The following is a 72,089-nucleotide window of genomic DNA, read 5'->3' on the forward strand; positions in this document are numbered from 1 at the left end:
TATATGATGCCATTGCACAAAAGGTAACATATGCAATTATACATTCATAAGTCCTAATCATGAATCTATATCATGTGCCACAAGTTAAAGATATGAAATAAAAGTTAAACATATATATAAATGCCCTAATGGCTACAACTTTTCAAGGCAATACTTGGTTATAACAAAAGTGAGTTTTAACTCAATACAATTTAAGTCCTAGGCTTATACAACAATAACACAAAAATGAAGCTCTTGGCTCCAAGTCCTCCCAAGTTACAGTCTTGGCGGAGGCATATCATCAGTTTTTGAATATGGTTTTCTGAATATGGTTTTCTACATAAGGTGAGCCAAAACCCAACAGAGATACTCTGACACAGTGTATGAATTTTAACAAGGTTTTAAGGTGAATGCATATGCAAATGTTCGTGCCAAAGCATTTTATATTCCTTTCCAAAACCATGCAATGCTAGCTTTATATTGTAATTCATGAAATCATTTCCTTTACAATAGAAAACAGGGCAGTCGATACAACATTGTGAATCTCTAGGTACGTGTCTGCAAATAGGCTATACAAGCACTACCAATCGTCATTTTTACTGGTACTAACCGAAAGGCTCAACACATGACTGTGCGGGTTTTTGGACTTTCACCAAGGACATACATTCCAACATAATATACCCATTTTTTCTCAAAACAATATACATTTTCAATGTGTTAAGTATGCAACAATGCTCAATTCAAATGGATGAGAAATTAGTTTCAATTCTCATAATTCTCATGCAATTTCTACAACAATCATAGATATCCTCCGCCGATAGCCCAAAATAAATATCCCTAAATAGATAGATAATTTTCAATAAAGATAAACTTTCTAAAATTTCAAGATGTGAGTGATAATGCATATGCAACTCCTCTATCATCATTCAAATTTTACAAAACCCAACATCATTTCCATTTCCTCTTTACAAAATAAAATAGTCACATTTTATGGCAAAACCTCATTTTCTTTATAAATCAATACCAAGGATAAGAATCCACAATTTTATCATAATCCAACCACATTTTCAATTCCACAACCATTTTCAAGAATCCATTTGAAAACCTCTCTTTTGATTTCAAAGCCAAAACCCTAGATTTTTATCTAAAAATCCCCAAATCACAATATCGTTTAGAAAAGCAAATAACCAAGTTAAAAATCATACAATAGTGTAGAGAAATTCCTACCTCAAAGCTAGAAGGCAAAAGAGAGAGTGAAGAAACCCTGACGAAGTCGAAAATCAACTTTGCTTCGATTAAAGCAAAGCTCTACGTGAGCTTTACCTTTTTTTATCAAAGGGACTAGAATGTAGAGATCAATAGATGATTGTGTATTTGAAGGTTTAAAGATGTGTTTTAGAGAGAGAGAGAGAGAGAGAGAGAGTAGATTTAGGTTTTGTAATGTTTAGAGACAGAGAGGTGAGAAAATGACTCAAAAAGTGACTTTCTGTAACGCTAAAAAAAAATACAATAATTCAACAGTAAGACCAATACAAAATGACATAAACAGAGTGTTAGACTTTCATTAATTAGAGTCACAAAAGGGCACATACATTACACATTCATAAGCTCTGCCCTGAATTTATAGCATGTGGCACCAAAACTAAATGATCAACGAAATAAATTCCCTACGGGCTTACAACTTTCCAAGACGATGCTTGGTTACAACAAAACAAACCAGAAGCTCAATACAAATAACGTCCTAGGCTTATACAAAAATAAAAACAAAATAAACAAAAGTGAGCTCTCAGCTCTGTAATCCTCCCAAGCTAGGTTTTTGGCAGAGGCATGTCACCAGCATCTGAAAATGGTTTCCCAAGTAGGGTGAGCCAAATCCCAGTAGAGACAATCTATCACAATATATGAATCTTAACAAGGATATAAGTAATATGCATGTGTTCAATGTCCAATGACAAAATCCTTTATAGCTCTTTTTCAAAACCATATTGTACCAAACTTACATCTCAATTCAATTTATCCCGGTTCATTAGGTATACCAACTTTATTTAATCGATCAAACAGAGGATACACCTCATAGGTCTCCAACCAACATAATTATCATACAAGTACATTTACTTGCCATTTTACGAAAATTTCATCTGCGGGAATCGGCACCCATGTATACGCGCGGTTTTTGGAACTTTCACCCTGGACACATAGGCCAACTTAATTTAATGGAGTTCATCTCTTTTCTCCTCCAAAACATGGAGTACATCTCCTTTCTCCTCCCAAATATCATACATATGCAATGATTACACATCATAATCATATTCAATGATAACAATCAAGAGATTAGTTTCAATTCACCTAATCCTCATGCAATTGCTACAAGAATCATGGCTATCTTTCACCGATAGCCCAAAACAGATATTTCTAAACAAATATACAATCTTTACAACTGATAAATTATCCACATTTCCATAGGTGTGAGATAATACATATCTAATTCCATCATTTACATAAACATCCATCAAATTTTATATTTCCAATACCAATTTCATTATTTATACAAAATAATTATTCAAGACATTTTAGGAAAAAATTCTCTTTTTTCCAATCTCATCCCAAACACCAAAATCAATCATTTTTAACACAACACAAGCTCATATCTACTCCCATAACCATTTCCAATACGTAGATTCAAAAACCCTCTTTTGATTTTAACCCAAACCCTAAGTTTGTTCAAAATCACCTCAAATTCCAATGTGTCTTACATATTAACAAATATTCAAGTTAAAACTCATAGAAGAGTGTAGAAAATCCCTACCTCAAAGTGAGAAGACGAGCAAAGCAAAGGGGAGACTTCAAAGACACTGAAACCTACTTTTGTTTGGATGAAAATAGAGCCCATGACGTGCTCTACCTTTTTAACAAAGGCACAAGGGTGGAGAGATCACTAGATCTAGGTAAAAAAGTAAAGAGAAGGTAAGTTTTAAAGACAGAGGGTCTCAACTTTAGGGTTTTGAGAGAAATAGATCTGAAAAAAGTGTGTAAAAAGTCATTTTCGTGAACTGATATATGCATAGTCCGCTCGAGTGCAAGAAGTGACGCTCGAGCGTAAGACACAATAAGTTGTTCCACTTGAGCACAAGAAACGACGCTCAATCGCAGAATGCAAATTCCCAATAGTTTTACAAATAACATACCAACGTTTGAGCGCAACAAAGGTCGCTCGAGCGCTTACCCACTCGAGTGTAGGACTCGCCGCTCGAGCGTAGAAAACACTCTCCCAGTAGTTTTGTAGACCTGCAAAAGTACTGGGAGTTCGCAAAGCCCACTCGAGCACAAGAAGTGTCGCTCGAGCGGAGGACTAAAAATCTGGGCAACAAGAGTTTGGAAAGTAAGTAACCAACCTATCCCAAATGTAACCACAACAATCCAAAAGCCAAACTTAAAGAGATGCAAGGAAAATAAGATGTAAACAACAATATGAAACTATCAAATCTGAGTCCGGGATATAACAAGGGTCGGGTCAAAACCGAAATCTCTATAATCTCCCCCCCTTAAAGAATTTTGTCCCCAAAATTTCAAATAAGGTTTTATAGTTATGTTTAAATTGAACACAATAACGATGGATAGTCAAGTCCAATACCATGACCCATTCTCTGGTCATCCGTTTTCATCAATCTTGATACACAAGTCCCAATATTGAAAGTAAAATCCACATTTCCCAAAACATTTACAATGTTTACATTAAATTCGTGTTTCCAAAACATACACAACATATACAATGTTCTCATATAAATCCAAAACATATACAATATTTTTATATTTTATTAACATAACAAAATTCCATTACATGTTCAAACATCAACAAATAGGTCCAAATATTTTTCACGGACTTCTAACTTACGTTCCCAAGTTGCTTCCTCAACCCCGTGATGCTTCCATAATATTTTAATCAAGGAAATTGTTTTCCCTTGCAAGACTTGGTCCCGGGTATCCAAGACCCTCACCGGTTTCTCCTCATATAAGGCATCCTCATCTATCTCTAAGTTGGTCCAATCCAACATGTGTGATGGATCCGGCTCATACTTCCAAAGCATGCTAATATGAAACACATCATGAACCTCAAAAAGCTGTGGCGGCAAGTCTAAACGATAAGCTACTTTCCCGATCCGCTCTAGGATCTCAAAAGGCCCAATGAATCGTAGGGACAACTTCCCACTATTTCCAAACCTCATCAAACCCCTCCTAGGTGATATCTTTAAAAAGACATAATCTCCTACCTCAAAAGACAAGGTCTCCTCTTACGATCAACATAACTCTTCTAGCGACTCTGGGTTGCAGCCAACTTTTACGGATAAGTATGACTTTCTCCGTCGTTTCTGGGACCAACTCTAAACCCAACATAGGTGCATTACCCACTTCGGCCCAATACATAGTGGATCTACATAGTCGGCCATACAAGGCCTCAAACGGTGCCATACCAATACTCGACTGGAAGCTATTGTTATAGGTAAACTCCACTAAGGGCAAGTGTCTCTCCCACGAACCCTTAAAGTCAAGGACACAACCTCGAAGTATATCCTCAGGGATCTGAATAGTACGATCGAACTGCCCATCAGTCTGAGGATGATATGCAGTGCTAAAAGTCAATTTAGTGCCCAGGACACTCTGTAGGCTCTGCCATAATCGAGCCCTCAAACGCAAATCTCTATCTGATACAATCATCATTAGGACCCCGTGCAACCTCACTATGTCCCTAATGTAAACTCACTGGGACCCCTTGCAACCTCACTAAGGGCAAGTGTCTCTCCCACGAACCTTTAAAGTCAAGGACACAACCCCGAAGCATATCTTCAAGGATCTGAATAATAAGCTCGAGCTGCCCATTAGTCTGATGATGATACGCGATGCTAAAAGTCAATTTAATGCCCAAGGCACTCTGTAAGCTCTGTCACAACCGAGCCATAAAATGTGGATCTCTATCCGATACAATCGTCACTGGGACCCCGTGCAATCTCATTATGTCCCTAATGTACAGGTCAGCAAGAAAATCTATTGAGTCATTTACGCGTATAGGTAAAAAGTGCGCCGACTTAGTCAACCGGTCAACTACCACCCATATGGCATCACTACCCCATTGAGTCCTCGGAAAGCCCACAACAAAATCCATTGTGACATGCTCCCATTTCCACTTGGCTATAGGCAAGGGTTGCAATAAACCCACTGGCCTCTGATGTTCAGTCTTCACTTGTTGACAAGTAAGGCATTTTGACACAAACATGGCCACATCTTTCTTCATACCTCTCTACCAAAACTAGCGACTAAGATTGTGATGCATCTTTGTGCCTCCAGGATGCACCACAACGTGTGAATGATAAAACTCTCAGAGTACTTCCTCTCAACAAGACTCTGGTACGAACAAACAATCATGGTATCTCACACTTAGGTCGGGATACACATTCAAGCCTCTTTCTACCTTCCTACTGAAGATCTTCTCTCGAAGGGATTCTGCTTCAAGGTCACCCTTCTGTGCTTCTAACACTCGGTTCACAAGTGTAGATTGTCCAACTATCGAAAAAAAAGCAGCAGACTCAACAGACTCGCCCAGATGCAAGTCAAACTCCCCAATAACACCCAACATCTCTTATTTCCGGATGGCAATACAAGCTACACTGCTAATAGATTTCCTAGTCAAGGCATCGGCCACAACATTTGCCTTTCCCAAGTGATAATGTAACTTAAAGTCATAATCTTCTGTAAACTCTATCCACCTTCTCTGCTTCAGATTCAAGTCTTTCTGTGTAAACAGATATTTCAGACTCTTGTGATCAGAAAATACCTCAAACTTCTCACCATACAGGTAATGTCTCCAAATCTTTAAGGCAAAGACCACCACCGCTAACTTTAGGTCATGAATAGGGTAGTTCTTCTCATGTGTTTTTAACTGCTGTAAGCCATAGGCTACTACCTTTCCCTCTAGCATCAAAACACAACCCAAACCTTCTCGTGAGACATTACAGTACACCGAATAGCCCAGACCCCTCTCTGGAATAATCAAAACTGGAGCAGTGGTAAGTCTAATCTTAAGTTCTTGGAAAGACTTCTCACAAGTCTTATTCCACACCAACTTAACTCCTTTCCTTATTAGTCTAGTTAACGGTGAGGCTAATCTAGAGAAATCCTTCATGAACCAACGGTAATACCCGGCCAACCCCAAGAAACTACGGATCTCAAAAGTATTCTTAGGTTGTTCCAAATCCTACAGTGCCTTTATCTTGGATGAATCTATCGTCACCCCTTCCCTGGATATCACATGGCCTAAGAACTTAACTTTTCTCAGGCAGAATTCACACTTCCCAAACTTAGCATACAGTTTGTGGGCTTTAAGTAACTAATGTGCTACCCGCAAGTGTTCCTTGTGCTCCTCCTCAGAGAGTGAGTAAATCAAAATGCCGTTCACAAAAACGACCACAAAACTATCTAGGAACTCATGAAAGATTCGGTTCATAAAGTCTATAAACACAACTGGTGCATTGGTGAGCCCAAAGGGCATCACTAGAAACTCGTAATGGCCATACCGCGTACGGAATGCCGTCTTCGGGATATCCTCCTCCCTTACCCTCAACTGGTGATAACTCGATCTCAGGTCTATCTTAGAAAAGCAACAAGACCCCTTCAACTGATCAAACTAATCATCTATACGAGGTAGTGGGTACTTGTTCTTGGCAGTTACCAAGTTCAACTTTCGAATCTATATAAAGTCGCAAAGCACCATATTTCTTCTTGGCAAAAAGAGCCAGTGATCTCCACGATGAAGTACTAGGGCGGATGAAACCCTTATCTAACAATTCCTTGGAGTTGAATATTCAACTTACTCAACTCAACATGTGCAAATCTATACGGTGCCATAGAAATTGGTGCCGTACCATGCACTAAATCAATGGAGAACTCGATCTCTCGATGAGGCAGTAAACCAGTAAGATCATCCAAAAAAACATCCAGATATTCACAAATTATCCTTGGCAACTCAACTCGGACTTCATCATATTCAACACTTAAGAAGTTGGCAAGAAGGCAACTAAGCTCACTCTGCCCACGCAGATCATACACCGGTGATAAGACTCTATCCACCCAGTCTTCCAAGAAATAAAAGCAATTACCGCTCAAAGTACATACAGTAACCCTCTAACGGTAGCAATCTATAACAACCCAATAGGATGACAACCAGTCCATTCCCAATATTACATCAAAGCTAGACATATCAATCAACACAAATGTAAAAGGAAGTTGACGACTGGCAACCTTTATGTCACAACTTCAACACCCCTGCTTCAAAACAACCTCACCCAATAGGTGACTCTACACAGATAGGAGATGCTAACTGAGCCAACTCTAACCCTAAAATCGATGGAAATATAGACAAAATAAATGAATAGGATGCACTTGTATCAATCAACACATTAGCAACTGAATTGCAAACACAGATAGGTACCTCTCACTATCGAAGGCGCTGGTACTAGATCCAGCGTTGTAACAGTATACACACGCCCTGTAGGCCTGCTCACCCCTTGGAGCATAAGCCTGATGCATTGACTGAGCCGAAGAGGCTCCCTAATTGGCCCTCAAGGCCTATGTTGATTGTGTCGGCTGGTGGCTCTGTGTCTGCTTCGAACCAGACGCACTGGGTGTGCTACCCAACTAAGGGCAAAATCTCTTCATATGCCCTGCCTTCCCACACTGATAACAAGTGAGCGACTGCCCTCTCCCCTGACTTTGGCTCTAAGAATGAACCGAAGACGATGCAGACTGTGGCCGTCCTCCTCTCTGAGGGCATGCTGGAGACTTGTGGCCCAGTTGGCTACACTTGTAACAAGTGAAATTTCCTTGACCACCTCTTCCAGAATCTGAACTCGGCACTAAAAAAGTGGATCTCGACTAAGCTCTCTGGGACTGCTATGGGTTAGAACCTCTCAGCCTCTTATTGTCCCCCTACACATCCTGACTCCTCTTGGAACCCCTCATCCTCTCCTCCTCCATCTGCATCACGGTCTCAAGATGAACTGCCTCCTCCACAAGGCGTCCATAATCTCTAATCATCGACTCGGCCACCTTGAACATTATCCCAGTACTCAATCTCTTTTCAAACTCTAAACAACGGCGCTCTTCACTCACCACAAGTTTGGGTGCAAACCTCGATAAGCTCGTAAATGTAGCCTCAAACTCCGCTACTGGAGTGTTCAACTGTATCAGCTTGGAAAACTGGTCTCTCAACTCCTCTTTAACCGTGGGAGGTAGAAACTTGTCCTGGAAGGTGTTGACAAAAGCCTCCCAAGTTACCCTAATATGCCCACGCGTATACTTCCATCATTGACATGTATCTTCCTTCAGCTGGAAGGATGCTAAGATCACTCGCAACAAGTTGTCCTTGATGCCAAGCATCTCAAACGTTTTCACTATCTGTTCTAGCCACTCATCTGCCTTCAGTGGTTCCTTGGAATCACCGACAAACTCATCCGGATTTGATCGGAAAAACTCCTGCTTCAAGATGGCCCAAACTCAAGACGGCCCTGTCTCAGCTCCTCTTGATGATTACTTGTTGATAACTACTGAACTTACTTGTTTGAGATAGGGTCATGATGATTTATTGTAAATCAAGGCCCCAATCTTGAAAAGTGTAAACCCTTAGGACACTTTTATTGTATTTCACCATCTTTTGATATGTACTCTTATACAAATTCAATGATGCAATTACAAGGGGATTTACAAGGAAGAAATATATTTTGTCTTATAAGATTGTTGTATTTTATTTTTTTATCCACATTTATGAAATTGAATAATAATAATAGGTTGGTAAATATAAAATGAGTTATAAATATTAGGGCGTTACAAGATGCAAACATTAATAATTTTACATTTAGACGTTTAGATGGATTGATAATTGAGGGGGTGTTTTGATGAAAGAGGAAAATTGTTTAACAGTTTTTTAAGCAGTTTGATGGATAAAAAAGTTGTTCAACAGTTATTGGATAATGTAGTTACTGAAGGGCATCATCAGAAAAATGTGATAATGTGCACCAAATGAAATACACTTTATATAATAGAATAGATTAAGTACTATATATAATAAAAAAAATATAATTTTTTAATTATTCAATTAAGCTCAATTCCATTATTTTGAGCCCTAATTCCAGATCTAAACTGCAATAAATAACTTTAGTTATTTAGAATTGAAACCATACAATTTATATCGTGCATTATATCTATACAAAGGTAGAAATAAAAATGAAAAATTGTACTTAGTATCACTCTATTGGTTTCAATTTTCAGAATTCAGTTTTCAAAAAATTTTATTTTTTCGTTTTCTGTATTTTTTTGTTTTCATTGAATTTTTTAATATTTGAAGTAATTTTTTTTTTTAATTTTTAGATACACCTAACATAAATATACTTAAAAAAATATTTAAAAAATTCACTAAATACCAAAAATACAAAAAAAGCCAAAAATTTAGTACATTTTTTGTATTTTTGTGTATTTATTAATTTTTTTAAATAATTTTTCACAAATATTTTACTATTTAGATACATCTAAATAAGGTATATCTAAAAATTTTTAAAAAATTGCTTAAAATTTAAAAAATATTCACTAAAAACAAAAAATACGAAAAACAAAGCACTCAATTTAAAAAAAAATAAATTCAGAAAACTGAAACCAAACACATATGAGTTTAGCTTGGTTGTGTTTTTTCAAAAACACTTTTTAGAAAATTCTACATTCTTATTTTCCGTATTTTTTTGTTTTTATTGAATTTTTTAAATATTTTAAGCAATTTTTTTTACTTTTTAGACATACCTAACATAAATATCCCTAAAAAGTAAAAAATTTATGAAAAAAACCTTTTAAAAATTCACTAAATATAAAAAATACAAAAAAAAATGAGAATTCAGTACATTTTTTATATTTTTATGTATTTATTAAATTTTTAAGATATTTTTTCACAAAATTTTTACTTTTTAGATACATCTAAGTAAGGTGCATCTAAAAAAAGTTAAAAAAATGTTTAAAATTTTAAAAATATTCACTAAAAACAAAAGAAAACGAAAACCAAAAAACTGAGTTTTCAAAAAACTCAATTCAAAAAACTCAAACCAAACTTAATTCAGAACACTCATTTTTGAATTAATTTCGATGATCCTTTTATTTTATAGGACTCGTTGAGTAAAATATTCATATAAAAAATCAAGATGATTGGATATTGATAGTAACATATTTGAATCAAATTTGTATTATAAAAAATGAATTGCAATTCTTAAAATTATATTTGTCGTTCATTTTTTTTTTACATAAATATGATTCAAATATATAGTTACCAATATCCAATAATTTTAATTTTGTGTATTAATATTCTATTTGACGAGTCTTAAAAAGTGAACAGTTCGAATCATCGAAATCGGTCAGAAAATTGATTTATTAAGCTCAAATGTTCTCTTAAATATGACAATTTCAGAGAAGCTATACCCTATTTTTATTGAAATTTTACCTTGACCCCTCAACTTTCAATTGTGACAATTAATTTTTACATTCTAAGGTCTTGTTTGGCATACGAGTGCTTTAGTCAAAAAATTAAAAAGTTACTAAAAAAATTAAAAAGCCTATAACTTATACTAAAAGGTCAAAAGATTTCATTTTTTCTCTATTTTTTACACATCTTTTCTTAAAAATATCAAAAAGTAATTCTAAACATACTAATTTTTTTACCTCATATTTTAATTAAAAAGTTAAAAAATTACTAAAATAATTTATTCCCAAACGAGGCCTAAGTTAAATTGCAATATTATCTTTTTATCTATTTAATATTAATTAGGTCAACGAAGATTCCCATGTAAGCAATATGCAACATTTTTTTTGTTTCATAAAAATCTTAGGGGTTGTTTAGGGTGTCCTAAATAAGTGCACTTTTTATCTTTTTGGACTAAAAAATTGAGGTTGAAAATATAGATGCTTGGATTAACTTTTTGACTTTTTATGGAAAAATGTGTAATAAAAAATTATAAAAATTGATTTGTAGGGAAAAATTTGAATTTGAAGTTGTGCAGCCGTAATTGTTGACTTTTGATGAATAGTGTTAACTTTTTAATTTTTTAAGTAACTTTTTGTCTTTTTATCTTTTTTGAAAGATCCCAAACTTGCCCTTAGTTTGGTCCATCAACTTCAAAATTTTGTCAAGCTCATTAAGGCTATGTTTGGGATAATTTTTTTTTTTTGGCTATTTTAGACATAAAAAGACAAAATAGATTAAAAAATCAATAAGACAAAATGTCACCTTCAAACCATAATCATTTTATTTTTTCTCTTACAAAAGTCAAAAAAGTCAAAAAGTCTATCTCAAACGAGACTTTTTAACCCAAGTTAAAACAATCAAAAAGTTAAAAGGCGAACTCATATCTCAAACGAAGGCTAAAAATAGGTACTGGATAAAACGATGGCATTGCAACTTAATTTAAAGTATAAAAATAAATAAATTAAAATGGACCAAAAGTAAATTTTCAATAAATATATAGGGTGTTAGTGTAATTAAACCAAAAAATAAGGGTGATTCTACTTACCATTATTTAACCTCTTTACACCCTCAATCTCATTACACTACTAAAAAAAATGTAATTCTCATTACACCCCCAATATATTACCAAAATTAATCGTAAATTAACTATTTCATCTCTTTACACCACTAATTTTGGTAACAGGATACTAAACAATTTATATTATTCCGGTGTTATGCTACTGAAAAAAATAGATGTATCTCTCCAGCATTTTGTTGCTATATATTTACAGAGACACTTTCTTTCAAACGGTGTTTTTTTAATTTGTGATGGGCTTGTTCGATAATACAACGCTAATTAATTTGAATTACTCCAGTGCCATGTTACCGGACAATATTTTTTTTCCCAACATTATGTTGCCGTCTAATTAGATGATAACAAGAAATTAATTTGGGCCACTTATGAAGTGCATATTCAGTGATACATTGTTATACAAATGAGATTACTCTAGTGTTATATTGCCAAACTACAATAGAGTTGTCTAGGCTCCCGTCGCTGTACATTGAAAGGTTTACTTTTTCCTTGAAATATCCATAAAAAAATTCATAAATCAAACATGCATTCATAAAATCTGTTATTGTTTGCATCCATCAATTAAATATGTTATCATAATTCGTCTTGGTAATTTATAGATAATTTTCCCCCTTAAGAGAAATAGACATCCACTTTTTAGAACTTGTCAACCTCAATTGTTCCCCCTTGATCTTTCTGTTATCTCTATAGTAACCATTTCTTTTACAAGCAAGTGTAAGTATTAGTTTTTTGCCATTGCCTCCCACATCTGATGTCTTTATAATAATGACAAATCCAGTCTTCTTCCTAACGTTAGAAGCCCATTTAATTAATGCTTCACGACTACGAAAAATCTAAAGATAATAAATACATTTATATGTCAAATTATTAATAAAACTCAACACAAATTAAAAATAAGAAAAAATCGTATTCATAAAAATAAATAAAAAAACTTAACAAACCTCATCTGTAATAAATTCATGACTAGAGTCCACTAATATTACAGTACTTGCGTTGTAGCAATGAGTATAAGTATAATCTTTCTAGGCAAAAAAAAAAAAGAAAAAAAAAGAAAAAGAAATGAAATTGAAAATACATAGTAATGAGAAGCCAAACAAATTGAAAAAATTCGGTTTGGAGTTACTGGAAATATATTTTTTATTCGGTAGTTGATTACCAAATTTATATTTTTTGTTCGACAATGTGATGTCAGACTATTTTATTTTATTCGATTTTGAACCATTGAACGAAAGTCGAACACCAGTCCAGAAAAACGAAATAAAAACTTATCAAATAAATAAAAAAACTCACTATTTCATTTTTTTTTATAATTTTTCACCACCGTTTATTCATCTATTGCTTTCTTTAATGATCAAAATATCATGATTTTTACTTTTTAAAAAGAGATGTGTAAGAGAAAAGAAAAATTAAGAAAGAAAAAAGAAAAATATAGATTAAAGATCAAAGAGTGTAAGGAGATAACAAAATATATTTAATTTTAATATTTTATTTTAAAGGTAATTTTATACATAGATAAAATTAGAAAAAAAAAAAAAAAAAAACTCATATAAAAGGTATAAAGGAATAAAATAGTGATGCGAGTAAAATCACCCATGAAAAATGGGGAAGAATTTAAAAGCACCTCAACTATAAATACAGAACAAAAAGTGAAACCACCCACAGGGCAACAAGCAACTCTCTCTGTCAGGCGAATTCGTGAACAACACTTCCTCACAATTTCAAAACCCTAAAAACCCTCGAATCACTACACCACTGATTTCTTTCTATAGTAATCGAATCTAAAACCTCTAGTTTCATCTCTCAATTCAATGTTCTCTAACCCTTTTTGTACCTAAATTTTATTATTTAATTTGATTTTTTTGAGATTGTTTTGGTTGTGAAATTCAAAGATGGACATCGAACACAGACAAGCAGAGCACATCGATTACTTCGTCAAGCAAGCTTCGATCCAGAAGGGCGTCTCTGTCGCAAACGTCGTCGTTGAAGCCACTTCGCACCCTTCTCTCTTCGCTTTCTCGGAGATTCTCTCCGTTCCAAACGTTCTCGAGGTCTGAATGTCGTTCAAAACCTAAAAATTTTGTGGGTTTTTGTTCGGTATATATACTTGTATTGGCCTCATAGGACCTAAAATTCAATGTTTTATTTTTAGTATTTGTATAAGTTTTTAGTTTTTTTACATCCATTTTTGTCGGTTTTTGTTTTGTGGTTTTTTAATCATTTTTTTCAGTCCATTTTTGTGATACTAGTGTTTTGGCATTGTGTTAAATTGTTGTCATTCAGTTGATGCTCCATAAATCTAGTTTAAATTGGTTTTTGGTGTATTAGGATCTTGTGATATATGCATTTATGCTGTTGGTATCTTGTGCAATTTGATTTCCATAGTTATTCTTTTAATGCGGTTCGACGTATATGGAGGGTTGGTGATGGATTGAGAGAAATTATGGTGTTTGTGGAAGCATCTGAAATATTCAAAATACCCTATAATGTTTTCACTTAACTTACATACCAGTTCTCTCAAACCAATATATGGTAGTAGATGAGGCTAACTACATTAGGCATTGGAGCTTGGTGGATGCCATTTTAAGTCAATGAGCCAGGCTAATGGAATTGATCGAGTGAGTTAAGATCCTTACTTACATATAATATACTTTTTTGCATTGTGACATACTTTTTGTTGATAACTAAGGAGTTGTTTGGGGTGTCTTAAATAAGTGTACTTTTTATCTTTTTGGACTAAAAAATTGAGATTGAAAATATAGATGTTTGGGTTAACTTTTTGACTTTTTATGGAAAAATGTATAATAAAAAATTATAAAAATTGATTTGTAGGGAAAAATTCGAATTGGGAGTTGTGCAGTCGTAATTGTTGACTTTTGGTGAATAGTGTTAACTTTTTAACTTTTTAAGTAATTTTTTATCTTTTTTGAAAGATCCCAAACTTGCCCTAAATTAAGTCATTAGGGAAATGCTTAACGGGCTGCAACCTAGGTATAGTCAATGGAACCCATCTTATACAGTGGAGGAGAGGTGTCGACAGTAGTGCTGTTATGTTTGTTGTCAACTATCTGAAGATAGCAATAAATGTTCCTGTGAGGGATTGGAAATGCGTGTTGTGGAATAAGGTTTGGTCCTATTCATGGAGATTCCATAAATATTCCATTAAAAAAAATACAAGGTTTTTAAACAATTGAGATTTTTTTTTGGAAATTGGATGAAGCTAAAACGCACACTTAATAAGATTATATGGTAAAAATGCCTTCAATCGCCGTAGTCTGACCAACATATGCTACTTTAGGGGGAATCTCAAAGATAGTGCTGTTGAATATTGATCAGTTGATTATACATCCATCATGCATATTTGTAGACAATTTTGTTATATTTACTTCTTCATTTATTGCTTGTTTTAGTTTTTTCGATAAGTATCTTTGAAGAATCTCATGTTAAATGAGTTAACTTATTATGTTTCTTTATGATCTACTATATTGTACGTAAAACGGCGTTATTAACCCATTTGGGCCAGCTGAGTAGATATTTATATACATTATGCTCTGTAATATGGGCCATTGCAAATTTTCTTGCTACTGCAACTCTTTCCCTGTCTTCCTCCTCCCTTGCAAATCCCGATGCATTCAAACATTATAGCTTTTTGATCTCGAGGATGAATTAGATTGATTTATAATGTTCGTTGTCCTCTTTGATCATTTAATTAAATTAGTGGAATACCCTTATTGGGCATGAATGAATCATCTCCCTCTCTCCCCTTCATGCCCTCAACTCAAGCTACATTAAGCTTTTGTAATTTTTTTCGTTGATGATTGCACTTTTTCTTGCTTACAAAAACCCTCCCCGTTTATGTTAATTATTAGATTATTAGATATGTTGATTATAAATGATACTTTCTATATGAAAAATAAGAAAATGATGAGTTTAAGGTTTTGAGTAAATGGAAGAATGGTAGCTTTCTGGTGTGAGGTGTTAGTGGCTAGGTTTTAGAATGTGGGGAAAAGTTCATTATGGTAGAACAAAATGAAATGGAAAAATCTAGATTTGGTGATGTCTTCAAGGTGGTCGAGGATGGTGGGCAGGGAAATATTGTTGAAATTCTAAGCACCCTTTGTATTTGTGCCTAGAGTGGGGTGAACAAGCCAAATTCTTGAGGTTTGGACACAGTGAAATTTTGGTTGGATCAACCCTATTCTTGGGTTTCCTTGGGTGGCTTAATTCATGTTGGGCTGATTGGAGAGTTAAGGGGAAGGTGGTTTAGGGGTTGTGAGCTTGAGGGAGTTGCGTGTGGTGTTTGCTGTGCATCAGTGTGCTAGCTAGTTTGGTTGTAAACAGAGAGGGATGGTTTTTCTGTATTCCTCATGTACATGGGTGGCAACTCTATTAGGCATTCTATAGTGAAAATGCTTTGAAATTAAAAGAGAGAGTATGAGGCCTCTAGGTTGGATTGAAGTGCTGGAGAAGCAAACAAGATAAGCAAAAGTGAAAATACAGAGAGTCAAAATTGAGTGGTCAACTTAATATGTTAGTCTATACCTTGCCAATGAGGTTCTTGTTTGCCATTGCTTGATACAAATGCATGAGCATGCACAACATTTAACTTACCTTTTATGCTTTTATGCTTTATTGCTGGATGATGTTTCTTTGTGCCCATACCCTTGTTATCTTCTTTTTTCTGCGTGTATTTGTGTGTGTCCATGTGTCACATTCAAATTTTGATGTTGCTAAGTTTGCTATTGTTCTTTCAAGTCATTGCTCATCGCTGACTGTGTGCTAGTTAAGTGCATCTTTCAGTTTTCATTTATTGTTGGTTGATCGTTTGTTAGTTGAGTGTCAGAACAGTTGTTTACAGAAAATTCTATTTCAGAAACAGTTTGAAATCTCTGGCTAATTCAAATTTACCTAATGAACTTGAATGCAGCTGTAAATTCTATTTCAGAAATAGTTTGAAATCTCTGGCTAATTCAAAATTTACCTAATGAACTTGAATGCAGCTCCAAGGAACTGAGCACTCTGTATACCTTGATCTGCTTCGTTTGTTTGCCCATGGCACGTGGAGTGACTACAAGAGTAAGCATTCCATTTAATTATTGTTAAAATAATTAATTTTGAGCTATCCCAATTTGTTGTTGGACAGTTATACTTTTCCCTCCATTTGTTGTTGTGTTGGGTATGCATCTAAATACTGTTTTATATTTAAGGTAAGCTAATTTTCTATTTATGAGCATTATTTAAATCACTTATGCTTGTCAGCCACCTAATTCTTGTCCGAGCTTCAATTCCAAACTATATGTAATGGTGATTCTGCCTTATGAATCAAATCTTGATTATGTGTTTCTGGTTGGGAAGTAATAAAATCCACAAGGATGATTTCAGATTATGTGTACTAAGTTGCAGTAGAGGCCTTTTTCATTTATCCACAAAAAAATAAAAAATGTATATATATATTGCAATAGAGACCTTTTTTCTCCTATATCCTTTGCAAGAGGGGAAGCCCATGAAGCCCGTGCTAAGTTTAGTGATGGACATTTTTCCTTGTCAGTTTTCTCTTGTTATCTCACATGTCATGTGGCATTAAGAATCTATGAATTTTGAAGTTTAGAAGCATGTGATGTGATACAGAAGCTGCACCATTTATGAATTTGATTGTTCATGAATGGTTGCTGCAACCTGAGTTCTATTTATACAGAAGGTTTTATTGCTTATTAATTGGCATTTAGAAGGTTGAATTTATTAGACTTAAAATATAAACTGGAAATTGATTTAGTAGATTCTTTTTTTATTCTTTTAAACTAAAAGTGGCTTTATGGAGATGTGCTTGAGAAACTTTTTGTGACTGAAATTTTGTTCTGGAAATGTTCATGATTTTTTAGGTAATGCTAGTCATCTTCTGCAGTTGGTGCCTGATCAAATTCTGAAGCTTAAGCAACTTACTATGCTCACACTGGCCGAGACAGACAAGGTATTATTATTTTTAAAACATTCATACATTTTTAACTTGTTTGTTAAAATTCAATTGTTTTGTTAAAACAGCGACAATATGTATGGGATTTGACGTTGTCAAACATAAATATAAAGGCCTTGTTTGGTTTGTTTTTCAGAAAAAATTTTGGAAAAAATTCTCTACAAACAAATTTTCAAGTGTAATCAAACCAAACAAATTTTTTCAAAAAAAATCTCAAAATTTTGTTTGGTTTCATACTTTCCAAAATCACTCTCTCTCTTGTACACATCAAATCAATCACTTTATTTAAAACTCTCTCCCCAAAACAATTTTCTAAAATCATTTCTGGAAAAAGACAAACCAAACAAGTTTTCGTACTTTTTATCTCAAAAACTACTCTACAAACACAAACCAAACAAACCCAAAAATTTCCTTACTTAGCTGATCCAGATGTTTGTTGGACTTGGTGATACCTGACTGAGTGATGGAATTCTTTTACTCAAGTGTGTATGTACATTCACTTTACATTTCTATACAATGTGGGTGTTTGGGAAGTGGCTATTTTTTAGGCTTTTTGCCTGTTTTAGTTGGCTATTTTAGTTTTTGTGTTTGGGAAGGTGGGATGAATTTTTATTTGAGTTGTTGTATTGAAAAATATGTTTGAAATGATGTTTGAAGCTGAAATGACAAATTTGTCCCTAACCTCACTTTTTTCAAAATTGATCTAAAGGGGCAAAATTGTCCTTTACTATCTGTGGACTAGGCTGTCACCACACTGTCAACGTGACAGTGTAGGCTGCCCATTGCCGAGCTGCTTTTCTTCTTCTTTTTTTAAATATATATATATATATATATAAATCATTGGTTTAGGGTACTATTTGAGGCTATTTGACTTTTTTAGTGTTTGAGACTATTTTAGCTTCAAACTTGGGTTCCCAAACAGCGCCAATATATATTATTAGAAATTAAGAATGAAGTATTATACTACCCTGGCAATATAAATTACAAATGTATGTGATATTTTTGTTATGATTTCCTTGTGTGGTTATATTTTGTTTGTGTCGTCTTTACACCCACGTATAATATATATATATATATATGTTTAAATATGGTAGCATTCAATTCATAAGATTTTGTTTATTTATCACTTGCTTTGTTTTCCAGTCAGCTTTTCTTTTTGGTGTTTGCTTGAGATTCTAGGGCTCTAATTTTTAAGTCCTTTCCCAGATTTTGCCCTATGATGTACTGATGCAGGAGTTAGATATTACAAATGTACGTGAACTTGAAGATTTTCTTATCAATGAGTGCATGTATGTGGTAGGTATCCTATCTATGCTTCCTCATCAGAAAATCTGCTTGATTGCCAATACCTCCTTCCTTTTACTGTTTTGTATTTTGGGTCTATTTAATTGTGACATGAAAAGAAATTATTTACTAGTTTAAAACACTTAATTCATGTATATTTTCCTTTTGTTTGGTTTTTGTTTAAATTATAAATTGAAGTAAAAATGTGCCGACTTTTGAATTTTTTGTAGGGCATAGTCAGAGGGAAGTTAGATCAGTTGCGAAGATGCTTTGAGGTTTGAACTCATTGTCCCCAATTGATTTTTATTTAAAATTGACATGTATTTTAATACAAGTCATGTAATTGGTACTTAATTTAATTGTTTGGTGGGTGTAGGTTCAATTTGCAGCAGGCAGGGATCTGAGACCTGGGCAACTGGGGAGTATGATACAAACATTATCAAACTGGTAATATTTCCGGTTTAATTTATTTAAAATTCAACTAGTTATGTTCACACATTGGTTGACGTTTGGTTGAATGTTGGAATGCACAATGATTCATTGTTATAGACTTATAGTACACAGTCTAGCTGTTTGCAAATGAAGGATCTTCATTTAAAAAACATGACTATCTGAACTGCAAATTGGATTCTGATGCAATCATGCTGGATCCGACTGGATTTTAAACTTTTCTGTGACATATGTACGTATCTCTAGATATGGATAATGAGAAATAACTCTCAAGACAATTTAAAGCTGGTGATCTTGGCTTTGAAAATGTCTTGAGCTCTGGAGGATGATATTTCCTTTGCTTTACAATGTCATGAACTCTGGATAACTAGTTAAGTTTCACACACATATATATAACCAGTTCAGTTTCATGATCGATACAACCATTTTTTGTAGTAAGCTTTTGGTTGGTTGTAGAAGGTTTCATCTTGTGGGGTTCTCAGATTTTGTTCTCTCTCTCTCTCTCTCTCACTATTCAACTTTAATACTTATTATAAATTTCGTCAAGCATAGTAATGTTTTCTTAAACTACATTTGTATTACAAATCTCTTTTAGTGGGTAAGTTATTCTGTATGTCATTGGTGCAACCTATGGTCTATCTAGAGTATTATTCCCTTCTTTGGAGAATGAAATTGTGTAAATCAGGTTCTAAGCAGTTAGTTAAGTAATCTATCATCTACAACAGGTGACAATCAATAATAGTCAATAAAAAAATGGAAGAATACTGAAATTAGTTTGGTTATGCAATACACTTAACATTAATGATTAGAAATTTCACAAGTCCACTTCAAAATAGATAGCAGTCTATGACTTGGCTAATATTAATTTAAGGTAGAAAAGTTTAGGCTTTGTTTGGTGGAGCTCTGGAACATTAACCAGAGCTTGATTTGAACATGGTGTTTGTTTATGATTTTCAAAAATTAATTCTACTCACTTTTGAAAACGCGGTTGAAGGCCGGAAAATTTGGGCTAACCGGTAATCCGGTCGGTTGATCGGAACAGTGCATTTTTTTTTTTTTTTTTTTTGCGCAATTGACACATGTTAATTTTTATATATTCAATAAAAAATATTTTCTGAATTTTTGAAATTTTTTATGAACTTTAATAGAATTTTGAGTTGTGTGTTTGGTTATGAGTTGTAAGTTTTTGTATTAAATATCACATGTCACATTAAAAATTTCCCACTCAATTTAAAACTCTTTTCAAAACTCTTTCACCAAACAAATTTTCCACATTCAAATCATAATTCCAAAACTCACAAACTCAAAACACAACTCTATTCTCAAATCATATTTAGAAAACTCTACCAAATGCAATCTTAGGCTTCCATTTGAAGGGCTCGAACCCTAGGTCATCTAATTCATGTAAGGAAGGTCACGGATCACAAATTGGTGTGTGGATTCGCAAATTGATGATGAAAACTTGTCAAATCTGCTTGTTGAATTGATCAATTTGCAAATTCAAACGAATTTTGTTTTCTCTAACCCTTAGCTGCCACTTGTGTAGCAGGTAGTAAGAAAATCACACAATAGTTCTCTCTCGCATTGGGTGGCTGGTTGATTGCTACCAAGTATTGAACATGCAACCTATGATTGAAGGCTGTGAAGCACTGACACTTCAAAACAAGTGCTGTATCTGTGTCGGATACATAGATACTTTAGGGACACATAGATACGACGGGGACACGTATGAGACACGCCACATGATGTATCCCCTTAATTAATTTATTTTTCGGGGACACTTTGGGGACATGCCAACTTGCCTTTTTCCCCCATTTTCTTTAGTGCTTTTAATGAATGTTAAATGTTTGTAATTTTTTTCTTAAATTTAAATACTTAATAGATCATCCATTAAAAAAAGATATAAAAGGTAAGTGTTAATTAATTTATTTATTTTAAAAAGTAAAACAACACAGATACAAATATTAAATATAGAATTAGAGTTAGTTTTTGTTCATATTGACTATTTGTGGATGTAACATTAATCTAGATAGCAAATAAAAGTATATGAAAACATATTTTATTACTGTGTTCCTGCCGTGTCAGTGTCCCCATTTTTTTTTTTTTTAAATCGCTGTCCCCGTGTTCGCATCTATGTTCATGTCTGTGTCTATGCTTCTTAGATTGGAGGACAAAAAGCCTTACCACTAGTCTACGTTCCTAACCTGTATATAATATTCTACATTTTAAATTTATTATAACAATATTCTACATTTTAAATTTATTGTAGCAATATTCTACATTTTAAATTTATTATAACAATAATGTATATAAATTGTATTTCAATTTGTGTCAGTAAATGTTGCAGTTTTATTTAAAACAAATACATAAAATATTGTAAATGGATTAATAATATATATAACATATATAAATGTATATATAGATAGACGCTTTGAAGGCGTTTCCACTCCTGCTCCCACTTCCGCTCCTGCACCCGCACCTGCACCGGCGTTGCGGATTGGTGATTTTGCTTATGCCTATGGGCAAGAAGTATCTAGTTGCTTCAAATAAGAGGGAACATGAGAACGAAGGTGGGAATAGGAGTGAGCAGCATGCAATAAATGGGTAAAGAATGACCAAAAGATAGATTAGAAATGGTTTGGAAAAGAAGAAAAGGAGGCAGTGGTGAAACTCACCCAGGAGTGTGCCTTCCGTTCTTCCATGCCTCTTGATCATTGGGGAGCATGTAGGTTGCGCTAGAAGATTCTAGCAAATGTATTATGTGTTCATAACAATACGACAAGACTAAAAGAAGAAAGCGCAAGAGAGTAGAGAGAGGAAGAAAGGACAGAGGAGGTGTGAATGGCTGCAGCTCTGCCTTCACTTGAAGCGCATGAAAAAAAATCATGTCTTTAGTTATTTTAGGATAGGATTTTGTGGGGGAAAGGTGTATGGCCTTACAAGCTGAATATTATTATAATGAACAACATTTTGAGTGGAGGTACAACTCCAAAGCATGACATTTCTAAGAGGGTACAACTTTTAATAGCTGTAAAGATTAAACTTAAATTCATATTTGTGTCAAACCTAAGATGATTTCCCTTTGACTGACATGGTTGGAGTCCCCCACATCCAAAGTCACCAGCTAATGTCACTTCGAAATAGATGATAATAAGGAAATTCACATTCTAGAAAAGGAAATAATTTATATAAATAACCACAAGGCACATCAATTGTTGAGTTGAAAGTTATGTTTTCAACATTATCTTCAATCTTTGGAAAGCTCCAATGACAGATCCATTAAAGTTTAGGCGGATTTGGTGGTTGATAGAAGCTGATTTACAATGAAATTGTTTCATGTGAACCATTGTAAGTCAAACCCTATTAGTGGTCAAACTGTTTAACTTGCTTGCCTAATTGGATGATATTTATCAATACTGGAGAGACTTAAGAGTTGTTTGATAATAAGTTCTTGAATCTGAAATTGTTGTGTGTATGTTTTATAGGCTACAACTTAAAACTGAAAATCCCCTTAAAAGGGTCTCCTGAAGTATCAGAAACTTGACTTATCTTGAAGGGCTGACTACCCTCAGAGAACCTTTTCAAATATTAATTTTACCAGCAACTTTATTATTTATTTATTTTTAATCTTCGCTGATAAAAGAAACATTTTTATCTTAGGTATTCACAAATTCAGTAAAGTTTTCAGCACTTATATTCCAGCTCATTAAAAATTTTCACTAAGTAATTTCAGTTTAATCAACCAGCTCCTTAATTAATAAGTTTTCTTTATAGATAAAAGACTAAATACCACTTGAGCGCATGAAGTGAAATAAATCTTTATGATGTAATAGGTGGGATTAATGATGTTTATGTCTCCACATACTATCACAGTTTTATGCATGGGTAGACAGTTATCTTATTACAAATGCAAGACCACCTCCTGAAAGTTTAATGTCACACTATCTTCTTCTTTCTTTTTTTTTTTTTTTCCTTCATTCGAACTTAATTTTATGAAGGAGGGCCTTTTTTAGTCCTCAATTTGTAAGCATATTTGATTTGTCCTTTTAGGAGGTTCAAGCAATGTGGTCTCTAATCTCTTTGTTATGAATGTGGGACATGCTAATATATAGGTTGAGCTTCTTTCTTGCAAAAGACCTTGATTTATTTGTACATTTTTTAACTTCTGTAGTTTATTTAAAAATAATACATCTTTATATGCCAATTACAGAGTATTCATTTTGACTGAAAACATAGGTTGACTACATCAGATAATCTTCTTATCACAATTCAAGAGAAGATAAAATGGGCGGATACCATGAGTGAGTTGGACAAGAAGCACAGAAAGGAAGTGGAAGAGAGGGTTGATGAAATAAAGAAGTCACTCTCCTTGAAGGTCAGGTGAATCTGGTTTTTTCTTCCATGTTACTGTTCCCTTTTTTTTATTTTATTTTTTATTTTTTTATTTTTTTCCAATAAATAACAGTCAGTATATAGAGTGCATGCTTCCCTTCTGGTTGTTGTATGTCTTATGGGATGCAACTCTTATATTTTGTCTATTAAAGTATTCAAAGGTATTCAAATTTTCTCAATTCAAGTAATAACAAAACAAGACAGTCATAAGGGAAAACATTGGCCTCATTACAAAGTGATAGAGCATGTACCCTCTTTCCCAATTTCAACATGCCCTTGTTTGTTTCTCACATCCTGTCAAATTTGGAAGCTTGAACGTATATATTCTTTAATGATGAGGGTTGAGGTGTGGAAAAAACTTGACTGATGACTTTAGAAACCGAGGAAGATGGTTTGGTGAATGCAGAACTTCATGAAAATTTCTTTGAACACATGGTGGCCAAACAGACATTCTGATTTATTATTTCAATATATGTGAAAGATAGAGTGAAGTAAAAGGATGAAGAGAGGTAATACAGCAGGAGGGAGGGAGATCCATTTCTGAATTGGACACAACTGTGTGACACTTGTTGAATGCATTAGACATATCCCGTGTGGCTAATTTTTTTTGCCATCCTAATTGTGCTTGTCCAAAAATAAGTCAAGCATGCAATAAAAACTTCTAATGAAGAAAAAAGACTTCATGGTAGTAGAGGAAGGGTTACAACATGGAATAATATTAGTGTAGCGCCATGTTGTGTGCCTCATGCCGATGGAATAGGAGAAATGAAATTATTTGATATTATGCATGTGGGTTCTTACTAAGTTGGTACGTGCTTCAAGAATAGGCTAAAATATACAATAACATGGAAAACAAAATGTGCTCCTATACGATAACCGTAGGGGCAGATTAGTAATTTGAAATTTGTCAGCTTTAGTCTTGGCCTTCAGGGAACAGGTCACCCTACTCTCTCTCTCTCTCTCTCTCTGTGTGTGTGTGTGTGTCTCTGCCTGCCTGTCTGTCTGTCTCTCTTGGAAATCTAGTGCCAAGGACTTTTTTCAATTTTTGATAACCTCCTCTCACAAGGGTTCAGCAATCCCATGTATTTGGCAACCGTGTTCAATCACCAGTTACACGACTTAGGAAATAATGCTGATTGTAACATTCCCTGCTATGTTCACAGTTTACATTCTTATCATAGTCTTAGTCCTACCGTGCAGCCACTTCACTAGACCTTACCTGAGAATACCCTTACTGCTGGGATCACTGCTCTACGTCCATGGACTCCCATGAGTGATTGATGATCAACAAATTTCTAGGAAATTATGTAGAACTGTAGGTTAGGGTAGGGTGGGACAAATGGAGGGAAGCCCACCATCGAAGCAAGCAGGGAAGTGGTGGGGAAGAAAGAGAGTTAAATTCATGAAACGGTAAGAGTAATACTAATTGAGGATAAGTTGAGAGAGAGAGAGAGAATAGGAGGAGGTGATTTGATCACGTACAACGAAGACAGGAGTGGAGAATAGAGAGAGGGTGGATTGGAGACCTAAATTAACATGGGATATGATAGGGGAAAAAAAAAAGATATATATTTATTTAATGTGTGCTAAGGAGTTAGGAGTGGAGAATAGAGAGAGGGTGGGCAGTCTATTTTGGACCTGAAGTCTGCATTGTTTTTATTTTTTAGTAAAATCAGCAAGTCTGGCTTGAAACTAGTGACTGTTATACCCAGAACCTTATTATTATTATTATTATTATTAAAAATTTAGATAAATTACAAATACGCCACCTGAGGTTTGTTTCTATGAATTGCCCCTAATGGTTTTGGAAACTACATCCTGCCCCCTTTAAATTTCTAATCGCATAACAAATTACTCTTTTTATTAATAAATCATTAAGTCAATTAACAGTTTTTAATGATGTTAGAAATATATTTCAGTTAACAATTTCGGTAATTTTATTGTTGTCTATGAAAGTAGTTAGGAATTTCATTTTTTCGGTTAAATTTTTTTTTTTTGACAAGGGGGTATTTGTAATTTTAAGAACCACAGGAGGTAATTAGTATTTTAAACAAATTTCAGGAGGTGTATTTGTAATTTATTCTAAAAATTTTCAAGTAGTTATGATTTTATCAAAAAAGAGACTTAAAAACAAGTCTTAATTGAATTGCTGTGGTATGTTGCTCGATGTGCCTTACTTACGTTGTGGCAGAAGTTACACACTGTAAGCAGGCCGACATTGACTTCCGAGGGCATGAGGAGATCTTCTCTGAACCTGGTGGAGTGATGGACTATGAGGAAGAGCGAAGCCGCCCCAAGAGGTAATTCAGAACACTCTACTTCCCCAAGTAGTTCATTTTCAGCCATGAATTGTCTCATCAAATGAGGGTATGATTCTAAATTTATTTCCATGTCTTTTTTTGACCAGTAATTTAGCTGAGGGATGCAAATTCCAATAATTTGATTAAATTGCATTAATTTATTTAGGGGAGTGCCCAAATTGTTCGATGTTTCTTTCCCAAATTAAGTGCATGGATGATATGAGATTGATTCATGTAAACTCGTCAAAATATGGAGGGGAAAAATCTAATGAATTTGGGATCAACCTTAAAGTCACGTTGTTGTCTTTAGAGATTTTTTCCCCAAATTTGTGTCAAATTTTTTCCCGTCCATCCAGGATAGAAGAATCTAGAAACTAAAAGAAAATTGAAAAGTCTAAAAAAAAAGATTCACTAAAGACAAAAAAAAAGCAAAGTTTTTTTGTTTTTTGTTTTTCCCCACTTTTTATTTTTTTAAACTTATCTCGTCTATCTAGTCAAGTAGAAACTAAGGGTTGGTTTGGGATGTTCTAAAAAAGTGCACTTTTTGACTTATTGGCTTATATGGGTTGGGTTTGATGTGATGTGTTAGAGAGGTGATGGGATTTAAATAAGATGATGTGACTTAAATAGGATAGTGACTTTTTGACTTTTTGTATTATTTAGTTTAGAAAAATGTTTGAGAGCCACAAAAAGTGTGGCTCAAATGGCTCAAAACTGTCAAAACGACGTCGTTTTGGGCAAATAAAATGTCAAATCGACGTCGTTTTGGCAGTTTTGAGCCATTTGAGCCACACTTTTTGTGGCCCTCTACCATTGCTCTTTAGTTTATGCCAAACCAACCATAAGAGTGTAAAGTTTTTGGATTTTATTTTATTTTTTTTTTAAAAAAAAGGAGTTCACTAATGACAAAAGAAGTTAAAAAAATAAAATAAAAAGCCAATTGCAGACACACCATTGTGAAACTGATGAGTTATACTCAGAAGTCAGAAACATAAGTAAGCTCAGCAATTTACATCTTTGGTCTATATTTTGAGGTGCTTCATTTCTATGTTTGATGGATAACTTTGAAAAATTGCAGGAGGCGGCATCCATTAGCTTGAACAGATAGAATTCGACCCAATAGGAAGCCGTTTTTTGTTCATGGCATTCCAACGACAACAAATGATTGCTGGTTTTTGATATTGACGACTCTTTGGATAATTTTTTTCCCTGCAATTTTTAGACTCGAATATTTGACAGTTCGTTTGTATTGGAACGTCATTATTATTAGTTTGAGTTAGCAAAGATCAGATTGGATTTGGAAGTGCAGCTGAGAAAGTTATGGACCTAGAATGTTATTTATAAAAAAAAAAGGTGGGGGAAGAAAAAGTTTTGGTGCTAATAAGCAAATGATAGTTTTGAGTCATTGTGCTTCATGTTGATGCACATTATTCTACCTTGTTCAGCTGTGGTAATTACTATTTCAATGGATGCATATTCTTTTATTTTACAGGAAGATTGGGATTGCCACAAAATTTGATGGGTCCTATCTATCTTGCTTCATCTTTGTTTATTAGTTCATTTTTTAATTTGGAATACGAGGAAGTACATAGTTGTTGGAAAATTGGTTTGTTATTGAGTTATTCAACCTAAGTTGTGTGTTACAAAAATTGAGTTATTCAACCTCAATTTAATTAAAATTGGTTTGTTATTGGTTTGAAAAGTAAATAAGTCAAATTTAAGTATATTTTGATTGGAAAATTACAATCCAATGGGCTTTTTATTTTATATTTTACAAATATATGAAAAAGTTTAGAAATATAATTATTAATGTTTATAAAGTTTATAATTAATGTGTAATTTTTTTCTTATTTTATATTGAATTGTTATCTCATGTTTTGATGCTCTTTGATTTTTCAAGTCAAGCTTGAAATCTGTCTCAGTGATCTTCTGCAGGTTATGTTAAGATGTTTGGAATATTTGTTTTTGGTTGCTTCGAATAAGTTAGCTCGATTCATGTTTAGTTTGTTAAAAAATATGTTTAAAATTGACTTGTTACGCGTGGTTTGAAGAGAACGGCTTATTTTGGTAATTAAAAAAAAAAAAGAAAAAGAGTTAATTTGTTAGTATATTTGGGTCATATTATTTTTTTATTTTTTTATACATTTTAAAAAAAAAGTTGACTTTTTTTTCTATTTTTAAAAATAGGCCTAGCTTATTTGCCATAATTTATCACATTATTTTTTTATTTTTTTTATATCTTTTCGTAAAAAGTTAATAAGTCAAAAAATAAATAAACTCCAAATTGATTTGGCAATAATTTGAATACGATAATGAGTTTATTTACTTTTATAAGTTATCACATCATCTTTATACTTTTTTTTTTTTGTATTTTTTTTTATAAAAAATAAAAAAATTTAAATAAACAAACTCGAAACTACTGAATATGTTTTGAAATACGTTAATATGAGATTCTGAATACTGCGTCAAGATGTTGACAGAGATAACTTGTCATTTAAAGATCTTTGGATTTTATAATAATAAATATATATATATATATATATGGGAATTTTTTTTAAGGTCCCTAATAATAACAATTTAGAGGATAAAGGACACACAAAAAGATAGTGATGCATCACGTCCCTGAAATACCCTCGCCAAAATAATTATTTTGTGGACCAAAATACCCTCGCCAAAATCAACATAGAAACAAACTCATTCCGACGTCTCAGTTACATTCCAAACATCCAGCATCTTCACGAACAGGAGAACAGCAGAATTAGGGTTTCAACATCATCTGTACCATCGACATTAGAGCTTCGTTATCTTCTCCAAAAATCATTCACATTCCTTCCTCACAAATTTCTCTGACCTAGGTTAAAGTTTCGTTTTCACTGCTCATCATCATCTCAGTCCATCTTCGTCACGTCGCATCTTCATCGCGGGCCATATCAGCTCGTCATTCAAATTTCATCCTAACTCTGGTGAGTTTTCCTACAATACAACTAGATTTTCTCTGGAAACACAGTTAATAGCATTTTATAATAACCTTTCATAAATTAGGGTTTCAATTTCGTAATAAAAAGCTACCTGAATTTGAAAAAATTTATTTCTGTGTATTTTGAACTTATTCTTCAACATGTTTGTGTGATTTTATCTGTAAATTTCTCTGGCATTTGAATTTCTCTGATTTTTTTATTAATGTACGTTTCTTCTTTCAATTTTCTCTGGCATGTTTATTTTCACAACAATTTTTTGTGTTTTTATTTTATTCTTGAACATGTTTTTGTAATTTTGCCTATAAATTTTCCTGCTCCGTAAATTTCTCTGTAATATGTATTTTTAATTGCAATGTCTTTCTTAATCTAGAATGTCTATTGCTTTCTTGCCTCTGTCTTAAGTTTCTCTGGTATTTATAATTTTCTTTGACCACATCACATCACTTTCCTCCCTTGTGTCTTTGTCATTTTTAATTTTCTCTGGAATTTTAATATTATGGACTAGAATGAATGTTTCTTCTTTGAATTTTCTCTGCCATATGTATTTTGAGAAAAAGTTATTTCTCTGAATTTTGATCTTATTCTTGAATATGTTTCTGTCATTTTGTCTCTGAATTTCTCTGCTTTGTAAATTTCTCTGGAATATGTATTTTTCTCTGCAATGTCTATTACATTCTTGCCCCTGTCTAAGTTTCTCTGGTATTTATAATTTTCTCTGACCACATCGCACCACTTTCCTCCCTTGAGTGTCTCTATCATGGTTAATTTTCTCTGGTTCTGTATGTAAATTTCTCTTGCATTTTAATATTAGGAATTGAAATTTTCTCTGGAATGGAAATTTCCTCAAGAATGTGTAATTTTCTCCAGAATGTGCATTTTTCTCTGGTATGTTTATTTTGTTCAATTCTCGATTTCAATATGGTGTACTTCTCAGTGGCATGCTTACATTACTTTGTTTATTTTATCTTTGCTAATTGTGGAATGGAAATTTTCTTTCACTTGCCATGTTTACTTTTTTCTATCATTCATTTTCTCTGGTATGTTTACTTCTATCTGTAATTTAAACAATTATTGAAAATTTCTCTTCCATGTTTATGATGCTGTGTTGATTTTCTCTGACATTTAATTTTTAATGTCCAATTTTCTCTGGCATGTCAAATTTTCTGTAATTTTCCCTTATCTGTAATTTTCTCTGGCATCTCCAATTTTCTCCCTTATCTGTAATTTTCTCTGACATGTCCATTTTTCTCTGGGATTTAATGTTGACATCTCTATGCTTTAATCATTGTCTAGAAATGGCAAAACGTAAAAGCAGCGAAACACCGGAAACACCAAGCAAAAAACAGAAACTCTCTCAGTCTTCTTATGGACTAGGATAAAAAACCAGCAGCAAAACACTAGAAACACCAAGCAAGAAAGAACAACTCTCTCAGTCCTCTTATCATCTAAGATAAAAAACCAGCACTAAAACACCATAAACTCCTTCCCAAAACACACAAATCCAAGCTGATGAAGCAACTAGCATCCAGATGAGTACCCCAACTTCAAAAGACTCAAGCTCAAGGGGGAAAAAACCTGTTAAACTCCACAGAAAGAGAGCTCACTACAGCATTCAATTCCGATCCAACCTCTCATCTGTCGTCTCCTTCTTTCAAACACTTAAATTCAGTTCAAAACATCTTCTAGAGCTTCAAAAGACCCTATTCTGGTATTTGATCCAAGCTCTAACCACTGGAAGGATGGATCCAAAGAAATCTAGGAAATCCGATGATGATGTAGTTGCCATAATCCAATGTTACAATGAAAAAACAAAAGCATTCACAGTTGGGAAGAAGAACCTGACCTTTACAACAAATGACATGACCTTGATTTTTGGTTTGGAAGGAAGTAAATGAGCCATGTCATTAAGATACTCTAAAAACCCAAAATCTGCATTCCTCAGGAGAAGATTCCAAAAGGACACAAGGATCACTGGTCCTGTTCTTAAAAATGCCTTGATCAAAGCAATGAAAGGCAAGCAACCAATTGACTTCAAAGATGTAGCAATCATTGTTACATTGTACTTGTGTCTCACCCTATTTTTTGCAACAAGTGGGAATTCAATAGGTTGGGTTTTTATTAAGTATGCGGAACCTCTTGAATCAATGAAACAGTATGATTGGCCAGAAGCAATCACATCAACATTGATTGATTCTATCATGGCATTGCACAGAACTCCAGAAAAAGTTACAGGGTGTGTCATTGCATTGCTGGTAAGTATAATATCCATTCAAATTTGCAGTTATCATACTTACAAATTTGTGCGTTTACAAAATTTTATTTACTTTCATTTTCATCACAGTATTGGCTATGTGAACATGCAACTATCATTGACTAGGAAGACAGTAACACAACAGACTTCCCAAGATGTGCCAAGTGGAACCTTCAAACCTTGACGAAACAGCTCCAGAAGACACCAGTCCACTCTCTTGCACCTCGACAGGTTAGATTCCTATTGCTACTGAAATCTCAGTGAAATTCCAAAATTTCTCTGACCACTGCTTTGTTTCCCTCCTTGTGCATTGATTGATTAAGATTAATTTTCTCTAAAATATCAATTTATGTTTTCTTCTTTGCTTACCACTGGTCTATTTCTGCCATTGTAATCAATTTTCTCTGCCATCCAAATTTCTCTGGCCACAATTGTAACACATTAACTTATATGCCCTGATTGATTTTCTCTAATATTTGAATTATGTTGTTTGTTACATAATTTTCTCTGGCCCATCAAATTTTATCTCCTTGTGTGTAATTTTCTCTGCCCATCACTTGTGTGCCTTGCATCTTTGATAAACACTGTTTATTTCTACCATTCTAATGAATTTTCACTGGAATTCAAATTTCTCTGACACAAATATAGTAAAACATTAACTTATATGCCTTGATTGATTTTCTCTGATATCTAAATTATGTTGCTTGTTTCATAATTTTCTCTGCCCCATAAAATTAACTCCATGTCTCTAATTTTCTCTGGCCCAATACAATTTTCTCTGAAGTTTGTTTCCCATTACTATCATTTAGATGAATTTTATTTTCCTTATTTGAATTTTTTCTCTCAGTGAATTTTGTAACATTTCTCTAATAAAACAGTCTCCTGTTACAGATTGATAACAAACAGCTAGTCAAAAACCCATCTGAGGAGTTCTGTCTTGGCAAAAAGACGAAGAAAGAATTAAAAAAGGCAATTGTCATATTCAAGGAGACATTACAAGATCCATCTGAAGATGGAGGGAATGAACAAGCAGAAGGCAACACAGAAGAATATGAAGCCAGCAATGCACAAGAACATCAAGCAAGCAGCACAGAAGAACAAACCAGTGAAGAAAGTGAAGATATAGAACCAGAAGACAAAGAACAAAAAGAACAAAAAGAAGAAGACAGTGAACAAGAAGATGAACAACAAGAAGAGAACAAGGATGAAAGTGATGAAGAAGAAAATAATGAGCCGATGGACCAACAACATGATGACATTTGTGGCTCAACAATGCATTAGCTTGAAGAATTTGAGGAATCAAAGGATGCCCAAATTGCTGATGTACGTCAAAGACTGAAGGCACTGTCTCAATCTAGAAAAGAAGAAGACAGAAATTGGATTGAATTACTTGCTGAAAAGGATATTTCAATAAGAATCCTGGCATCACATAACTCATAACTTCAAGAAAAAGAAAGCACACTCCGAATGCAACTAAGGATGTTGGAGGTTGAAAAAGCAGATGATACAAAAACAATTCAACAGTTGAGGTGTTCAAATTCGGAGCTTGAAACTGAAAATGCTAAATTGCATGAACAAGTTCAAGAACTATCCGTCCAACTAGCAACACAACCATACCGAACACCAACACAACTTCAACCACAAGGTCAGTGAAAATCTTGAGCCACAAAAAGTTATGTCCTTGTGCCAACATAACTCAGAGAAATTTCTATTTATTATAATTTTCTCCGTCATTGGTAATTTTCTCTGGAAGTTACATCTCTTTGAACACATTAGTTATATTTCTACTCCTCATTTCGTCTCTCTGTATATTTTCTTATTCCATTTTTGGGGCTTGTTTGATTTTCCCTGTGTATAGTTGAAATGCAAGTGGAACAACAACCAACAACCCAACAACAACAAATGCCACACAAACAACAACCGAAACAAAAGAAGAAACTCTATGGTAACTGCAAAATATTGAATTAAATAAATTTACATATTGAAATATCATCTGTTGCTTCAGAAAAATTTCACTTTTCCTAATACTTTCACTGTCTACAGTCAAAAAAGATCCGACATCAATGATAAAAAATTTAAAGGCAAAAGAAAGGAAGGAAAAGCAGCATGATCCAGAATTCCAATATCCCAAAGTTGCGAAAGTGACTAGAGCTTCAAAACAAGCTGCAAAGCAAGTTGACCAAAGCACGAAGGACAAATAAGTGCTTGATGCTGATGCGTACATCTTGCCTCAACCTATAAACATCAGAAAATCTTGGGTCTTTCCACAAACTCTTCCAATTTCAAGATTGATAAAAGATCATATAAAAGACATCTTGCAGCACATATCAAATGCGTCTGGGCTTGAGTAAGTACAACAAACAAAATAGAACATAACAAACAACAAATTACAAACTTATGTTGCATTAACAACAATTTAATCCCTTCTTTGTCATCTTGTAGAGCTTTAATTTGGACAAGTGAGTTGAATCTCATTACCTTTGAAGACATTGGAAACCTAATAAAGCAAAAAGAAATTGCCAACAATGTAAGTATTTCCCTTTCATCAAAATTTCTCTGCAATGTTCCATCAGCCTTTATAAAATAATATTACAATTATAAATCATATTTTCCAGGTCATTGATGGTTATGGAGAGATCCTTTTGGCTGACCAAATGAGAGAGAGAGACAACAACCAACCTCATTTTTTTTTCACATCCATGTGCTTAGTATGTTACTACTATTTTATTTGATTTTCTCTGGAATTTACTTTCTACTTTCTCTTCTTAATATACTTCTTGAAGTCAGTTGCGTGACTAGTCATAACAAAACCATTTTTTGATTTTCTCTGAGCACAGAATTTCATCAAGATGACAGAAAATCAAACTTTTCGAGTATCCTTATTTGACAAGCACATTGAAATAGCATGGAGGAACTATAGGTTCCTCCATTTCCCAATAAATACTGGAGGTAATGAGAAGTCCACACATGGAAATCACTGGACCTTGCTTGTCCTGGACAAACAAGACAATTTATGGAGGTTCTACAACTCACTGAGGCCAAGGAGGGATGATGCAGAAGACAAATATTTCAAAGATGCAAAACAATTGGTAACGAGTGCAAATTTCTCTGATCCATCATCATCTTTATGTGATGATAATTTTCATAGAAAACCATTGACTTGTCCGTAAATTTCTCTGTTATATAAAAATTATTTTTTTGCAGCAAGATTACGTGGAGAATTTTTTGAAAGCTTGCCTTGAAAGAGACGCTCAATCACAACCCTCTTTCAAATTAATAAACTCACAAAACACAAGTTACGACTTTGAGTATGTCAACAATGCTCCACAACAAGAAAGCGATTCGTAAGTTTCATACATCTATAAATAAGATAATTTGAATTGCATGTTACTTAAAACTAACCATACCTATAATTTGTATGCAGTCTGGATTGTGGCCTCTTTGTCTGCTATATAATGAAACAATATAGCAAGCATGAACCTATCAGCTCCAAATTGTCCACACAAGAGATAAGGTTGCTGAGGGCAGAACTCATAGAGAGATTTGTGATCGAAGTTGGCCGGTCATGGACTGAACCAATTGAAATACCTCCAGAAGAACCACAAATGTAATAGTGAAACTAGTGAAAGGAAGACAATGTACATATCCACACAGAGAAAATTGTCTCACATATATGTATATATCCTTTCTTGTTGATACATTGAACGAATGATGATCCTTGACATATATGTATATATCCTTTCTTGACTAATCTAAATTTCATTTTTTTTTATTTCAACTAATGTAAATTTCATACCTATCGATGGTTAAATATATATATATATATATTTTATTGTCATTCACAGAGAAAATTGTTTGCCAGAGAAAATTGTCTGCAGAAATTACTCTGGTATGAACTACCAGAAATTCACAGAGAAATTTAACTTGTATCGTCCCAAGGGGATGCCTATATGATCATGTAATCTGTAATACTTTGTGTTGGTACAAAACAATCATCAAACTCAACAAAACACAAAGCACACAGTAATTTTATCTGCCACTGGAAAATTTCATTGCATGAATTTCAAATTTCAGAATACAATGCCCAGATAGTTTTCTCTGATGGTGGAAAATTTCTCTGGATGAATTTGACAGAAGATGGAATTTCTAAGTTATGAATTTCTCTGGGTTGAGTGATTTGCAGAGGAGGAATTTCTCCGAGTTGGTGAGGAAAATTTCTCTGGCTTTGACACAAATTTCTGAGTTGAAGTGAGTCCAGAGAAATTCTTCCCTGGTCTAGAGAAATTCTCAACTCAGAGAAATTCCAAAAGAGCTTAATTTTGTTTCTTGGTTGTACAATAATTTTTTGTATGCTCTGTCTAATCTGCACATTTCTTAAAATGACTGATATGAAGCTACCGGAAATTTACAGATAAATTTAACTCATATCTCGCCAAAGAAGGTGCCTATATGATCATTCAATCTCTAATGCACTGTGTTAGTACAAAACAATTATCAAATTCAAAAAATACAATCCACACAGTACTTTAGTCTGCCATTGTCAAATTTATGTGGATGAATATGAAGCTTCAAAACACAACACACAGAATTTTCTCTGCTATAAGAAAATTTCTCTGGATGAATTTGACAGGTACTACAAACCCACTGCCTATAGTATATATCAACAAACACACTTTAACTGATATTGGAAAATTTCTCTGGATGAATTTGATTGATATTATTATATACACTGTCTAAAAAATACATTTCACAAAACAAAATAAACAAAGTAATCATCAAATGTATTATTCAATCAATAAAATTTATAATCCTCACATATTTAACAAAGGTTCCTTGCATGTCCTCTTATTATGGTGACCAATACTCTCACAACGACTACACTTAATCACCCTTTTAAACTCTCCAGTAGAAGCAATTCTGTTCTTCTTCGGCCTCCTAGCAGGTCTCTTTCTCAATGGAGGTAAAATCATAGCATCTTCAATGCTACACACAGGTTTTTCAACAGTTGGAACTGGGCCAATCGAAAACGAGTATGCTTGACGATACATATCAGCATGAAAAAATGGTTCAACAAATGAATTCAAATTCTTTCCACTCCTAAAAATTGCAGCAACAGCATGTTGACATGGATACCCATTTATTTCCCATTTTCGACATGAACAAGTTCTCAACCCAAGATCAACCATAACCGAAGGAAAACAATGCACTTCAAAGACATTATCAGATGATAACTCACATTCCATGTCCTCCCGTCCAAAAAAGACTTCTCCAACACACTATCCATACGAGGACACAAAATTTTATTCCATTTACTAGAGAGCAGCCTCCTATCAGACCTCATATTCATGATTTGCAACCGTATCATGTCCACCAAATTTGTTATTGACAAGTGCCGAGCTTCTCGTATCCATGAATTGAATGACTTAGCAACATTTGAATATATCTCACCATAGCGTTTCCCCGCAAAATATGCATCACTCCAATTTTCATATGGTAAACTTCTCAAGAAAACACTCACAATGTCTCCTCCCTCACTTTTTAATTCATTTAACTTGAAATGAAATGATGCCTTTGTTGGAGCATATGCACATTCTGAAAACTTGGACACAATCGTCTCCCTAACCAAATTTGTGTTTCCACATGACAACTTATCCCTCAAATTTCTCTTTAGATGTTCCAGACAAAATCCATGAAAGCAATTAGGGAAAAACCTAGCAATTCCCTCCACAATTCCACAATGTCGATCTGATATGAAACTTATCACCCTTTCTGATCCTAATACTCCATATAAATGTTCAAGAAACCAACACCAATTGTCTTTATTCTCAGCATCAACAACAGCAAAAGCTACAGGAAAAAAACCTACAAAACAAATAGGAACAAGCATATTAGATATACACATGCAGAGAAAAATAGAACAATAAACAACCAGAGAAGTTTGACACTGCCAACATCCAGAGAAAATTCACACATTGGCAACATCCAGAGAAAATTGACTTAGTGACCAGCTACAGAGAAAATTCACACAATCATAATATACAGAGAAAATTCACTTAGTGACCACCTACAGATACAATTCACACAATGACAACATCCAGAGAAAATTCATACACTGACCAAAATCCAGTGAAAATTCTCATAGTGGCCACAACAATAGAAAATCCACACAGTGGCCAAAACCAGAGAAAATTAACATTCACTCAATTCCTACATGTATAGAAAATTCACCTACTTAGATAAAATTAGATATATTTACAATTACCTTCATTCCCATCTTTCCCCGTTGCAGCAAGCATAACTCCTTTGTATCGTCCTTTCAAAAATGTTCCATCAAGAAAAAGCAATGACCGACAATATTTGAAACTAGCAATGCATGCATGAAAAGCCACAAACACTCTTTTGAAACGCTTGTTATCTTCAAAATCTAACTCAAAACGACTCCCTGGATTGTTCTTCAATGCCTCATCAAAATACCACCGTAATTGATCAAATGACAAACAAGAATCCCCATATGTACTACATTTTGCTTTTTCAACACTCAACCAACCACAGTTATAACTAATTGAGACCCCATACTTGTCTTTCATTTCTTTCACAACATCCACTGGACGAGTTAAAGGTTTTGCACTTACCTCTTCAAGTATCAGCCCAGAAACCAAGCTGGAAGTCATCCTCGAATGTTTACTCGTACGAACCGCCACACCACACGTATGTTCATTGTTCAAAGTCCTTATGTAGAAGAACCCATTTGTTTTTTCAACAGAAGCATGTACACGCCACATACATCCCCTTGATTCCTTATATGCACATTCTGCCGTAACCCTCAACTTGTCATTTTTAACATACGTAAACTGAAAACCAACCTCAATAGCATGCTTGCATAAAAAAGTACGGAACTCAACCACACCACCCTCAAACTTTTGTCCAACACTCGTAATATTATTCCGCCAACTAGCCGACAATAACACCTTTTCTTGGTGAGAACAAAACTTAGAGAGTGAATTCCTTTCAACATCCACCAGCCTATCACACTCACCATCCACAACATCTACCCAATTAGACCCCACTTCATCCTCTTCATCAGAAGTACTACATCTACTAACTGAAACATCAACTATATCAACACCGCGTGCACAAACAACCCTCAACATATTCACAAAATCAATATTATTTCGAACCATACAATTCGGATGGCCCAAAATAGAATATGAAATACACATAGTCTCAGGTTTCAAATTCTCCCATGTTTTACACAAAATGCCAACCAATTCCTCAAAATTCAATTCGCATGAAACATTAATGACAATAGTATCATTCCCATATTTGCACAGCAACAACACTGCACTGTCCATTGAAACTGAAACAAAAAACAACAAAAAAAATCACAGAAACACTTCACAAGAACAACATAAATGTCCAGAGAAATTTCTAAAAATTATAATTTTCTCTGAACTTAAAATAAAACTCCAAAGACATCTACAAACTGATATTCACCTTCAAGATGATAAAAAATAAAATCACAGAAACTTAATGAATCACAGAGAAATTTACTGCTAACTATTAAACACAATTATATAAAAAAAATCACATAGAATACAAGTCCAGAGAAATACTTTTCTCTGAACTACAAACTGAAAGTGAGTAATAAACTTACAATTTTCTCTGAACTACAAATACAAGTCCAGAGAAATTTATGAACTTACATTCACTTTCTCATATTCTATCTCCATTACAAACTTCTAATAATATGTCCATATGCACTCATAATTTCCTCTGGACTACACAAACAATAGTGCAGAAAATGAAATTTCTCTGGTTTGAAAAAACATAGAACAAAACTTATCATTCATCAGCATGTTGATAAAAAACAGAGCACCAAAAATGAACTCTAAACATCAAAATCACCTACACTGTCAAGCTGGCCTCTTTCTAAACAAAAATCAAAATCCATTTGGAATCTAAATCGAAAACAAACCTAATTCAACTCAACTCAAAAACCTACGCGATCAACACACTGTCAACACTCTTTCAAATTGATTAAAAAACAAATAATAAAAAATTAATTCCAAAAATAAAAATCAACTCTATCAAGCTGGCCTCTCTCTAAACAAAAATTCAAAACAAAAATCAAAATGCATGTGGTATCTCCATCGAAAACAAACCTGATTCAACTCCACTGAAAATCTACGCGATCAACACACTATAACACCACTGAAATCTCCGACGAAATCTCCAACGAAATCAACACGATCGTAGCAATCTTTCTCGTCAATTCCACTGAAATCTCCGACGAAATCTCCACCATAAAATCTCCACTGAAATCTCCGATGAAAACTCCGACAAAATCTCCACTTCAAATTCGGTTTCCAAAATCTATCAGTTAAGTCAACAATATAATATTCAAACAAATTTATGTTATAAAGGAAGGGTAATTTAGGTACTTTATAACCTAAAATAAATTTGAGGGACCTTAGCCATCAAAACATATTATAAAGGACCTCTCCTCATATCAAAAGTAGAGGAGGGACCTGAGGTCAATTTTTCCATATATATATATATATATATAAGGGAAATCTAAGAAGCTGCTGCACTTGTTATTTTTTAGTGAATAATTTTACATTATTTTGACAAAAGATGTATGGTCTTCAAAAGAATTTTCCTATACTACTTTTTGATTGAGGGTTAGGTTGGCCCATTTGACTTTGAGATAAATAAATTATGGTAAATAAAAGGGTGATGTTAACATTATTGTTCTTTTGGATGATATTTAAATAATAAAAAAATACAAATTAAATTACTAATTATTTTTTATTTGTAATTGATAAAATAGTTAGTAATTTAGTTTGTAAGTGATTCGATGCAATTAGGCTTTATTTGGCATTCAGCTAAAAAAATTAACAATTTTATTTTTATTTTTATTGACTTTTTTTTTAAAAACAAAATTGTGATAATTTTTTTTCCAGGTTATCTAGTGTAAAAGAATCTAAAAAATAATTTTTTTAATATAAAAAAGTCTCAAAAAAGTACACCAGTAAAGATTAAAAGAAAAGCTAAAAAAAACCCAACTTTTATTTTTTTTTATTTTTTGTCTTTAGTAAACTTTTTTCTTTTTTAAACATTTAATTTTTTTGTTATCTTTTTTTTATTCCTCCAGCTAAGTAGAATCTAAAAGTGTAAAGCTCTTTCAAAATATTTTAAAAAAGAAGAATTTACTAAAAATAAAAAACAGAAGTCAACAAAAGGTTACTAAAAAAAACCAATCTCAAACATCCATTCAGTATTCAATTTTAGATGAAACAGTGAAACATAGAAAACTGTTTTTAGCTACAAGTTTCTACGCCAAAAGATTTATTTGTTTTTCAGACAAATTATACTAATCTTGCTTAAAATTTGAATAAAATAAATAAAATAAAATAAAATAAATACATTTAGGGTCTATTTGGAAAGGATTTGAAATGTATGAATTGGATATTAATCATTGAAGGAGGATATTTCAAATTTAAACTTGATAGTGTAAAATTGAATTAAATAGTTTTATCATGATCAATTAATAATAATTATAAAAAGTAATTACTTAATACTATGTTAATAATTTTTTCTAATTACAAGGATGTTATTAAGATATATCTAATTTATCTCAACTTATTTTTTATTTTTATAATTTTGTGCTCCAACTTAATAACTAACTCTTTAACATTTTTAACTATAAATTTCTTGATTTGAAATCTACATCAGTCCAAATAAACACTAGACTCACAAGTATTTGATAAGTTATACAAAAAAAAAAAAAAAATGTCAGAATTGTCAAACCACATCAACCCAAACCACCTCAATCCCACCCATACAATTTGAGAATGTGAGCGAGTTAGGTTGGGTTGGGTTGGGTTGGGTTGGATTGGGTGTGATGGATTGGTAGACCGACAAGTTAAAATGTGCAAATCGCTGACAAATCGGCCTAACCAGCCCATATGCAAAATTATCTTACATTAGCCCACATACAATCTTTCCCTAACCCTAAATCAGATGATATGTACCTCTCATTTTCATTGCATTTTTTTTTCTCTAATTTGATTGCTTTCTATATCAATTTGTGAAATATGATTGTGAATAATATTATACATTTGATTAATTTGTGAGTTTCGTATCATGATTTGAAATAAATAATAATGTTTTTGTTTCAAATTGTCAAAAAAAAAAGAAAAGAAAAAAAAAGAGAGGTTATATTAATCATTTTGTGTTTCTATTTCAACTGTTACTTTAAAATTGTCAAAATATTCAACTTGTTGGCTTTGAGGATGAGTGAGTTGCTAGTAGGTTGAAAAATTATCAATCTTTCCAAAAATGGTTTGGTTAATGGTTATTTTTTTTATTTTTTCCTTTTCCAAAAACCAACCCAAACAGACGATCGCACACCCCTACCCACAAGTAGGTTTACTTCATATAACAATTACCTTTATTTATTTATTATTTTTTATAAATAATTCATATAAATAAATAAAAAATAATATTATCATTTTCTTTATACTTAAATATATATTTTATCTTATTTATTCATGCATTTTTACACCATCTTCTAACTGCTTTAATTTTACCATAAAAAAGTCGATGTCTTTTTGCCAAACTTATAGCATTCAATATATATTTTTTCAAATTTCAAGGAAAATTAATATTATATGTGTAACAAAATTCAATTTGACTATCCAATCACATTTGAATCTGTCTGATTTAATTTTAAATAGAGTGGATTTGGATAAATTCAAGCCGATTTCTTCATCGGTGGATTTCGAGAAACTTGACCTTGAAACTTTAGTGAATTTAAGAGTGACTCATCATTATGGATTCGACATCAGCGTTATGGACTCGATGCTGAGCAAAGCGATTCCGAGGTGAAGACGGTAGTGGAAGAGACACACCGAGTTCGGTTCAATTCAAGCGTGGATTTGTTAGGTAATTGAGAGTTCTCGTGTATAATTCTTTTTTACACTACAAGAAAACCTGGTTAATAACACGGAGGTTTTTGCGACGGGGTGATTACCGTCGCAAAAAAGGGTTTTTTGCGACGGGAAATAGTTACCGTATCCAAAAAAAGAATTTTTTGCGACAGTATATATTTGCCGTCGCCAAAAGACGACTTTGCGACGGCGTGTATCTACCGTCGAGAAACATGGCCTTTTGCGACGGGGCGTATTCCGTCGCTAAAGGTTGAAAAAAGAAATTTGCAGAAATATTGGCGACGCACGGTATACCGTCGCAAAAAACGTCTTATTAGCGACGGTTAAATGTTACTGTCGCAAAAGGGGGACCATTTGCGACGGCAGAAGCCCATCGCAAAAAAACTCTGGTAAAACGACGTTGTTTCATTTATTAATTACGTGCATTTGCGACGGTCAAAATATACCGTCGCAAATAAATAAAATTTGGTTCCCGCTGTTCTATCCCATTTCGCGGTCAAATTCCTAAATTCCTCATATCTCCAAAATCCCTAAAATCGAAATCCCTCAAACCGAAACTTGGTTCCTAAAATCATTCCACCTCAATCATTCAAAATCAAAAATCTCAAATTTGTTCCATCTCCTATGACCGACGACGGTGAACGACGACCTACGACCGACTGTGAGCGACTGTATTTTGTTAAAGGTCAGTGCATTCCTTGTTTTTGAGGCTGATCATGAGGCTGTTTTTGTTAAAGGTCAGTGCTTGAATCCTTGTTTTTTTTGACCTGTGCTTTTGATTGGTGGGATGTAGGATTTGGAGGGCGGCGAATCTGCGGCGGAGGACGATGGCTTGGAGGCTTGCTTGGCGGTTTCCGACGATCCGGTGAGCATTTGGACGACTTGTTTGAATGTGGTGGTGTCGGCTTGGACGAAGGTTGTTGGGTAGGGGTTGGATTCAGATCTGGAGAGAGGGTGTTTTGGGGTGAGAGGAGGGGTTTGAGAGTGGAGGACTCCATTGCTGTTGGTTCAGGTTGGTCTCTTTCTGAGTTATCATACTTGCATTATAACAGTTTTGTGCTTTAATGGAGTTGTCATTCAAATTGTCTAATTTTAGCATCATTATTTTTAGTGTCAAATTAGTATAAATTTTGACATTTCTATAAACAGTTAGATGTATTTTATAAAAATTGAAGAGGGGTTACAAATATGAGGTGATGATTGTGCTGGAAAAATGATATAAATAGTGGAGCAAAATTATCAATTTTTAACATTTTTGTACTGTAAAATATTAATATCAATTAATAGTTCTCATCATCAATTGATAGAGGGGAGTGTCTGCCAAAGTTTGGTATTTCATCAAAATTTGTGTAGAGAGAGACAGAGAGAGTGGAACAGTATTTTGGTTTTGCTTGAAGAGATTCTCATCTTAATCTGACTTTTTCCCACATGAAAAAAGAAAAAGAAAAAATAAATAAAAGGTGTTGGTTGCCTGTGAGAGTTAGGCTTGGAATGACATTGATTGGGTTGGGGGGATGCCTTTGATTGAACAGACCATATGGGAAAAATGATGAAAGTGAAAGTGAAAGGCCACACACATTGACACAGGCTGGTATCTTTGTAATTTTTTTCAATCATGGTTAGTTAGATTTATTATACATCCCTCTTTTTGAAGTCCCTATATATATATATATATATATATATATAGTTTTAAACGTCAAAGTTTAGCACAATTATGTCTAAAAGATGTGCCAAACTCTCATAATAAAAATTAGTTTGGTGAATTGATTATTATTATCGGTCCATATCTTCTTTTTAATATTTCCAAATTGAATTAATAACTAGTAGTTTATTTTTAATTAAGTGGTATGCTTTTGGCCTTTAGTTTGCTTCCTCTGTTGTAAATGGTATCATATCATATATATATTTGAATAAAAATTATGCCAGGGAATAGGGGAGGCGTGCCATGTGTCCTATGCATTTTTTGCTCTGTTAGACACCTAGACAGAAATGGACAGAGTGTCGACATAGATATAGTTTATAAAGTGCAGGGTTTTAGTTGAGAAAAATTAAAAATTAAAAGTTTAATTTGTGATTAGACAAAGCCATGGGTTATTTGTGTAATTTCCCTATCAAATATTTATTTTGTGTTTTGTTTGGTTCTTGGATTTGTAAAAGGGAAGAAAAAGAACATGGAGAAGATACGAAAATTAAAATGAAGTGAGCGATCTAAACATATCTGAAGACGAAGTGCCAGTCATATTTGTTTCCATCATATTTGTTATGTATTAATCTTTGTTTGGCCAGTAAAGGTGCCATGAGAATGATGCACTTCTTTAGTAGTGTTTAGGAGATTGCTAAATCCACAACCGTTATGGCTGCATCCAGATTCCACAGCCTCCTTTCTCATGTCGGGTCCACCTATGTGAGAGGGAACAATGTGGGTAAAGCCTAAAAGTTATAATTTTAGTAGTGGCATTGTTTTGTATTTTATCTGTTTGCATCTTGTCTTATCATGACCAAATCAAAGTCTGGATATAGTTTTAGCTCAATCAACTTATTGCAATAATGCGGTGATAAATTAATATGTGATATTATGTCTTGTAATTATATTTTTACCCTTTCATCTCATTATGACTCTTACATTTGTTGTAATTATATGTTTTTCTAGGGCATATTTGTTTTGTATGTGAGATGTATATCTCCCAGTAAGTTTGCCTGAAGCAAATTAATAGTGGGAAACACATATAAGGGAAGTACAGATGATGGATAAGAGTTGGATTGATTTGCCAAATAGGATGTCGAGGGAATACATTAATGGGGTTGATCAATTCCTTGTGTTTGCCTACACCAATAGGGTTGAAGGTTTGATGATTAGTTGTCCGTGTAGAAAATGTGAGAATCGATACCATCTTGTGTGAGAGGGTGTACGGAAGCATCTGATTGTGAATGGTTTTTTTAAAAAGTACAAATATTGGATTAATCATGGGGAATTTTACGTATCTCTGCATGCTAATCGAGGGAATGAAACATTGGCTAATTTAGACATTGGCGACGATATGGTTGGAATGATACAAGGGGCTGTGGGAAATCCACATGCCGGTACAAGTGTTGACGGTAATGAAGCACAGAGCACTGATCCCCATGCATCTGAACCCCAGCTCGGTCCAAATGCAGAGATTGCAAACTATTTCAAACTTCTTCAAGATGCACAAAGTGAATTGTATCCGGGTTGTCAGAAGTTCACATCTTTGTCATTCATTGTTCGGCTTCTACATTTGAAGGTGCTTAATCAGTGGACAGACAAGTTTGTTAACATGTTGCTTGAGTTATTGAATGAGGCATTTCCGTTGGGTGTGAAACTCCCGGACTCATATTATAAAGCTCAAAAGGTCACAATAGATTTGGGCTTCACATATGAGACATGGGATGCATGTCCCAACAGTTGCATGTTGTTTCGAAACGAGAACGCCAATCTTGATAAATGTGTCATATGCAACAGTTCAAGATGGAAATCAAATGGTGATGGTGGTTCAAATGGTCCTCACAACGGTGGCAAACAAGTAGCTGCAAAACAAATGAGGTATTTTCCTTTAAAGCCAAGGTTGCAGAGGCTGTTTATGTCATCCAAGACGGCTAAGTTAATGAGATGGCATGCAGAGGAACGAACTAATGACGGTGTCTTTAGGCATCCTGCAGACTCCCTTGCATGGAAAGATTTTGATCGTCGGAATATTGACTTTAGTAATGATTGCCGAAGTGTAAGGCTTGGCTTAGCATCTGATGGTTTTAACCCATTCAGGACGATGAACATAGTTCATAGCACTTGGCCTGTTGTACTCATTCCATACAACTTGCCGCCATGGATGTGCATGAAACAACCGTTTCTAATTTTATCTGTGCTTATTGACGGCCTGAAAGGACCTGGTGACAAGATTGATGTGTATATGCAACCGTTGATTGAGGAGTTGAAAGAACTATGGAATGACGGTGTCTCCACATTTGATGCATCAACAAATCAAATGTTTCAAATGCATGCAGCTTTACTGTGGACAATTAGTGATTTTTCTGCATATGCAAACTTGTCAGGATGGAGTACTAAAGGCGAATATGCATGTCCTTGTTGCAATAGAGAAACTACATCGTATTGGTTGAAGTATAGTAGGAAATAATCATACTTGGGTCATCGCAGATTTTTACCTAATGGCCATAAATTTCGAAAGGATAAAGTATCATTTGATGGTAGGCAGGAAGTCAGATTCAAACCAAAATTGTTGTCTGGAACTGAGATGCTGCTACAATTAGAATCTGAGGGTATTTTAACCCAATACAAGAGGGATGACCTTAAGGAGAGGCATAGGAGACAAGTAGAGAAGGAGAAAGTTGGACATCGCACCCATAGCTGGAAGAAAAAGAGTATCTTCTATGAACTGCCATATTGGGAGCACAATCTAATTAGACACAACCTTGATGTGATGCATATAGAGAAGAATGTTTTTGATAATGTGTTGTGGACAATATTAGGGGTTGCAGGAAAATCGAAGGATGGTGTTAATGCTCGGCGTGATTTACAAGAAATGAATATTAGAAAACCCCTACATTTGCAATTAAGAGGGTCGAATAAAGCTTATTTACCACCGGCACAATTCACGATGACCAATGATGAGAAAGATTTGTTCTTGAAAGTATTGAAGGAAGTTAGAGTTCCCGACGGGTATTCATCCAATATATCGCGTCGTGTGCGCTTACATGATAGAAGTATTGGGGGTCTTAAGAGCCACGATAGTCATATTCTGATGCAACAACTAATTCCATTGGCCATTCGAAGATCGTTACCGAAGAATGTAATTGAACCTTTGATTGAATTGAGCAATTTCTTTAGACAATTGTGTTCCAAAGTCAATCGTGCGACAGATTTGCAATATATTCAAGATCGTATCGCCGTAACACTTTGTCATCTAGAGAAAATATTTCCTCATACTTTTTTTGATATAATGGAGCACTTGCCTATACATCTAGTTGACGAAGCATTATTGGATGGAGCGATTTAGTTTCCATGGATGTATCCAATTGAGAGGTATCTTCTTACTTTGAAGCAATATGTGCGTAATAGAGCTCGTCTAGAAGGTTCAATTGCTAAAGGATATCTTATGGAAGAATGCATGAATTTTTTTGCACAATATCTCAATGATGTGGAAACTAAATCTAATCGACCCACGAGGAACTACAGTGGTGATGATAATCTGGGTCGTGCTGTTGGTGAAATCACAAGCTTTTATCTTGATAACATTTCTTGGGTACAAACTCATCGGTATGTCTTATTCAATACAGCCGCGGTTCAACCATTCATAAAGTAAGTTATGTCACTCATTCAATATTTTATTATGTTTCATTGAATTTTGAACCAAATTTTGTTTTTTGATAAAATTTCAATTTACACAGCAAACACCTTGAAGAACTTAAGGTCAAAATGCCTCGTGTTGACGATCATCAGCTTCGGCGTGAACATTTTGAAACTTTTCACATTTGGTTCAAGGAACATGTATGTACTTAAATGTACAGATTCTATTTACCTAAGTCGAACTATATTTTAAATTTTATAATTTTTATTATTTAAAATAGGTTCAAACGTTGCGAAGGACTAGTGATGTCACATTTTCTGAAGAGATTACTGTATTGGCAAATGGTCCTCATAACCTGGCAAGGAGGTTCAACGTGAAAATCCTACGTGATTTGTGATTAGATCAAGATTAACTTATTCCAAATCCCAATAAATCAAAACACTCAAACTAAAATCATCAAACACTTACGAGAGTGATTTTAGTTTGTTTGTTTTTGAGAATAAACAATAAATAGACACAAACGATTTTTTACGTGGAAAAAACCACAATTGAAGAGCCTTCAATTGTAATCAAAAACCACGGGCGAACCGCCACTATCAATCCACTACTGAAGAACAAAAAGATTACAAAGATACCATACAAATTACCCAACCCAGTCAATTTGTCTCTGAATCTTCGGTAACTCTTTCACCACGCCTTCGTCACGGAATTGATCCTGAAGTTGATTCCACACCACAACTTTTCTTGTCGAATTAACGACTGCGTAGAATCAAGCGCCTTTTGGATTCTACGCTTTAATCTTCGGAATCCACCGAAGAACTCTCTCTCTTGAAATCAAAGTCACCAACTCCTTGATGTATGTATTTTAGATCATGAGTGAAGAACTCTTCTCAAAATATCAAGGAAAAAAACTCACCAAACAACCCAGAATAAAACCTCTGAACAAAACCCTAGAACCCTTGAATAAGATCTAGAAAAGTAAATCTAAAACAGACCCAATCAGCGAATTTATAAAATCTGGGATCGCGCGGTCCGCTCGAGCGTCGGTCTTCCCGCTCGAGCGGAGACTTCAACTTCTGTGATTTCATATAGGCTCCACGCTCGAGCGGCAGTTTCCACGCTCGAGCGTTGAATCACACCATCCAGTACTTTGTCAGGCGACTGCAGAGATGCTGAGAGCTGCCAATACCCGCTCGAGCGTAACTTTCCCCGCTCGAGCGGGGAGACCAAAATTTGAACAACTGGAAAACTGAAACCTGAACAACCTTGGTTTTGATCCATGGATTTTGACAACAAAGGGTCCTAACAATCTCCCCCTTTGTCAAATCCCGGACAAAACCATTCTAAAACAGGGATCCTAACAAAATCACAAAAGAATTCAAACAATGTTCACAACCTAGTCTAAAAACAATGTTGGTTTCAACATAACTAAAACAATGTTTGTTTCAAACTAAAAACAATGTTGGTTTCAACATAACTCCAACAAAAACATCACCAACAACGATCCAAATCCATGCTTGTGAACAACAATCCTGTTTCAACATCGACTGTACCAAAAACAAAATCATCCAAAACAGCAGTACCAAAAACATCCAAAACAGCAGTACCAAAAACAGCCAAAACAGCTGTAGTACCCAAAAGCAAAAGCATCACTCCCCCTTTTTGTCCGGGAGGGAACAAAAGAAAGAGAAACAGAACAAAATACCACAGAGCAAAGATCACGAAGCCGGAGGAGGAGACGGCATCTGTAGCAAGGACAAGATCTGAGCCAACTGGGATGAAGATTGTGCCACAGAATCCTCAATCCGCTGGGAAGAAGCCTCCAAGGCACTGAAACGAGCATCGGTAGTGGTCTCAAGATCGGTGAGTCTGGCCTCAAAGATATCCATCCGCGCCTCAAGATGGTCAAATCGGGAACCAACAGAGCGCTCGAGGAACTGAAGCTGACCACGAACTGTACGAACTGGCGGGTGCTGCTCCCCCTCACCAAGATCTTCACCAACAGCAGCATCATACTCGGCCTCCTCTGCCATGGCCGCAGCAGTACTAGGACCTGCACCAGATCGACCTGAACCAGAAGAAACCCCCCTAATGTGAGACTGACTCTGGGAGACTGTCTTTTTGGTAAACGGACAGGAAGGAGAAGCAAAATCGTCCTCATCAAAAGCAGGGACCTTCAACTTGGCTAAAAGTCGGTTAATGAGACAGCCATAGGGTAAGCCAAGATTGCTGCGCTCAAAAGGAGCAAACATCTTTTGAATGATAAGAGTAGCAAGATCGATGGGACGGTTGTGGGCTATACACTGAAGAACAAAGCCTTGATCCTGGTTAATCTCAGAACAGTGAGTGGTAACTATGATATTGGCACACACAATTAGGTTGAGTAGCCTAAATTGGGGAAGAAGTTCATGCTGTTTGATCAAGGAACCGGAAGGCCAAGAGCGAGGACAACCACAAAGAAACTGAGCAACCTCATCAAAATCACATGTAGGGCGCACTGGAAAAGGGTAAAAAATAGGAAATCTCTCACGAATCCCTAAAATCTCGCGGATAAGGTCAGTGGTAACAGTGATTTCCTTGGACCGAACCCAGGTCTTAAAAGATGTTCCAATGTCATTAAGACCCCCCATATTGCAATAAAATTCCCGAACCCAAGTAAGATTTTGTGACCCAGAGAACAAAAGTACATGATCCCCACCCAAAGAATCAAAGAAAGATCGGATAGACATGGACTCAAAGGTGGAGGGGTGAACATTACGTTCAAGGTGGATGGAACGGGAGGAGTAGGACTCGCGGTATAACTTGGCTTTTTCAGCTGACGGAAAGCGGTCAGTGTTATATGTAGGGCGAGAGGCTGTAGACTTACGTCTTTTGAAGGTGGACATGACTAAACAGGACAAACACACCCTAACCCAAGATAACCAAGAACCAACAAGTACAAGAAAAACAACAGAAACATTAGTAACACAATGATATAGCAACATGAGACAGTAAAAGAAACTAAAAATGTATGCATCATGGTGAAGACTTATGCAAAATAAAATAAAATAAAATAACACAAGATAATAAAAGAAGACTAAAAATCCCCAATTTCAAAACTCATCAAAAACTAGCAAAGCCCCCAAAAATCTAACCCTAGATGCAAGATATGGACAGTACAGCATTATGAACTAATCATAAGCAATAATGAAAGGCCAGTAACAAGATGAACAAACACATAAACAAACCCATCGAAATACGGTAAAACAACAAAAAAAACAAAGACGAATATCAACGAACAGAGATCCGACATAAGTAAGGGAGAAAAGACAAACCTGAGATGGAGAACCACACGAAAACGCCAAGAGATCACCACGGAAGAGCAGAGGATGGGAAGCACAAGAAAAAAACCTAGGAGAGAGAGAGCACAGGAAAGAATGAACTGAAAGGACGAAGGAGGGAAATTTATACAAAACCAGTCCGCTCGAGCTTTACATTGAACGCTCGAGCGTGAGACAAAACACGCAGAGACCAGCTCGAGCGTGAAGACATACGCTCGAGCCCCAAATCACCCCTCTCAGAACTGTAAGACAGAGAGCAAAGTACTGCAAGGCTCAAAACTACGCTCAAGCGTACCAAGTTCCGCTCGAGCGGGAAAAAAAACTTTTTTTTTTTTTAAAAAAAAAAAAAAAAAAAACAAAATACTCAATAACAAGAGGTGAGACTCGAAACAAAAGTAGATGAGCACATTCAGCCAAAATGGAATACTAAGATGAGATAATCCGCAATTCATGAAATCTGGAACCTTGCAGTTGTTAAAACAAAATGACACTTAACATCATGAGCAAAGCAGATAAAAGATATTCAATGATCATAAGCAACATGAGAATGTACAACCCAAAATCCAACATGAGAGCTCACAAAAGAAAGTGTGTGTGTGCAATCCATGAGAGGTCACGGAGCTAGAGTTAATCCTAGTAGTGATCGGATGGCTGGACCTCCATCAAGAGTAACTCAACAATACAGAGAAAAGTCAAACCACTAGGAATCACGGGGTATTTGTTGAGTAAAAGCGGAGGCTCCCCCTCAATCAATGAGTCCTTTTTTTTATTATTTTTAACATTTTCTTTCTAATGAGCACTCACTGGTGGCTTTCACTCTCAAGAGTATGGAAACCAAACCAGAGAAGAATGAAATTATAAAGGATGGCCTGGTTGGTGCCTCTGAGGTAGCCTTTTCCTAATGCCCGGACTTCAAGGAATTGAGGGAGAAACCATGGAAGTGAAAACAGATGGTAGATGGTTAAGAGACTCAACATCACCCATGATATGCTAGTATTGGTCAATTCCGCTGTAAAAGTACAAGAAACACTGTTAGTGGTCCATAGAGAACTTTGATCACATGTGCGGAAACCCCTGCAACAATTAATCTCAAGGATGTGTACAGAATGAGATCATGAGGTTAATGAGCATGGGTATTCAAAATGAGCTATGACCAATGAACAATGAAATCTTGTAAGCAGCATGAGTAGTGTACATAAAAAGTTGGATGCAAGTACAGCAGATATCAATGACAATGAGATTATGACATCCAAGCATACATAAGGCAAAACACTTACACCTACTCAAGTAACAAGTAACACTCTAGTGATCGAGCATGACACCCAAGGTCTTTCTAAGGAACTCAAACCGAAGAAGATCAAGGGGTTTTGTAAAAATATCAGCTTTTTGATGCTCAGTGGAAATATGTTCAATAACAACAAGGCCCTCTTCCACTAACTCTCGAATAAAATGATGACGAATGTCAATGTGTTTGGTGCGAGAGTGTTGGACAGGATTTTTAGAAATGTTTATGGCACTTGTGTTATTACAGAAAAGAGTAAGAGTGTTCTGTTCTATCCCATAATCATGAAGCATTTGCTTCATCCACAGCATTTGGGCACAACAACTCCCTGCAGCAATGTACTCAGCCTCAGCAGTCGAAAGAGAGATGGCATTTTGCTTTTTACTATGCCAGGAAACCAGATTATTCCCAAGGTAAAAACACCCCCCAGATGTACTTTTCCTATCATCCGCACACCCTGCCTAGTCGGCATCAGAAAAACCAGTAATCTCAGCTGTAGTATCAGTAGAGAACCAAACCCCATACCCCAAAGTCCCATTGACATATTTAATGATGCGTTTGAAAGCAAGTAGATGAGACTCTTTAGGACTAGCTTGGTAACGGGCACAAACACCTACACTGAAGGCAATATCAGGACGACTGGCTGTGAGGTACAAAAGACTCCCTATCATACTCCTATAAAGGGTAGGATCAACATCAATACCAGAGGAATCTTTGGAGAGGTGAAGACTGGTGCTCATGGGAGTGCGGGCATGTTTGGCAGACTCAAGACCAAACTTAGACACAAGATTTTTCGCATACTTAGACTGAGACACAAATATACCTGAAAGAGACTGTTTAATTTGAAGACCCAAAAAATAAGACAACTCTCCCATCATGCTCATCTCAAACTCATGTGTCATGCAATCCGAAAAATATTTCACAAGATGTTCCGCAGTGGATCCAAACACAATATCATCAACATAAATCTGAGCAACAAGAATATGAGACTTAGTATGTTTCACAAATAAAGTCTTATCCACACTACCCCTTTGAAAATCATTATCAAGAAGAAATGTAGTGAGTCTATCATACCAATCACGAGGGGCTTGTTTCAATCCATACAAAGCCTTGTCTAACTTGTAGACATGATTAGGACATTTAGGGTCCTCAAACCCTTTTGGTTGCTCAACATATGCCTCTTCTTTCAAGTACCCATCACTACAACAAAAGTAATTTATGGTGACGAAAAGTAGTGAAAAAAATAAATTTTGTCACTAAATAAGAATAATCCGTGACGAATTATTAAATTTTGTCACGTATAATAAAAAAATAAAAATAATAGGTGACGAAATTTGTTTTCGTCAACAAATACTTATTTTTAGGTGAGGAAAAATTAAGTTTTGTCACCAAAGGTTTTCCTGCTAATTTTTTTTTGGTTGGTGCCAAAATTTGAGACTTTTGGTGAGAAATTTTTTTTGTCACCAATTATAAAATTAATAGCGAGGAATATATTTTCGTCACCAATAATTTTGTATATATATTTTTTGAAAAACTTGATTTTAAATATTTTAAGACCATTTGGTGAGAAATATATTTTTGTCATTAATAATTTTTAATATTTTGAGACTTTTTAGTGAAGAAATTATTTTGTCGCCAATTTTGGAGGAAAAATTTTGACATATTGGGCGGTAATGAAAAAAAATAAACAACTAACTTTTTTCCCCTTTTTATTTTTGTTTATCAATTTCTCTCTCTCTCTCTCTCTCTCTCTCTCTCAAAACAAAACACAAGTTAATTAACTCTCTAAACCTATGGTGATGAAAAGTAATGAAGAAACTATTTTGTCACTAAATAAGAATAATTCGTGACGAATTATAAAATTTTGTCACATATAATAAAAAGTAAAAATAATAGGTGACAAAATTTATTTTCGTCAATAAATACTTATTTTTAGGTGAGGAAAAAGTAAATTTCGTTACCAAAGATTTTTCTTCTAAGTTTTTTTGGGTGGCGCCAAAATTTTGAGGCTTTTAGTGAGAAAAAAATTTGTCACCAATTATAAAATTATTAGTGAGGAATATATTTTTGTCACCAATAATTTTAAATATTTTTTAAAAAATTAATTTTAAATATTTTAAAACTGTTTAATGAGAAATATATTTTTATTGTCAATAATTTTAATATTTTAAAATTTTTAATGACAAAATTATTTTATCACCAACCAATCTTAAAGGGGAACTTTGAGATTTGGCGATAATGAAAAAAAGGAACCCTACTAATTCTCCCCCACCCCTTTTTTCCTTTTTTTTGGTGCTCTCTTGCAAAATACACAAAGGTATGGCCTCTCTCTCTCTCTCGTAGTTGTTTAATGGTAGGGTAAGGGTTTTTAGTAACGTGGTGGCACTGTGATGGGGATGGAATGGTGTAATGGAGGTGCGGTGTGAGAGAAGGAGGGCTAGCGGTGGTATAGTAGGGAGGGAAAGGGCAGACACACTACTATAAAAACAGTTAAAGATCGCACTTTAATAAATGAAAACATCTCAATTTTATTAAAAGTGTGATAAAAAAAATTATATTGATATTTTAATCACACTTGATTTGATTAAGTGTGATAATATTTATTTTTTATGTCACTTTTCAATTAAGTGTGATTATATATATATATATATATATATATATATATATTTTAATCACACTTTCTAATTAATATGTGATTAAAGATCACATAAGAAGAATTAAAAACATCTCACTTTTATTAGAAATGTGATTAAAAAAATTAAAATAATTTTTTAATCACACTTAATTTAATGAGTGGGATAATATTTTTTTTAATCACACATTTTAAAATAAGTGTGATTATATATGTATATATATATATATATATTTATTTTCATCACAGTTCATTGTATATAATTTTTCAATTTAATTTTTGATATAAAATAATTATTCCGATATTCTATATAAGCTCATGAAATTGCTTTGGTAGAGAGAGAAAGAGCTGGTCAATTTATTCCTGGGGTTTCTAGCGCCTCTCCATCTCGCCTCTGCCGCCGATGGCCACCGATTGACGTGCTTTTCCATCTTCCCTCTTGATCCTCCTTCTTTCCTTGCTGATCGGCGCCGCCGCTGCTCTTGCTAGTCGTCGCCGTTGGCCTTTCCAGCGCTGCTTCTCCTCTCACCGTTGCTGTTTTTTCCCGATTTGGTACGTGGCTTTCTTTATGCTCTCTCTCTGATTCAATCATCATGTTTTGTAAATTCTTTGATTACAATGTGAATTGTCTTTGTGATTGAACTCTTAAGTCTTGACTGAACTGTGCATTGAAGAAAATTGGTCTGGTAATTTGAGTTACTTGTCAAAAATAAAAAATAGTAAATAGGATAGAATCAAAAATTCTCTAAATAAGGTAATTTGAAAGGCTATTTTTTGTTTGTTTGTTTTTCCCCATTCCTTTTGATGATTTTGAAATGTTACATGGCTTGGAGGCACTTAGATTGTACTTAGCCCGTGTATGAAATGGAGCTTCTTCTCATTATAAGTGACTTCAATTAGGATAAAATTTATGTGACAGTAGTTTTATATATATGCATCTATCTTTTTTTTTCATGTTTTCTACGGGATGGTTGTTGAGATTACTAATAAAAGTTTATGCAAACAACCTGAACTCCGGCTCGATGAATTTGAGTGGTTGTACTTTGGCACTTCTTCACTTCATCTGCTGCTTAAGATGTGGGCCCTTTATAATTGCTGGTAGTTCAAGTGTTTGTAATTACTTCTTGTTTTTAGATTCACTGACAAGATCACTATATTTATTAGGAAAATATACATACGTTAATGTAGTTTACATGTATGCAAGTAAAATTATGTATACATATGCATGTATAGGTGTCACTTGGCTCCCTGTTTGTTGGCTATGGGTGAAAAAGATTTTAGGGAGGGAAAGTCCCTACGTGGAAGCTTTTAGATTTGTCGGATAGATGGATTCTTTTGATTTTGTTTATTCTTTTTAATGTTTCATACATGGTTTGTGTTGTGGCCCCCTTTTGGTGCCTTGAAGGCTTGAATGGAATATATTTACACATTGAAACAAAAAGATAAGAAATCAGGAGTTAAGAAACTAGTGCTTCCGTCTAATGTATTATCTTTTTATATCACTTTGGGTACTTTGTCTGTTTTCCTGATTGTTGGGGTTGCTCATGTCGCATCTAATTGTCTTTGGAAACATCTATTCGCTTTTGTAAATATTGAATTTTGCATATTCAATACAATTATAGGCAATGAATGGTTAGTAAGATAAATATAATAGTTTTGTACCAATAACAATTGTACTTTTCTCTATGCTATTTTGGAGTGAGTATGGAGATAAGAATGGTGCTGATTGCTAGTCATGCAACATGCAATCTGCTTAGTATTTCTTTCCAAGTTGGGGCCTTTGATTGTGAGCATTTTCTTCTATTTGGTAATTTCTTGAACAACAGGAATCATATTTTGTTTGTGGCAATTATGGTTGGTTTGATGCCTATAAGGTGGAATGAAGTGTTATCTTTATTGTGTTGAGAAATTTTCTTTTAGCATAAATATTTATTAAATCAGTCATTAGCATCCTTGTAGTCTCCATGAAATCTTTCAACCTGTTACTAGGTTGAAAGGGTTCATTTACTATTCTGGGATTCATCAGCAGTGAAGCATAATTTCTTCCATCAATAATGCCCTCTTTGGATGCAGAGAAAATTCTGGGATACGGAAGAAAGAAAAAGAGGAATACCCAAAATAAGATTCCACGTACAACATCTTTTCCAACAAATTCTCAAAGAATAATAGGAGCTCAAATGAATAAAATGTACAAACCCCATTGTTCTCTAAAGAAAAACAAGTCAAGTCACAGCATTATCATCCATTTCCTCTGTCATCTATTTTGATACATGCAAGTGGTTTCATTAGATCATACCAATGACCAAGTTGCATTTTAGTTATGTGGAGACGTAGGCATATTTTGTGTTCCCCAATACATTTGGTCAACTTAAGTGACTGTGTCTTGTAGTAGTTGTAAATCTAACTTTTAAGTTTATTGCCTCCAGTTTAATGTTTGCTTAATTATTTTTGCTTTGAGTCTCATCCTATTTGAAAAGCATCCATCTTTGATAATTTAGCTTCTTCACGAACCAAGTGGGGGAAGATTGCCTAACTATTAATTCATTCAGCCCCTGTTGTAATTAGGAACCTTGTGCACTGGGTATGACCTTTATTTTTAATGTTCCTGTTTAATATCAAAGAGTTTTCATACAAGTTTCAAAAATGGGTTCCATCAACTTGTTTACTTATTATGGCTAGGATTTGGGTTAGCATGGAACTCTTCCATCAACAATTTTTCAGAGTTTGTTATTTCATATGATAATACACTTGATTTTTCTAACGGTCTTGATAAGTATGTGTATCTTCTTTACTAATTTTTCTTTATTCTAGCAAATCGACAATAAACCTTTGTTATATTCATTGTGTTTATTCATAGGCTTTGGGGAATCTTGATGAAGAAACATATGTTCCTGCAATTGCTATTGTTGGATGAGATTTCCACTGGGTTAAGTTTCAAAAAACAATAAGTTTCCTGAGTTCCAGCCAACAGCTATTTAATACTTGCAGGCCTTGTGTTGTGTCTTGGTCTTTACTTGGATGACATCAGGTCTATTATCTCATTTAGTTAGGATGGTCGTCTTTTTTTTGTTTTTTTTTTTTCCTCTCTATTGTTCTGGAGAAAAAATTGCTTTGCTTATTAACAGATTGACATGTATGCATGAATTACTTTTTCCATACCTAATAGAAACTAGGATCCCATTCTTTCTTTGTTTTTCTTGTTTAACTTTTGAGTAGAATTGTTGGAGACATTATCTAAAAATTTTGTTAAAGAATTACATGGTTGGTGATTTAATGAATCTGTCAATAAAATTTTGTGAAAGAATCTGTGAATAAAATTAGTATTGCTGTAAAATTAGTATTGTTGATATATGATATATGATATTCACAAAAAAAGGTATCTGAAATTTTATCTGAAAATGAATTATATGATATACATTTAAAATTAGTATGATGTGAATCTTATCTAGAATGACTGTGATTTATAAATATATTTATCTGAATATTTTCTAAGTATTTTTTTTAATATGTATTTATTTTATAGGTTTTTCTACTTAGGTTATTCATAAAAAAATAAAATCGATTACTTAGGTTATGATTTGGATTGAATCCTTTGCTTTTGTGATCATCCTTGCTAGTTGAACTAGCCTCCTGATTCTTCTTGGATACCATGCTTGGCTATTTGAGGATCCTTGTAGATACCTGATGCCTACTACTGCCATTATTTCTTGCCTTTGTTTTAGTTGGCTGTGGGCATCTTCTCTTTGAGTAGTTCCTCCTTGCAGGCTATTTTGAGGTCTCCTTCTGTTAGCAAGTTCACAGACCCCATCTCTCTTTGTTTATGTGGTGTCTGAACTTTTATTTATTTTCTTTTCATTTAGCCTTACCATATAACATACATAGGCAGGGAGATTGTAGTTAGATTGTAGTTAGAGATGACATGAGGTTCCACCATTTCCATGATGGGATGTGCTATTGTGGTAATTTTTAATGATTTGAAATGGACTATCTAATTATCTGAAATGTTATGCTGACTTACATTTGTTAGATTCATGCTAAAATTAGTTGTAACAGTTGTTTATGGAGACCAGATAGGCCTTAAGTTCTAAGTGGGAAGATATAAAATGGCAAAAGACATCTCAGCATTGGGCTCATAATTGCTTTCTTTTGGATCTGATATTCTCCAATTGTGATCTCTAGGATTGAATGCATCAGTCTGAATATTGCTCAGGTAATCATGCTATGCAATTCTATTAATCCTAATTCATTTTGGATCATTTGTAATATCTGTTACATAGTTCAACATTCACCCTGTGTAATTTGAGTAATGAATTGAGTTATTGGTAAAAGAAAAAAAATTACCAAGTATGTCGTAGTGAAGCATAACCCAAAACTTTGCCAAACTATTGTAAGCATTGATGATGTGTGATTTTTATCTTATTAATTGACATCTTTCCCTATATAAATGCAGTGGAGAAATGGGTAGATGGTAAAGCAGAGAATTGCCAAGAAAAAAAATTACCAAGTATGTCGGTCTTCTCGCTCGAGCGGAGACTTCAACTTCTGTGATTTCATACAGGCTCCACGCTCGAGCGGCAGTTTCCACGCTCGAGCGTCGAATCACACCATCCAGTACTTTGTCAGGCGACTGCAGAGATGCTGAGAGCTGCCAATACCCGCTCGAGCGTAACTTTCCCCGCTCGAGCGGGGAGACCAAAATTTGAACAACTGGAAAACTGAAACCTGAACAACCTTGGTTTTGATCCATGGATTTTGACAACAAAGGGTCCTAACAAGGTATATAATGAATGGGTTTCGGTATCGAGTAAAGGCCATGGATGACCGTCGAGCCACACAAAATTGTGGTGTAGCTTTGAAGGCAGATACTATAAGTTATGCTAGTCGGAAAGACAAGAATCCTCGTGTGGGGTCTGTGTACTATTATGGACAATTGACAGATATTGTTGAGATTCGATATTCAAATGAGAAGAAGCATGTGTTGTTTAAGTGTGATTGGATTGACAACATTCACGGGAAGATACAAGATGTCTTCAATTTCACGTTAGTCAACTTCAATCGTTTGTTGTATCGAGATGATAGAATTGCTAATGAACCTTTCATCTTGGCATCCCAAGCAGAACAAGTTTGGTATGTTGCAGACCCGTTACAACCAGACTGGCAAGTGGCGGTGAAGATGTCTCAAAGAGGTTTATTTGATATGAGTTCGACTGATCCACAAATTGAGCCATATATGAGCCAACAATTAGAAGAAAATATAATGCTTCGTGATGAAGAAGTTGGTTGGGTGAGGGAAGCCGTAGATAGGGAAACAGTTGATGTTCAAATAGGTTGATATTTCATCAACATCAATAATTCACTTAAGGCCAAGGTTGTAGTTAATCATCAGTTTCTTAATTTACTTTGTCTTTGTAATTGTATTAGTTCAATTAATGTCATATTATAGTTGATGACAAACCATTATCTATGTTTCTAATTAATGTTATATTGCTTGCAGATTATTATGGGAAGGAAGAGGAAACTTTCAATGACATTTTAATGTCATGGTAGATATTATTTGTGGCACTATCAAGCGCCATTAAAAAAAGAGCTAGTGACACTTGTAAGTGTCATTACACCATCAAGACTAAACCTTTCAGTGACACTTTAATGTCATGGTAGGCACTATTCGTGACGCTATCAAGTGCCACTCATGACAATAATTTGTTGTAGAACAATTTGATCCGCTCTTGCGGAGACTCGAACCGCCAACCTTCCGCACCATAAACCTTATACACCACACTCTTCCCACTACACCTCTATAGCACCACATGATTATATATGCAACATATATTATTTATACAGTACATACATCCATATTAATATAAAAGTATATGTATAAACATTATTATTTTATTGAACATAATTTATGTAAAATAAACTATTTACTACCAAAATAAAAAAAAAGACCACTTTTGACGACTAAAAATATTTTTTAGTCACCAATTCTATACTTTTGGCTACTAATTATTTTTTAGTTGCTAAAAAACTTAACTTTTGTCGACTAAAATCGGATTTGGTCACCAAAAAATTTTATTCCCGCCTTAGGATTTTAGTTCTCCCCCGCTAAAAAAGACCACTTTTGGCGACCAAACTTAGTTTTTAGTCGCCAATTGTAGACTTTTGGCTACTAAATTTTTTTTTGGCACCAAAAAGCTTTACTTTTGGCTACTAAAATTTTTTTAGTTGGTAAAACTCATATAATCAGCGACCAAACTTATTTTTAGTCGCCAATTATAGACTTTTGGCTACTAAATTTTTTTAGTCGCCAAAAAGCTTTACTTTGGGCTACTAAAAATTTTTTAGTCACTAAAACCCATATAATTAGCGACCAAACTTAGTTTTAGTCGCCAATTGTAGACTTTTGGCTACTAAAATTGTTTAATCGCCAAAAAGCTTTCCTTTTGGCAACTAATGCTATTTTGGTCGCTGAAAGCTATACTTTTAGCGACCAAATTTTTTTGGTCAGGAAATTTAGTCGCTGAATATGCTTTTTCCTGTAGTGTATATTGAGTTTAATTCATTTATTTTTAATCATTTACTGCATTTTAAAAATTTAGAAAATATATTGACATTTCTTGTTTTTTCAAAAATGTCATTATAAGCTTGGAAAGTTTTTGGCTTAGTGGCATTTCTCAAAATGCTACAAAATATTTATTTATGACACTTTTCACCTAAGTGCCATAAAAAGTAATTTGCACCTACCTAGTATCCTGACATTTTTAAAAAAATGCCATTGCAAATATTCATAAAAAGTTTTTGTAGTAACATTTTTGTTGTAGTGAAGTGACACTTTTTTTAATTGAAATGCCACTAGAGCCTTGTATGTTTGTGGCTCTATGACATTTTTCTAAAAAATGCCACCAAATATTCTTTTTGTGACATTTTTTAAGAACATGCCACTAGTATGGTGTCACTAAAATATGTTTTTGTTGTAGTGTTGTGACACTTGTTCATTGAAATGTCACTAGAGCCTTTTATGTTTGTCGTTTTGTGGCATTTTTCAAAAACGTGCCACTAAATATCATTTTTGTGGCATTTTTGTGGCATTTTCTAAAAATATGTCACTAGTGTAGTGCCACTAAAGTATGTTTTTGTTGTAGTTTTGTGACACTTGTTCATTGAAATGTCACTAGAGTCTTTTATGTTTGTGGCATTTTCTAAAAATATGCCACTAATGTAGTGCCACTAAAGTATGTTTTTGTTGTAGTGCGATAATTTAAATAATTTATTTTGTAAGACCTTTCATATATATTATCAGCGAAAAAACGAGGTCAATCTGATAGTCATAGTCTCTTCATTTTATCGCATTTGTCTCCAATCTATTTTTTTTAGACAAATACGATAAAATAAAAAGATTACGACTATCAAATCAATTTAAATTTTTCATGAATGATATTTATGTAGGGTCCTATAAGATGAATGATTCGAATAATTGACGGACAACATCATCCAGTCCATATGTCAACTTGAGATGAGCTCAATTATAAGAACTCGACTCGAGAGGAGCCCAACCCTAAAAGAAAGCACACAAAAGAATTTGAGATTTAACTTAGATGTGATGTTGTTGGCTACATATTTTGTAAAAGCCAGTTACAGTTCGACACGTGACAGAGTAAGGGTAATAAAGGAAGGTTATTCAAGCCTTCAATCCTGATCGTACACGTGGCAATAAATATTGGTTCTCACATGATCTGAGTAACACTAGATCAATAACGGGATGCAAGATAACATAGCTTCAACGGTTACTCATATTCAAATTCAAGTACAAGAGGGAAGTTCAACTGCCAGTAATGGCGTAATGGAGCTACTTGTAAGGAAGCATGATCAGCGATCATGGAGGAGCAGTTCGACGGTTCGAAGTGCAGTTCGAAGGTCATCACTGACGAGTATAAATAGCAGGGCAGCCCCCAGAAGAAAAGAGGGACTCAGATCATACAAATCAGTCATTTACTTCATATATTTTCTTTTCCAGTCTTTTACATTTCCAGTCTTTAAATACCTGTTCTTTAAATACCTGCACTTTAAATACCCGCACTGCACTTCGATTCATAGGAGTAGCTTCAAGTAAATTCAAGTAGATTGCTGTTGTAAACCTCTCCGAGGGTGAGTTTGGACCATTGTAAGTGTTCATTTTTATGAAATACTTCAATTGTTCTTCATATTACTGCTATTTCTCTTAATTTCTCTTAAGTCAGGCCACCAGTAAAAGTCCTCTTCATTGAGGCTGAAAAGAACTAAAACACAATCGTCTGATAATTGGTTGGCAATCACAATTTCTGTAAGGACTGATTGATCCTTGCTGGCACGCTCATATTTACAAAAATACCCTTCGAAAAGCCAAAAAGCCAACAGATGTAAGTCACACTTCAATTAAATCTGAGTCACACAATATACTTTCAGAACACATTAATAAAGGATTACACTAATAGTTTATGTACTTTAGCATATGTGTTATTTTAATCTCTATAATTTTAATTGATTTGATTTTGATATTAAATTTTTAATTTTGTAATATTTTTGTCCGACCAATAATACCGATTAAAGTTTTTCACAAAAAGTATACATGTGCATGCCATGTGACTCCTTTTCAAAGGCAAAATACACATTTCATTCTTTCCCATATCCTTTCCCACTATTTTATGCAACTAATACCACCCTAAAGGGAGGGAGAGAGAGAGAGAGAGAGGACAACACTAACTACTCCACACCACCTGGCCGTGGAACTAAATCCAATAAAAAAAACAATTTAAAATTGGTAAAAAACCGATACCCAAACTTCTCTATTTTATTGCAAACACAAGAAAACATTGATTAAAGTACAATTATTTGTAGTTACTGCAACTCATACCCAACTCTAAAGCATACCATAAGTTATCAACGAAACCACAATTGATAACAAAATTAAAATGATATAAACTTGATCGTCATATTTGAACTTGTAAGACCATTATATATGGATTTTATTGCAATAATTTGAATTGTTTATTTTATAAAGTCATCCGTATATATAATTTATGAAAAAATTAGATTGATTCGATAATTGTAACTTTTTATTTTATCACATTTTTTTTAAATAGATGATTTATTTTTAAAAACATACTTGTCATCCTTTTTTTTAGAGATAGACACAATAAAATGAAAATATTATGATTACCGGATCCGTATAATTATTTTTTTATTTTTTATGAGCGATGTACAGAAAAGTCTTACAAAATAAATAATCTAAATTATCGAAATGGGATCAGTGTGCCATGAGCTCAAATATAACAGTCAAATTTATATCATTTTAATGTTAGAAAATGAGAGCATGATATATTCTAATTTTTTATTTTGAAAATGAGAAAAATTTAATCTAGTCCACATTTGTAGACTGGACAGTTGCCTCATGATAATTTAATCCATTTATTTTGGCTAGTATATGGGTTTAGATTATTTTAAAAAATTATATTAATTTAATATTCATTATATTTGTTTTTAAAAAAATAATTATTTATTTTAAAAATCATTCTCACCACTTTTTTTTTAGGAAGTTTAATTAGATAAAAAAATGTTACAACAATTATCAAATTCATTTGAATTTTTTTGTCAATTCATTATTAATATTCTTATATTTCTCTCTCTCTCTCTCTCTCTCATTTTATTTTTTATATTTTTATGAACGATATTCACATAAAAACTTTAGTAAATTAATTAGTTGAATCATAAAAAAGTACAGTAAATAATAAAAGCTCAAGAGATTGATTAAAAAAGTGTAAAGACCTGAGAATTAAAAATCTCGAATTAAAAATCTGAAGAAACCACACGCACGAAGTGTCCCTCGTTAATTTCAAGATCTATAAAACTTACCATTCAAGTAATCAAATACATTGTAAGTGGGACTCAATACTTGACTGTCCAATCCATAAATATAAGCTGGAGACAAATCATTTTGAAAACATCTTTACTTTTTCTTGTGACCTATCCAAATTTAAAACAAAGTACAATTCATGGGATCTTATCACATTTTACAAGTAACTAATGTGACCACTTAAATGGGATCTTATACTATTTTACATGCACTGAGTTCACTCTTCTATGTGTTGTTGTATTATTGATTGATTATTTGATGTGTCTATAATAACACAGTGTGACCATTATACTAAATTTATTGTCATTCATTTCGAACACTAATACTTTCCAACTCAGGTTTAACGGCCAATACTGAGCCAACCTGGCTTTTCCTCCGCTTCGGAGAATCACTTTCCGACGGAGAATATGGCGCCAAAGTTTCTGGTGACTTTCGTTGCCTCGGAGTCACTCTAACTAGTTCCGAGTTATCTGAGCCAATAAGGTGCGGAAAATTAAGCTTAGCACCCGAGCCGCGCATTTTAAAAGCGGCTCGGTCATAAGCCAGCGCAGCATCCTCTGGCGTCTCGTATGTCCCGAGCCAGATCCTGACACCTTTCCTCTTAGGGTTTCTTATCTCTGCTGCAAACTTTCCCCATGGCCGCCGCCTGACACCTCTATACCTCCTCCACTCTGGGGGCACGTGATCCTCACGTACCCCCACGGCCTCCTCCTCCTTCACTCCGAACCCGATCATTGTCTCGGTTGACCTATTTATATTTAATGGCATTACTTGGCAATTCTCGATAAAAGAAAAAGCAGTAAAACTCGAACTCAAGTCATAAACCGGTGGTGCATTGCATGGATGCATCACCGGAAAATTTTCTGAAACGTCGGATTCGTCAAGAAGATGCCTACGGATCGATTCGAGAAGAGCAAAGTCGGAGTCTGAGATGGTTTGTTCAAACATTTTGGCTATAAAGAATGAATTGTGATATGGTTTTTGTGAACGTAAGTACAAGATTTATGCTATATATAGGCATGAGAGGACCTTATAGAATACATTTTTTTTAAAAAAAAAAAGAGTGAGAAAGTATTATTTATTATCACTATGCATTATTTTTAGTGTTTTTGGAGTTATTGTGAAATTTGATTCCCATATCAATAAGAGTTTCAAACATTTGAATCACATGTTTTTTTTGGCTTAAATTTATTAATCAATTGTTATTATAAAGCTGTCATACATTCCATGACGTTTATATTTTAATAACAAGGATTTCACTTTTTCATTAATCAAATGAAAAAAAAAAAAAAATTACACAAAAATGAATTTTGAACTCTGTTTGATTTTGAAGTTTTCAAAAATATTTTTTGAGTTTTCAATTTGTATTTTTTTTTATTTTATATTTTAACCAAATTCTTTTACTCTTTCACTTAATCCAGATATACTTTAAAAATGTAAAATTTGAATTTTTTTTTTAAAAAAAATTCACTAAATGCTATTACTTTTTTATAGCCACTCCTGAAAAAAAAAAATTATAAATCAAAAAAGAAAAATAAATAAATTTCACCAACAACTATGGAGGTTTAGTGAAAAAACACCCTGCCGTTGCCAATGTTTAATTAAATCTTTATTCAACTAATACATATACATTATTTATATTTATATTTATATTTTTTTTGTCACTTATTGTAGTCCAATAATATATAGCCGAAGACCAATTAACACCACCGAATGTTTTTGCCGTTGATAATAATCGATCCTTTCATCTCTTTGATATGAATATACAAAGGTAATTAACTAAACCAGCTTAATTGATGTTATTTTGAACCTGTTGATTTTATTATTGCTTGGATTTTACAGACCATTATTTTCATATTTTATATTAACAGATCAGACCACATAAAAAAAATTTGATATTCAAATTTGACCATCTTTGCAAATGATTAATGTTTATGGTTGCCTAGTGCAAAGAGCAATGGTATATATCTAATTCCTATTCTATTTGTTTATTTGATACTTTTGATTAGAAAAATCATAAAATTTAAAATAATTTAATATAGAAACACACACACAAAAAAAATGAGATCTTTAGGGGACTTTTTTTATTGATTTTTTCCCAATTATTTATTTATTTATTTTTGATTTTGTTAGTTCTTCTACATTAGACAAAACGGAGAAATTAAAAAAAAGATTGACACATTTGAAAAAAAAAATATTAAAGAATGTTTTTAAAAAAATATATGACTTTTTAAATTTAATGGCCTAACAAGTCCTAATCAGTGAAACTATAACCATTTGATTAGGTTGAACTAGCCCGTGATATGCACAAAATAAAGTAACAAATTATTCATAAAAAATAATAATAATTATGACACTCATTGTTTATTATTATGTTTCTCATTAATAAAATTTTATTTAAATTTAACAGAATTGAATTATAAAAAAAAATGGAATTAATGACCAAAGAGCAATGCTACAAATATTACTAAAAGTATTACTAAAAGCACATATGTCCAAGCATTATTGGGTGACTAGGTATTATTATTTTTTTTAACATTTGAGCCGACCTATTTTGAAAATCCGAACCGTTCACATTTTAAAATACATCAAGTAGAACATGCTTGCAAAAAATTAAGTTAATCGATAAGTATGTTTTACTTGACGTATTTTAAAATGTGAACGGTTCAGATTATCCAAATGGGTAGCGTGCCCACTTCATGTACTTTTCATAAGAGTGTTAGTATTTCATGAATAAATAGTTTAATAGTTGGGCTTTTCTGTTGCCTCTTCGCCCTTTATTGTCCCGCTGTCCTTCCCTGAAACTTCAGATAACTTGAACAATCCTTGATTTGGATGAGCTTTCCCTTTGCAGCAAATTTCTTTAATTGAAGTCCCAAAATTTTATTCAATTCACAAAAATTATCACTTTTTTGTCGAACTTAACCTCTATTTGAAATTAAAATCATCAATAATCATGAAAACACATTAAAACATGTGCATAATCAACGTATAATGTATGCAATCAATAGTAATAACAATTAAAAAAACTAAAAAAATCATTAGAGACTTAACTAAAACAAATCACAAATACATAAATAATTTCTCTCCTGTTTGTATTTGCTATGGAATCTCCTTCATCTGCTCATATATGTGGGGTTTTCAAATTCTGTAGTGACATGCATCGCAAATAATGAGGAGGTTGTGGAAGATAAATAAAACAAAATAAAAATATAGAAAAAATAGGAAGTTGGAGATGATAGTTACGGAATAAGATTCTTCAAATGAAGCCGAACAAATAGGAAGAGATGGGATGTTATGATAAGGAAATGTTATCAAATAAGTTTAAAAAAAAGAAAAAGGAAAAAAAAAGAGTTTAAATTGACAACCTTGTGAGATGATAAATGTGGAAGAGTAGAAGTGTGGAAGTGGATTTTTTTTTCTTCATTTTTTATTTTATTTTTTTGACAGCATTTGAGAGAGGATTATGAAAACTACACAAACCAGCAATGTTGTGTCCATGCAAATTCTTAAATGTCTATCAATAGAAGATTATGTTTCAATATACTCTCTTCATTAATATTTACATAAAACTTTTAGTGCTCACAAATAAAATTTTCAAATAATTGAATTACAATTAACAAATTAACAAATAACAGTAATGGTACAATGAGATAGAAAGAAGATAAAAATAAAGAACACAATGATAGTTAAAAGTTTCAAATTTACTTGGTTATACAAAAATCTAATATTATAATAAAAATCTTTAATTTCCAATAATTTTTCACATTTTTTTATAAAATAGAAAGACGATAAACATCAAAAAAAATTTGGTGCCCAATTCTTTTACTTCAATTTTGTGATCTTCATTGAAAAAAATAAAATCCGATCAAAATCCTTAGCATAAGATAGGCATAAATATTTCGACTGCAACCACCATCACCATTAATTATTCTCTACTATGTAAATTTGTAAATAAATACATAAACCTCACTAAAATCGAAACCAAAACCAACAGTAGAGAAAGAGAACTACACAAGAAAAAAAAAATAGAATAAACAAATAAATAAATTTTTGGAGTGGTAAGATATTACCTCAAACAACTTAGACCTCAGCCCAAGCCGTCATCTCCTCCGCCACTGCTCATGAAGTTTAGGATGACTAATCAGATCATTCTTTAAATAAGATTTCAAAATGGATTAATTTGTCCCATTAAGTTATTTAAGATTTATATAGATATACATCAAAAATAGATAATTATATTAGTAAATCATAATTCAAATTTAGATATTGTCATATTTTTTTGAGATCCATGTCTAAATTCTTATGTGAGTTTAGAGACGTGACAAAACATGTGGGTTTTATTGATTTAAATTTTGATAGTGGGAGATATTTTCAAAATAGATTTGTTTAGATAGACTTTAAATATTTTTAAAATTTAAAATTGAATATTGAGAGACAAAAGAAAGATTTTACTTGAAGCGATAGAGATCAAATATGTTAATTTTATCAGTTTGTATATTTGATTTTAAAATTTTTTTTATTATGTTTATTTAAAAAAATAGAAATGAGGGAAATGAGTAAAGGAGATTCAGAGAATACCGTGTAGGAAAGAGAGTGCCTGAGAGTTTAGTATTAAGAGTTTAGAAGCCTCTCATATTCCACACTACATTCTTATAATATATAAAGATTTGTAATAGTGTCACCCCATATGTGCCATGATGGAAAAAAAATTATGTAGGGGGTCTTGGGTGAATGGAATGTTAAGTGGAGCACCTGCATTTAATCTTCAGGTCAATGATTTGGCACTCTGGTCTGCTGCTAAACCAGGTCAGTCCGTTGTTGTAGACGCGCCCTCGGGCTTCATGCTACTACAGTTCGGACTCATTTGTCACGGTTCTTAATCTGATCTCACAATGTGCGATGTGAGATTGATAAATCACCAAAGAGTCCAAATCCGGCAAATCGTTTTGAAAAACTGATTTTTTAGAAAGAAGTACCAAACATGGACTGCTTTGCCAGATACAGAGTCGCCACCTAAATATTTTATTTTAGGAAGATTTAGGAAACCCTGACTCGTTGCGTAAGGCCACGTGTCCGTCGTCACTAAAGTTGCCTCGACTCGGGAACTTGGATACGATTGGGGAAGGTCATCTATCAGCACCCCCGCTAGCCCGATCAAAGATCGGCCTGTACTAAGCATGATATTTTGTTTTTGAAAACACATGTGTTCTTATTCCGGTTATTAGCTAGAATTTAATATGTGATGCGCACAACACACAAGTATAGACTAGATCGCCTAAGTTGGAACAAAACATTTCATATCCGTTTGGTTGGAAATGATTTGAAGTTTGCTACTCGCAAGTAGGCTAAAACACGGATTTCAATGAATTGTCCCGATTCAAGTAATCCAACCTTCACCTATAGGCATTCAGGCAGTTATAACATATAAGCACTTAGTCTCATGGCAAGAATGTTGTCATGTTAACACTCACATACATGCAAGATGCTAAAGCATAAACACTCACAGTGTACTCCGAGCCGAAGCAAAGAACATGTTAGTAATCAAATGTATGATCCAAGTCCATGTTAAGATGGCTAATGCAACACATGCAAAATGCAACTAGAAATAGGCTCAGCTATTCTAAGATGTCATGTGAATGTTACATTTGATTCATGTATTCAAATTGGAATTTGAAATACAATGCAGTTAGTATGATGCGCCGAGCCCGGTGCATGCAATACAGATGAATGATGCAAACATGCATAGCATAATGTATGCTAATGGAAATATGCCCTAAATCTAACCATCGTAAGTGGTTAAATAAAAGGGAGAAAGAAGTGGGGTTGGAAGACATGCATCACACACACGCACGCTTATTACATAATTGCGCCCTCTCGACGGAGGGATCGAAAGAATAATACAAATTAACTAATTAACTAACTAATTAATTATTACAAAACACTTAACTAATTAACCAAATTAATTAAGCTACAAAAGCAGTAAAGAGGCCTCGAAAAGAGGGGTGCATGCATGCTCGGACGGCTTTGCTCGGAAATCCATCGCCATGCTGCATGTTGCCTTTGCTTGCACTGTTTTGCATCTCTGGAAATTGTGAAAATCCTTAGGATGCTTCTGAAACACTCCCTGAGCGTTGTGGGAGGTCACCGACCAAAAGATGGAGTCACCGGCCATGGGAAAATGGTCATCGACCAAAAGTGTAGCTCTTGGCCAGATTAAGTTAGCCGGCCGGCACTGAAGATGGCCGACCGGCCATCCCTTCCTGCAGAATGCTGTTTTTGCTGCAGCAGAGAACAGACAGAGCATAACAAAGTATTTGCAAGGCAATGTGTGCACAACCACCCTCCTTATCATGTTTAAGACTCAAAGGAGTATGGTTCTCGACCCTCGGATCATCAATCATGTATTTCAATGCATGATGGCCAAAGAAGCCAAGTGTGCAAGCTTCAATATCAAATGAAATGCACACAAAAACACATAAAGGGGCCCCCAACCTCTATCATGGTTGATCAAGAGGCAATGGATGCATGCATAATGCTATGCAACCTAAGCATGCAAGCAAACTAATGCAACATGAGCATGCAAGCAACAATGCTATACAAGGTAATTAGCATATAACAATATGCAAAGACAAAGCATGCGACAACATTCAAGCATGTAACAACATGTGAGGCAAACATGTAACATTTAAGCAACTTACAAACGAGAATGCATGCCAAATGCATTACAACTTAAGCATGCAATAACATGTCATGGGCCAAGTATACAACAAGGCACAATTAAACTAGCATGCTACAACATGCAAGGCAAGCATGCAACAACATGCGGGGATGGTCTTAAACCAAAATGGACAGCTCTCAAATAGGTCCAAATCAGTGGCCAAAGTGCAATGGAAATAAGGACAAATGCACATACAAACATACATGCCAATTGGCCTAAAGACTAAGGCATAAAAGGCAACTTTCAAGAACACTTAAAAGGAATGAAAAGCATGCAAATGTGACAACATTACATGCTCTGAAATAATGCTAGAAGTGATGCCAAATCACATAGACAAATCATGACCATAGCATGCACAAGGCTTAAAGCCTAAGATTAGTAAAGGGACTTGAACCAAAGCTACACAAGACAAAGAGCATATGGCAAGCATAACCTAAAACAGTCCAAAGGCATACCAAAGTGAGCCTAAAACATGCAATGACCAAAGCCAAAACAAGCTAAAACAACATGAGACATGCAAGGCTACCAAAGAGGTGTTACACTACACCTAAGACAACCAAACATGGCATGATTCAAGTGACCAAAATCAGAGATATGACATGCTAAAACGGGCCCAAAAACCCATTTAGATGGCATCCCAAATGCCTAGGTATGGTGGCATACACAACGACACGCTCATGAGGCATAACACACAAACTATCCAAAGCATGGAATAGGTGATAAATGCAAGTATTTGAGCATACTATATGGACTGA

The 72,089-nt window shown here is 34.1% G+C and overlaps 3 protein-coding genes and 1 long non-coding RNA gene across 14 annotated transcripts; 2 read left to right on the forward strand and 2 right to left on the reverse strand.

The window, feature by feature from the left end:
- The first annotated feature begins 13,165 nt into the window (after positions 1–13,165).
- Positions 13,166–27,505, forward strand: LOC114307799 (COP9 signalosome complex subunit 7). 11 transcript variants are annotated; one of them, XR_014329920.1, is made up of 10 exons: positions 13,176–13,365; positions 13,487–13,645; positions 16,595–16,670; positions 17,474–17,562; positions 18,772–18,861; positions 19,080–19,124; positions 19,226–19,296; positions 23,536–23,679; positions 25,883–25,991; positions 27,070–27,505. XR_014329920.1 is itself a non-coding variant. In XM_082869419.1 (10 exons), the coding sequence occupies exons 2-9, from the start codon at positions 13,487–13,489 to the stop codon at positions 25,955–25,957; spliced, it is 729 nt and encodes a 242-aa protein (XP_082725545.1). In that variant the 5' UTR covers positions 13,176–13,365; the 3' UTR covers positions 25,958–25,991; positions 27,070–27,505. The 11 variants fall into 11 exon arrangements, 8 of the variants coding, with proteins under 8 accessions (XP_028109006.2, XP_028109005.2, XP_082725543.1 ...); XM_082869419.1 differs by having other exon boundaries at positions 25,903–25,991; XM_082869416.1 differs by having other exon boundaries at positions 23,536–23,674.
- Positions 27,506–34,116: 6,611 nt separating this feature from the next.
- Positions 34,117–34,935, forward strand: LOC145790765 (uncharacterized). Its single transcript, XR_014329922.1, has 3 exons — positions 34,117–34,309; positions 34,425–34,564; positions 34,645–34,935. It is a non-coding gene; the product is annotated as an uncharacterized LOC145790765 (long non-coding RNA).
- Positions 34,936–35,366: 431 nt separating this feature from the next.
- On the reverse strand, positions 35,367–38,711 carry LOC114306170 (uncharacterized). Its single transcript, XM_082871940.1, has 3 exons — positions 37,483–38,711; positions 36,669–37,082; positions 35,367–35,443 (listed from the first exon to the last, which is right to left on the reverse strand). The coding sequence occupies exons 1-3, from the start codon at positions 38,570–38,572 to the stop codon at positions 35,367–35,369; spliced, it is 1,581 nt and encodes a 526-aa protein (XP_082728066.1). The 5' UTR covers positions 38,573–38,711.
- Positions 38,712–64,692: 25,981 nt separating this feature from the next.
- Positions 64,693–65,579, reverse strand: LOC114307747 (ethylene-responsive transcription factor 1-like). Its single transcript, XM_028253164.2, has one exon. The coding sequence runs from the start codon at positions 65,559–65,561 to the stop codon at positions 64,917–64,919; it is 645 nt and encodes a 214-aa protein (XP_028108965.2). The 5' UTR covers positions 65,562–65,579; the 3' UTR covers positions 64,693–64,916.
- Positions 65,580–72,089: the final 6,510 nt, after the last annotated feature.

This window comes from Camellia sinensis, chromosome 5 (assembly GCF_055761805.1).
Source record: "Camellia sinensis isolate YWXY chromosome 5, ASM5576180v1, whole genome shotgun sequence".
Classification (NCBI taxonomy): Eukaryota; Viridiplantae; Streptophyta; class Magnoliopsida; order Ericales; family Theaceae; genus Camellia; species Camellia sinensis.

Excerpts from the sequence above, each read along its gene's own strand:
- LOC114307799 (XM_028253202.2), top strand. The coding sequence starts at position 13,487 with ATGGACATCGAACACAGACAAGCAGAGCACATCGATTACTTCGTCAAG. Across the intron at positions 18,862-19,079 it reads TCAATGAGTGCATGTATGTG|GGCATAGTCAGAGGGAAGTT; the intron begins GTAGGTATCCTA and ends AATTTTTTGTAG. Across the intron at positions 19,125-19,225 it reads AGTTGCGAAGATGCTTTGAG|GTTCAATTTGCAGCAGGCAG; the intron begins GTTTGAACTCAT and ends TGGTGGGTGTAG.
- LOC114307747 (XM_028253164.2), bottom strand. The coding sequence starts at position 65,561 with ATGTTTGAACAAACCATCTCAGACTCCGACTTTGCTCTTCTCGAATCG.
- LOC114306170 (XM_082871940.1), bottom strand. The coding sequence starts at position 38,572 with ATGGACAGTGCAGTGTTGTTGCTGTGCAAATATGGGAATGATACTATT. Across the intron at positions 37,083-37,482 it reads GGGGAAAGATGGGAATGAAG|GTTTTTTTCCTGTAGCTTTT; the intron begins GTAATTGTAAAT and ends TTTGTTTTGTAG. Across the intron at positions 35,444-36,668 it reads TTTTGCGGGGAAACGCTATG|CCAGAGAAATTTTCCTCACC; the intron begins GTGAGATATATT and ends TTTGTGTCAAAG.